The 72,089-nt window shown below is 39.7% G+C and overlaps 3 protein-coding genes and 2 long non-coding RNA genes across 7 annotated transcripts; 4 read left to right on the top strand and 1 right to left on the bottom strand.

The window, feature by feature from the left end:
• Nucleotides 1–23,649: 23,649 nt before the first annotated feature.
• On the top strand, nt 23,650–29,643 carry LOC109238317 (transcription factor Pur-alpha 1). Of its 2 annotated transcripts, none has more exons than XM_019404751.1 (5): nt 23,650–24,230; nt 24,363–24,410; nt 28,559–28,699; nt 28,804–29,040; nt 29,132–29,643. In XM_019404751.1, exons 1-5 carry the CDS (start codon nt 23,943–23,945, stop codon nt 29,282–29,284), a joined length of 867 nt encoding a protein of 288 aa, XP_019260296.1. In that variant the 5' UTR covers nt 23,650–23,942; the 3' UTR covers nt 29,285–29,643. The 2 variants fall into 2 exon arrangements, with proteins under 2 accessions (XP_019260296.1, XP_019260295.1); XM_019404750.1 differs by having other exon boundaries at nt 23,723–24,230; nt 28,801–29,040.
• A 6,613-nt stretch (nt 29,644–36,256) lies between these two features.
• LOC109238314 (pentatricopeptide repeat-containing protein At5g56310) lies at nt 36,257–40,778 on the top strand. The gene is made up of 3 exons (XM_019404749.1): nt 36,257–38,219; nt 38,646–38,872; nt 40,691–40,778. The coding sequence occupies exon 1, from the start codon at nt 36,379–36,381 to the stop codon at nt 38,092–38,094; it is 1,716 nt and encodes a 571-aa protein (XP_019260294.1). The 5' UTR covers nt 36,257–36,378; the 3' UTR covers nt 38,095–38,219; nt 38,646–38,872; nt 40,691–40,778.
• LOC109238313 (kinesin-like protein KIN-14T) lies at nt 39,446–51,343 on the bottom strand. Of its 2 annotated transcripts, none has more exons than XM_019404747.1 (11): nt 51,073–51,343; nt 50,647–50,730; nt 50,351–50,506; nt 47,685–47,791; nt 46,635–46,819; nt 46,030–46,191; nt 45,439–45,654; nt 45,237–45,274; nt 42,943–43,070; nt 40,275–41,649; nt 39,446–40,081 (listed from the first exon to the last, which is right to left on the bottom strand). In XM_019404747.1, the coding sequence occupies exons 1-11, from the start codon at nt 51,341–51,343 to the stop codon at nt 39,966–39,968; spliced, it is 2,838 nt and encodes a 945-aa protein (XP_019260292.1). In that variant the 3' UTR covers nt 39,446–39,965. The 2 variants fall into 2 exon arrangements, with proteins under 2 accessions (XP_019260292.1, XP_019260293.1); XM_019404748.1 differs by having other exon boundaries at nt 50,647–50,718.
• LOC109238315 lies at nt 43,077–46,628 on the top strand. The gene is made up of 3 exons (XR_002069728.1): nt 43,077–44,131; nt 45,036–45,099; nt 46,535–46,628. It is a non-coding gene; the product is annotated as an uncharacterized LOC109238315 (long non-coding RNA).
• LOC109238316 lies at nt 46,769–51,291 on the top strand. The gene is made up of 3 exons (XR_002069729.1): nt 46,769–46,826; nt 47,653–47,815; nt 51,218–51,291. It is a non-coding gene; the product is annotated as an uncharacterized LOC109238316 (long non-coding RNA).
• Nucleotides 51,344–72,089: the final 20,746 nt, after the last annotated feature.

Here is a 72,089-nt window from a genome sequence, read left to right as displayed (position 1 = left end):
AACTATATTTTTTTTTCAATTCAAGTGGCTCTTACTTGTTCAAAACAGTGCACCTTTCTCCTGATTTCATTAGTTCCACTCAAAAGCCAAACCACCCCACACTTTAACTTTTATATAAATCATCACAATTCAAGTGCTTATGAGAGGTTAAAAGGTTCAAATAGATAGTCCATTCAAACAAATGGGTAAGGCTTGTAATGTGGTTGCCAAAGAAACAGGATTACAGGCTCAAAGGGGTTAACTACGATACATAACAATTAGGCGGGTAAAATATACATATCTGGCTCAACAAAGAAAACGCCTATATCACTTCCAAGACTGAACAACACTACTATTTCGCTTTGCAAACACATGGGGCAAGTTCTAGGCATCAAATGCAATGCATAGAATAACACCAAACCTCGCACACACATGGCACATAACTCACTCAGGATTGGATTCATCAAGACACTCTAGTCAAAGTAGTTAAGCAAATTTAAAATCATACAATTTAAGGTACTTATGCAAGAGTCAAAAACTGAGCCTAAGCGTCACAGCCAAAGTACTCACTATTCTCAAGGCATAACAAAGTCAAGAGATATTGCTTCAATTCAAAACAAAACACAATGGCTCCTACTCCCAAAAAAAAAACTAACTACACCTGGTTCAAATAAAACCCTTGGAAAAGAACGGTGGCACAAAGAAAAATCAAGGGGGAATTATTACACTATCTACAAAAAAAATCTTGTTTTTTTTAGACTTAAATCCCTCAAGAAAATTGTCTAATAGATCCATTGTCGGGAAAAGTCCAATCTTTAAAAAAAACTATTTAATTAAACTAATACTGCTAAAGTAGTATGAAAAGTCACCCAGACAATCTCATCACCCCACACTTAAAATTGTGCATTGTCCCCAATGCACACCATAACTAATAAAAGGGTAAAAGAGACTCCCTGGTAGGCCAAAGGCCGAAGCACTAGCAGTTCATGGGGTACTCAGACTTCTCCCCAGCTTGGTCCTTCATGCGGGTACCTCACACTTAGTTCCAACCAATTGGTTTGCTGTTGCATTCTTCCAATACCTTTGCTTTCCATGCTCCTAGAAAATAAAAAATCGACACTACAAGAATCATACAATAAAAAAAATAAAAAAAAAAATAAAAGAAAGCAATAAAGCTGGGTTGCCTCCCAACAAGCGCTTGATTTAACGTCGCGACACGACGCGAATCACTTTTTGCCTCCACCTCGAGCTTATGAATTGAACCCCAAGTTTTGATTCAAGCTTATGATTATGGTCATGGGGCGGTGGAACGAATCTAACTGGCCCAAGGAAATAATGTAGTATTCTGCATTCCTTGGCCTTTGTATGAGGTATGTAATCCTGACTTTCTGGCAAGAAGAATTCTAGAATATATGCACCTTGTTCCTCATTCCTTGACTCTTTGATTGGTTCAGATGACTCTATTTCCATATCATCATCCAAACATAATGTGAAAAAATGCTTGGAGTGTGGACCAATGCACTCAAACACATGAACTTCAGGACTCTCAACATCAGTGATACTAGAGTCAACAAAATTTATATCCTCAAAGTCCTTGGCTGGCTCTAGTCTCACTTCTTCAACATTGACATCCTCAAATTATGGTTGGCTAGGTTGTTGATGTTCTACTCTAACCTCCCCAATTAACACCTCAAATTCATGCTCTTCTTGGCTACTATCCTCAATATTGGCTTGTTGAGCATTAAAAGCTCCAACCACTTGACTCAATTGAGCCTCCAACTTGCGAATAGTTGCCTCTTGCCTTTCTATGTGCAATTGTTTCTCACTGTTTTGTTCCAGAAGACACTTTAGCATATCCTTGATCTTCTTCAGGTCCGCATTCCCAGGTTCTTTGTTCCTTTTATCTTCACAAGAAAAGGTAGAACCATCATAGTAAGGGGTTGGGGGAAAATAAGAAATATAAGCACAACCATAAAGGTGACCATTTTTACCACCACACACATCACACACATTCCACAAATAACATTGAGTTGGTGCACATAACTCGCTCTTAGGAACGTTTTGAAAATTTTGCCACGGGTGGTTTCCTTCACAATATGTATGGAGATCAATAGTAGAATTATCTACACCTAAATTCCCATAATTCCAAGATGCCATGTTTCTCAAATCAACAGTTATAAAAAAATACAAAAAAAAATTAAACAAACTAAAAGTTCAAACTTGAACCCTAGCAATATATACAGCTACAACTACACCGTTAGTTCCCCGGCAACGGCGCCAAAATTTGATCACGCCAACTCTAGTCCTAAAAAGGATAAGCGGTCGCTGCAAATATAATCTGATCTAAAAGTCCGGAGTCGAATCCCACAGAGAACTAAGGCTTAGTTGTATCTGTTTAATATCACCAAGAAGACAAGATTGAAAATAAATAAACAGCTGAAAACTAACTATGCTTGAATTGTAAAACAATTAGAATAAATGTCCAAGGTAATGGTTTCCCCCGTTGTTGATTTCCTTGGTTGTATGTTGCTTATAGCGTTGACTTAGTTTCCTCTATCAATCATGAACTCTCTAGCTATCATAAATCTCTCTCAAGCAATTATGATAATTTACTAGACGCACTCTCTCAAGCTAAGCTAGATAGATTCGCATTACAGTTCACTTAGATCGCACCCGAGGTATCGTTAACTCTAATCCAACCTCTAAACCCTCGGTTATGACTCTCGCCTATACTCCGGGAGTGATGTTGTTCAAACAACTACCTAAATATGCACTCTCTCTCAAGAAGATACATAGTAAATAGGAAGGGCTAATTGAGAATCCTTTCAATTAACCACAATCAAAACATAGTTGAACAAATAGAGATTAAACTAATTCAAATCTATATTACTTATAACAACCAATTAATCCCCAACGGGTTTCACCAAAACCTTAGATTAGAAAAGTTAGCTACTCATAAAATAACAAAAATCACAAAAGAATTCATATTCAAAGGTAAAAGAACAAAGAAGAAGATTAAAGATTGATGCCCAATGATCCTCCTTGCCTCTTGCCCTTCCTTCTGATGTTTTTCACTTCCAAAAATCATTCTCCTTCGCTCTTGGCCGGCCTCCCCCGTTTAATATAGGGTTTTGGGTTTAAAATCCCATATTTTGCACTTTAGTCCCTGAAATTTACGTTTCCTGCCGCGGTCCCACCGCGGTTACGCCAGGACCGCGGCCAGAATGGCCTTCTGAATCTGCAGCTCTGCTCTGCCGCGGTCCTACCGTAACCGCGGTTTGTCACCCTGTTCCGTTTGGAATTTAGAAAAACGTAAAACATGAAAGTTGTAGCCCTTTGAGTTAGCTTTCCAACCATATATTGAGGAGCCCAAATGGAGTTCTGAGCAAAAGGTTATGTGCATTTTAATAGACAGTGCGCAATATGCCTCATCGAGTCTTCGTTTGTTCTCAACTATCAAATTTGACCCCGAACACGATCCCGGCTTAGTTCCTTGAGCTTTTACTCAGACTTCAAAGCTTCAAATCACTTAAATTCATTCCATAACATCTATATAGCTCGGAATCACACCTACAAGGCATAAAACACACAATTAGTACAAAATACTAGCGATTAAAGCGCATAACTCAACTAAAGTGCAGTAAATTAGAGTGTAATAAGCGATTAAAATACATAATTATAGCCTATCATCAAATTTCTCGACAACGCCCGAGGGACGGGGAAAACTTGACTAATCCTTAGGCCGTTGAGATGGTGGTTCCCGAGCTGGAGCTTGACGTCGTCGTGGTCCAACTTCGAGATGGAGAGGCCACTGAGGGAGTATCAGGTGATGTCCCCGAGCCAGCTGGCGGCCAAAGTACCCCTCAAGCTGGGACGCATTCGGTAGGCAGTTCGGAGGAGCCCAGCTCTAGAGCCTCTAATGGACAGGAGATAGTCCCGGTTCACCCTGCTGGTGCCGTTGCCATGAGTGATTCCCCTCAGGGAGCGACCTTAACCCCTAAGCGAAAGAAAGATGTCCCAAATGAAGAATCTTCCGATGCGGGGGTGCCTATCAGAGGCAGAGGTACGCTCGAAAGACCTTCAACCATTTTCAAGGGAATTCCCGAGATCGATGCTCCACTCGTCTTCGGCGAGATGAGCAGGCTTTGTGAGCAGGTAGTTTTTGTAAATCCTGCCTGTCATTCTGACCTCTGTCGTTCTAACTCGTCTTTCTAACTTGTTCTTTTCATGGCATTAGGCCAAGGTGCTTTATAGTCAGACTTTTGCCCAGTTTCAGGTTGAGGTGACCCGTCATGAGCGCGAGAAGGCTCATCTTGTTGAACAGGTTACCTAGTTCCCGTTTGCTACTATCTGAATGTTTGCCAGGTCCTAGTGTTGTAACATCTTGGATCTGATTCGTGCAGTTTGAGAAGGAAGGTGCCTTTCTGAGGGAGTAGCTCCGAACTAAGAGACTCCTAAGTCTCCGAACTCAAAAGGCGTGTAGGAGAGATAATTTTTGAGAGGGATGCCCTCCAGGAAAAGGTGGCCTTAGTTGGGCGTCAGCTTTGTGACGCGAGGTCGGACAGTAACAGGTATAGGGGTCTCCATTTCAAGTTAGTAGCTGCATTATCCGAGATCAAAACTGAAATCAAGGCGCTTATAACTTTGCATAGAGAGGATGCCATTGCGATAAACGCTCAAGCCGGGAGAGCGCCTGAGGAGGCGAGCTAAAATTGACTCGAGTTGTGGAGCGTGCTCGGTTGGATTCTCGAAGGCAGACTCTTGGGGATATACACACGGGAGGTATCAACTTGTCTGCCGATCTCGAGAGGGTGAGGACCCTAGAAAAGAAAGGTGTTGTCTTGTCTGCTTTCGGAGGCGCGTCGGGCAATGGCTCAGGAGCTGATGAGAATGAAGGTGGAGCCCCTAGAGGGGAAGAGGCCGATGAAGGACCCAAAATTTTAGCCGGAATCATTGAGGTGCAACACCCGGCGGAGCCATCGAAGATGTAGGACTGATGACAGATTAGGGTTTTGTTTGGTTTCTTCTTTATAAGGGTTTTTGTAGGCCTTGTAAACATGCCTTTGCGAGCAATATGTATAAAAGGCTTTTTGTTTCCTATTCCTTCTTACCCCCTTTGTTATTTGGAAATAATATATGATGTTTTTGACAGTCGATTCGAGATTTCACATCTTGGATTATACCCTTGGATTTTTGCTGCAGCCGAGCGGCTCTTAATGGTCGAAGGTCAGTCCCTAAGCGTTCTCAGGTTAGACCTAGCTCTCGTGCATCTGGTTGGTACGAACTTTGATTTTAGTGTTGGCGGTACTGGCTCTTACGCATCGGGTCGGTACGCCCTTTGATTTTAGCGCTGGCGGTAGTGGCTCTTACGCATCGGGTCGGTAAGCCCTTTGATTTTAGCGCTGGCGGTAGTGGCTCTTGCGCATTGGGTTGGTACGCCCTTTTAGTATAAGTTGGCGTTTAAGCTCTTATGCTTTGCTCTCAAGCATTTTTAGTTAACTGTTTTGGGTTCAGTCTCCGAGCCAGGTTTCGACTCGAGCTCATTCACCCCTCAAGTTTTTAAATTTCAAGCTGGCCCTTAGGCTCTTACGCGTCGGGTCGATGCGACCTTTTGTATGGCTGGCAACAATGGCTCTTACGCTTTGGGTCGATATGACCTTTTATGTGAGCTGGAGACAACGGCTCTTATGCTTTGGGTCGATGTGACCTCTAATATAGGCTTTATTTTTCCCTCGTTAAGGATATTTGAGATTGTGTTTGCCTGATTCTTCGACTCTTTGATAAAAACCTCGATTGCGAGTCGTTGTATCGATGATCGAGCACCTCGGGAGGTTTGGCTCGGAGGCTGAGTATCTTGAAGCCTGTAATTTGGAGCTGACATGGTCGAAGCTCTGTTACCTATGTCGAGGGTAGCCTGTTTAACCGGTTCTCTTCGAAGTAGATTCGAAGTAATTGAAGGCCTGTGATTTTATAGCGACGGTCGGGCGTCCCCGAGTCGCGTTAGTTTGGCTTGTAAAGCCTTGTGACCGTAGTCATTTGTGTTTGCCGGAGCCATTTTCAGTCCCTACTGAAGTAGTTTCGGCGTCTATATCGAGGGTATGCCTTTTAGGGGTCTTACAAGTTCGATATATAGCCTTAACTTTGAGATCGGGTCTATGCCTTTAGTAAGGTCTTACAAGTTTTACATGCCTTTGAGGTCTTACAGTATGGATACTTGTTACAAGTATGGTTCATGCCTTGCTTGAGGTCTTACAGATATTGTTACTTGGTACAAGTGTGGTTCATGCCTTGCTTGAGGTCTTACAGATATCGTAGTTGCCTTATGCGGGTCTTACGAGACCGAGACTACCAGCTTGGTGTCTTATGGCCTCGGGTTTTTTGGTAAATGGCAATTGGCGACAGTCCCCGAGTCATTGAGGGTACCTTGGTTCGGGAGCCATCACTTGTAAACTTGATATTGCCTCATTCAGGGCTTACGATTTTGGAGTTTCCGAACCGGAGGCCATGCGGTTTTTGAGATTTTGACGCCAGTCCCCGAGTGTTGGGGGCGCTTATAGCTTTGGAGCCATTTTGTGACTTTGATTTTGCCTCGTTGAGGGCTTATGATTTTGGATCTCCGACCCGAAGGTCATTCAGGCAGTCCCCGAGTCAACGAGGATCTCTCGGCTCGGGAGCCATCACTTGTCTTATTTGGTATCGCCTCATTGAGGGCTTTACGATTTCGGGGCTTTCGACCCGGAGGTCATGTGGCCTTGAGCTTTTGACGCCCGTCCCCGAGTATTCGAGACGTTTTTTACAGAGGAGCCACTTTTATAAATGTCTAGTTTCTTTTGAAGCGTGAAATGCTTTGATGGAAAGTATTCTTCGATTACTTGGAACAAGTATACATGTTTTCGCAGCCAGGGGCTTGGCTATTTTATACGGACACGGTTCGTTCGACCGTTTGGCCCGGTACATCATTTTCCTATCGAGACCCCATTTGGCGTATCTTGGGTTTCCCGAGTAGGTGACCCTTCGGGGGGATACCCCCCCAGTATTCGAGGCTGATTGGAAAGAAGTCTTGAATACTTTGTTGATCCCTTCTTAGGTTGCATGTAGGTGTTGCCTCGTTAAAAACCTTGCCGGTAAAACCCTTCTAGGGACAAAATTCGGTCGAAGGAAAAGAGTGCAACGCATGCTCGACGGTGTTTAAGAATTTTCCATCGGACACCCTAGCAGTAGTATCGTTTCAGCATTGATATATTCCAGTTGCTTGGAAGTTGTTCGCCTTCCATGGTACCAAGCTTGTAGGACCCTTTTTCGATTACTCCGAGGACATGGTACGGTCCTTCCCAATTTTGGCTTAGCTTTCCTTCACTAGGTTACGGGTGTTGAGGGTTACTTTTCTTAGGACCAAATCCCCAACTCCGAGATGTCGGAGGTTTGTCCTTCTGTTATAGTACCTTTTGATTCTTTGCTTTTGGGCGGCTATTCGGATCATTGAGGCTTCTTGCTTTTCATCCAATAGTTTGAGGGCCATAGTCATGGACTCGTTGTTCGAGCGCTCAGTGGCGTGTCGGAATCTGGCATTTGGTTCCCCGACCTCCACTGGTATCAAAGCCTCGGCACCATGCACTAGGGAGAAAGGTGTTTCCTCTATGCTCGATTTTGGAGTTGTTCGGTACGCCTATAGTACTTCGGGAAATATTTCTCTCCATCTTCCCTTAGCGCTTTCCAGGTTCTCTTTTAAGTTTTGGATGATGGTTTTGTTTGTGGACTCGGCTTGGCCGTTTGCACACGGGTGGTAGGGTGTCGACAGGATTCTTTTGATTTTGTGATCCTCGAGGAACTGTGTTACTTTGCTTCAGATGAACTGCCTCCCATTATCGCATGTTATCTCGGAAAGAATCCCGAATCAACACATGACGTGCTCCCAGATGAAATGAATGACTTCTTTTTCTCTTATTTTTTCGAAGGCCTGCGCTTCCACCCATTTTAAAAAATAGTCAGTCATAAACACAATAAATTTAGCTTTACCTGGTGCCGCTGGTAGGGGTCCGACGATGTCCATTCCCCATTTCATGAACAGCCATGGCTACAAGACCGAATGCAGTTATTCGCCGGGTTGGTGAATCATAGGGGCGAATCTCTGGCATTTGTCACACTTTCGGAAAAATTCCTTAGTGTCTTTTTCCATGTTGTCCCAATAGTAGCCTGCCCTGATTATTTTTCGAATTAAGGAATCGGCACCGGAATGATTTCTGTAGGTCCCCTCGTGGATCTCCCGGAGCACATAATCGGTATCTCCTGGCCCTAGGCATACGGCTAGAGAGCCATCAAAGGTTCTCCTGTAAAGAGTTCCGCTTTCATCGAGTGAGAATCGGGATGCTTTGGTACGCAGGGCCCTCGATTCTTTCGGATCCGTGGGTAGTTTCCCATCTTTCAGATAGTCAATATATTTATTTCTCCAGTCCCATGTCAGGATGGTGAAGTTAATCTCGGCATGACCTTCCTCGACCACTGATTTGGATAGCTGAACAACAGCCCCTGGGAGTTGGTCGTCCTCTTCGACGGATGATCCCAGGTTAGCGAGGGCATCAGCCTCGCTGTTCTGCTCTCGGGGTATATGGACCAGGGTCCATTCTTTGAAATCGCGCAATGTGATTTGGATTTTGTCCAAGTATCTTTGCATCCTGTCTTCTTGGACCTCAAAGCTCCCATTTACCTGATTTATTACCAGGAGTGAATCGCATTTTGCCTCGACGATCTGAGCTCCCAGGATTTTGGCCAATTCCAAACCTGCAATCATAGCCTCATACTTGGCTTCGTTGTTAGTCAACCTTGCAGTTTTTATAGATTGCCTGATCATGCCGCGTGTGGGTGGCTTCAGGACTATACCGAGTCCGGATCCTCTAACGTTCGAGGCACCGTCGGTGAACAGGGTCCACACCCCGGAAGATGTGCCCGCTTTTAGTAAGAGTTCCTTTTCTACCTCGGGCACGAGGGAGGGCGAGAAGTCGGCCACGAAGTCTGCCAGAATTTGGGACTTGATGGCCGTTCGGGGTTGATACTCGGTATCATATCCCCCGAGTTCGATGGCCTATTTGGCCAATGGGCCCAATAATTCAGGCTTGTGCAATATGCTACGGGGAGGGCACGTTGTTAAAATGCAAATATGGTGGCACTAAAAATAAGGCTTCAATTTTCATGATGCGCTTATTAGCGCGAGAGCTAATTTTTCCAGGTGCGGATACCTGGTCTCGGCATCCCGCAGGGTCCGACTTACATAATAGACAGGGAATTGCGTACCTTGCTCTTCTCGAACCAGCACACCGCTTACCACTATCTCAGATATGACCAGGTATAAATACAGCGTTTCATCCTCTTTTTGCGTGTGGAGCAAAGGCGGGCTGGTCAAATATCGCTTCAATTCTTCCAAGGCGTGTTGGCGTTCTGGAGTCCATTCAAAGTTGTTTTTCTTTTTGAGTAAAGAGAAGAAATGATGGCTTCCGTCCGATGACCTCGATATAAACCTACCTAGAGCCGTTATCCGTCCAGTCAGCCATTATAATGCTTTTACATTATTTACCATCGTGATTTCTTCGATGGCCTTGATTTTATCGGGGTTGATCTCGATCCCCCTGTTCGACACCAAGAATCCTAAGAATTTTCCCGAACCCACTCCGAAGGCACATTTCTCGAGATTAAGCTTCATGTTGTAACTTCTGAGGATGTCGAATGTTTCCTGCAAATGAGTCAAATGGTCCTTTGCGCGCAGGGACTTAACTAGCATGTCATCAATATAAACTTCCATGGATTTTCCTATTTGATGCTCGAACATTTTATTAACTAGACGTTGGTATGTGGCCCCTGCATTTTTCAGCCCGAATGGCATTACATTGTAACAATAGGTACTATACTTTGTGATGAACGAAGTCTTTTCCATGTCCTCAGGGTTCATCTGAATTTGATTATACCCCGAGTAGGCATCAAGAAAGGTGAGGGTCTCGTGGCCGGCCATGGCATCGATCAGGCGGTCGATGTTGGGGAATGGGAATGAATCCTTGGGCCATGCCTTATTCAAGTATTTATAATATACACACATTCTTAACTTATTTCCCTTTTTGGGCACTACTACTACGTTGGCTAGCTATTCGGGGTACTTTACCTCTCTAATAGACCCTATTTTGAGGAGTTTCGTTACCTCGTCCTTGAAGAATGCGTGTTTTATTTCGGGCTGGGTTCTTCTTTTTTGCTTCACTGGTTTAAACCTGGGGTCGACACTCAACCGGTGGGTGGTTATTTCCGGCGGGATACCTGTCATATCTAGGTGGGACCAAGCGAAACAATCGATGTTATTAATAAGGAATTGAATGAGTTTTTTCCTGAGTTTGGGGGTTAATCCCGTTCCCAGGTATACCTTTTGATCAGGGAGATGCTCGATCAAAACAGCCTGCTCCAGCTCTTCAATTCTCGATTTCGTTGCTTCCGGGGGCAACGAAAGCCCGAGGAGCGAGAAAATATTCATCATCATCTTCGGGTGTTTGTACGCTCCCAGACTCATCCGGGGTATAGCGTAGAGGATTCGATACCTCCTGGTAAACCGCGAACATTTCTTTTTCCGCATGATTTTCTCCATATATGGTTGTTATACCATCCTTTGTTGGGAACTTCATCATCTGGTGTAGAGTTGATGTCACTGCCCTCATGCTATGTATCCACGACCAGTGCGTCGTTGTGTGGCTGTGTTAAGGTCCCGAAATCTTCCTCGCTGAATGCAAAGGTGTCTTCGGTCATGCGGTCTCGGATCGGCCCTTCTATTGCAGCGGATATTTTTATCCGTTTGATCACAGGTCCTCGGGGAATGTCGGTCCCCCCGATGATCATATGAACGACATGCTGAGGAATCTCTCTCTCAGCCCGTGTTGGATTTTTTTGGATTTCTTGCTGAATCACTCAGCGTGCTCCCTTGCTAATGTGAGGATCGTCATTTCCGTGTTGGGTGTTGTATGAGGTCGTAAACTCGGGAATTGGTTCCGACGTACTCTCAGGGTTTTGCGGTGATACACCAACACCTGGGACTTCAACACCATTTTCTTCATGGTCTTCAAGGTTGATGTTTTCACGTGCGTTTACTGAGTTAGACATTTTGAACTGAAATCAAAGATCTTGGACAAGAAAAAGTGTGAAAGATAACTTGTGTTACGTGGTTAAACCAGCAAGAAAATAATCACTATTATTTTTAGCCCCACGATGGGCGCCAAACTGTTTACGATGAAAATGGTAATAACAATTAAATTTGATTGTGGGATTATAAAAATACGTGATCTAGTTTTATGATAGTTGTTAAGCAGTTGATGCTATGTGAAAGACTTAGAAATAAGATAGGAGGTGGAGAACAAGGTGATAACGAAACTGAATGATTAATAGTCGGGTCCTCGAGCTTGCTTATTTGAGGGCCTCGGGGTCGATTCTAGAGCTCGGCTGAGAGCTATCGGGGGTAATCGATGGGCGACTAACAGTTAGAATAAAATCAATGACGGATCTTTATGGCCAATAATAAGCAATAAATGATGAACAATAAATAGAACACAATGCATGTAAGCAATAAATGGAGTAATGAACTCAAGAGAATGTGTTAGGGAGCAGAGAGAATATTCTTGTGTATTTAGTATTGAGCAACAGTTCCTTATAAAATGACAAGGATCCCCTTTATATAGTAGAGGGAATCCCCACATAGTACAAACGCATTTATTACAAAGATATGGAGATGGGACAGCTAGTTGAAGTCATGATGAGGGTCTGATTTTAGCTCACTAGACTATGTCAGCCCTAGTTATGCGCGTCGGGAACTCCCCATTTTTCCATTATAGTCGTTGTTCTGCATCGCCCCGAGGTCGAGCGCCGATATCCCTCAAGGGTGAACCTCGACCCTAGTCTCTAACCTTGTGAAATATGTTTACGAGGCACCATAATGACGGAAAATTGGACTCTCCGATTTCACCGTATACACATGGGGAATGTGAATGCTTGACTATCATTTCAAGGTGCAATATAGTCTCGAGGTTTGGACTGTTGTTGGCCTTTCAATTGATGTTGATGTAACAAATAAATTTTTACCGCTGGTGGATGAGTGTGGACTCAGGAGGATTTATTGATCCATGTCAAAATCGTTGGAAGATGTCAATATGAGGTTATACATGTGGGTTATCTCCTGTGAGAAGATGAGGGGTTGCATGGTTTCTTATGAAGAGTTTTACCTTCTACCCAACAAGAAGCATGTACTACATGATGGGTCTGGATCGCTTGAGGAAGATGGCGTGTATGTCATGAGGTTGAGTGTGTATTTGGGGCTGATAATTTGGGATGTGTTATGGCTGGTGTAGCACGAGTTTATGAGAAATTTATCAGAGTAACAACATAAGATCGGGTAGCTAAGGAGGAGCAGTCATTGTGAGTTGTCTGGTTTTGTAATCGTGGCTAAAGCCAAGTGAGGGAGCCTACACAGTTGGGCCACATGATCATGTGTTTTTGTAGTTTTCAGTTTTTAGTACGTTTGTGGTTTAGTTATGACTTGAGGAAGAGGGCATTAAGGGTAACTCAAGAAAGGAATTTGATGGATATGCGTTACATTTCACCATATTGATGTATGAAGGTTGTGGAATGGCTCAGATTTGACATTCCTTTGTGGATGCGATCAAGATGATGGATATTCCAAGGAAGATCGAAGAAGATGAATGAAGGTTTATACCTACCCCTAACTGGCACTATGAATCCAATCCCATCTACATAGATGTTCATAGCCACGAGATGAGGGGGTTCTCTCTTATTGTTAAGTCGTCTTCAACTCTTCTTTCTTTACTCCTTTCCGCATCGGGGCTGATGTACAAGGGAAAGGATTCATTCGGTTGCTTCTTTTGGAGTATTCATGTACTAATGGAGCACTAGTCATTTGGTTTTTTTGGTTATGTGTTCGGGATTAGGTCAGAGTGGGCGACTCTCAAGGATAGTTCTGGTGGGATTCAAGATTTGAGGTGCGATACCTAAGGATTTTTGGGTGCAATTTGTGGCTAAGGATTGAGATTTGCAATGGATTGTGGGAGAGACTTGAAGTATTTTCGCATAAATATTGATTCTGCGATGTAGTGTTAGAGGGAAGGAAGAAAACACCTTCGAATTTATAGAAGGTCTCTTTAGAACAGGCGTATTATTGAGGTACTATTGAGTGCATAAGATGGAATAAAATGGCTTATGGGTAACAATACAACGTGGTCATGTGTTAGGGTCACTCGGGGTGAGTATTCATTGAGATCCATGGTGTGCTGGGAAACAGAAGTGTTATTAAGTCAAGAGGCGCTTGAAGGGGTTGGGCCTGTTTAGCAATGGCTTGGATCAGCATGGGTAAAATGATCGGTTCCTTCGGCATTATACGGCTATACAGGTGTTTTGTGGCAATACTTACAGGTTTGACATTCTGCTTGACTTGGTTGATTTAGAGGGATTCAGTTCTGATGGCTTAGTTATATGCAAACAAGTCCCAAAGAGGTTACGATGACTTTGACCATGACTTAAGGTTGGCGTATTCTACGGGTATGGAAAGTTATTGCATGTTTGTGATCTTCTCCTGAATTGAGTAAGTGGAGAGTTAATGGTTGTCAGAGTGTTCAACCTACATGTGATTCAGAATTAATAACAGGATTCGCATATTTCCATAGGATATCATGATAAGTGCGGTGAGTCACATGAGGTTGGGATCGAACATGCAAGGTTGCAGTTCAGTTTTGGAAGGTAGGTCATGAGTTCTAGATGGCGTGAGAGATTTCAAATATATAAGAGAAGGCTAGCACTATTTTGTATCGCCTGAGAAGGGCGTGTTGTCTGGGAGGTGCATTGTGTATGGGTTGCAGATGTCAAGCTACTACAAGAATCGCGTGGTTGGTGGCCATTGAAGTTCAGGTTTTGCTACTTGGTGAGGAAGATTGTTTGCGAGTGTTCCTCCTGAGGTGGTTTTTTATACGTAATGTATCAATCATTTAAGTGAGAGAGTTAGAGATCAGGTATATGGATTCTGGTACTCTCGTTGTTTGGCGATTTTATTTTTGAGAGACGGAGTATTCCTCTAGTTGTGAACTGTGAAAGTGTGTTCAGAATTTGAAAGCTGATTTTATATGTCATGGATAGGGTCACTGTGGATTTTCGAAGGCTATTGACTAGGGGTGTTCAAAACCGAACCGAAACCGAAGCTTAATGGCTTATTGATATCGGGTTAACGATTTAACAAACGGGGAACGGATTGAATTTTTTTTATTAACGGCTTATCGGTTTGGGGGCGGATTATCAATTTTCTTAACGAATAATCCGTTAACCCGTTAAGAATATATATATATATATATATATATATATATATAAAATTTATTTTTATCCATACATATATTAAATAATCAAAAACCCTTCTTCCTCCAATACTCTATCAAAGTGAATTAGAATAAAAGAAAGCCAAATAAAAGGAGTCATCTAACTGTGACAAAAGACAGAATATGTTGTCTGAAACAAGATCAACACCAGTTACACCACTGCTTCATCAACTTTGCCTGGGTTTTAAGGCATCCTAGTATTCTAAGCATGACGAACATTTGTCTTAACAACGGGCAATTGGAAATCTTTCACATGGACTAAGGCCAATGCGCATAAACATAAATAAGATTCTAGACAGATGATTTACCCATCACGGTGTCTCTTCTGCTTCATCCCTCTTAGTACGTCGACCACCTATTTAAACATACAGAGATAAAATTTTATTTTATTTTGATTGAATTAGGCCGATAAACCTCCTGATAACCGCCCGATAAGAGCTAAATTGATACCAATTCGCCCGACATCTTATCGGGTGGCTAGCGGATTAATACATTTAAAAGCCGATAACCGATAAGCCAAACTGTTAAGAGTAAATAATCTCACAATCCGCCCGATAAGCAGCCCTACTATTGACCCTTGGGAATGATCCGAATCGATTTGGAGGCCCATTGGTAGGCCCAATGAGAATGTGTATTCTATACTGGATTGGATTTGTATATTCAGTGTGTTAGTTGTCTATAGATGTGTCATCGGGTAAGATGGATGTTATTCAGGCCATGATCTATTTCATGCACTACTCTCTTATCCATGATGGGTTGTAAGGCTACTTGATTATTCACACACATGTTGTGGTCTTGTGCAGGCTTTGTGAAAATACATGAGCGAGATGGCTCCCGGGATATTGATTTACTTATTGCACACTAGTCGTGCTTGGCCTTTTCTGTAGCATATAATGTTATCCGTCTCCCTAGGGTTATGTTTGTGCATTTGGCATACTTTTTGTTGATATACGTGTGTCTCGTGAGTATGAGCATTTTGGCTCAATGGATATTCCTATGTGGATTGGGTGGCACGCCGCCAAGGGTATTATGTTTGGATCGGGTTTGCACGCTGAAATACTATCATATGTGAATCAGGTTGCACATTGCAACATTGAGATATTGGATACAATTTCTTGTACTAATTTTGTGTGTTTTGCTTCTCCTCTGTGTGGTAGATTCATAGCATTTTATTTGGTTGTTATATCTGTTATGCATGTTGGATAGTTCTAGTACTTGGGTTTCCTTTCCTTATTGGTCATATTCGAGTTTGTGGCTTGTTCGGCACACGGATCGTGTCGTATAAGAATCTAGATGGTATTTAATGTGGCTTATCGATCGAGCAGCTTGTACTGGTGAGACGAGTTCATTGAGCCTAGAATTAATGCAGTCAGATCTGGATGAGTTATGGGACACATCCTGTGGTTACATCTTGGGTTATATTTATGACTTGAGGTAGCTTGTGGGAATTGATACAGTGTAGGCATGCAAGAATCAATCTTATAGGAAATTCTAATGTTTGAATTTGGTTCTAAGGCTTGTGGGCTAAGGTCGTAGGAAGGATCTTCAGTCGGAGGTTTGTTGACAGACTTATATGGACTAAGATGGCACGTGTATGTGTATGAGGAGCTTATATAGTTATTTGACGGCTTGGGAACGACTCGTGGTACGATTGAGGATGAATATATATTTAAGTGGGGGAAAATGTAATGACCCGACCGATCGTTTTGAACACTAGAATTTCCATTCGGCGGTTTAAGACTTTGAGTAGCTTCATATGATGCATTATGAATTGTGTGTATTGTTGGTTTCGATGTTCAAGAAGTTTGGGATTGATTTTGAAAAGTGATTCTCAATTTTGAAGCGTTAAGTTGGAAGAGTTGACAAATGTTTGAATTTTGAGTAAATGACCTCAGAACTGGGATTTAAAGGTTCCTATAGGCTTGTATGGTGATTTCGAACTTGGGAGTATATTCGGGTTGAGTATCGGATGGTTCGGGAGCGATTCAACGTTTATTATTGAAAGTTTGTATTGTGAAGGTTTTGAATTTGCTAAGTTTGACCTGGAGTGGACTTTGGAATTATTGGACACCAGGTAGTATTTCGGGACCTTGGATAGGTTCATTTAGTTGATTGGAACTTGTGTGTGAAGTTTGGTCATAATCCAGAATGGCTAAGTGTGATTCGGACTTGTTCGGCAAAGTTTGAAGGTTTGAAAGTTAAGAGAAGGATTTTGATTGTCGATTCACTCTTTTGATGTTATTCATAGCATTTTGAGACCTTAGATAAGTTTGGATAAGGTTTTGGAACTTGTTTGTATGATTAGACGGGGGTCCCAGGGACCTGGGGTGTATTTCAGGGTGGTTTCGGACCATGTCGGAGTGTTTTGATGTCGTTGGTTGTTGGTACTAGTTTTGTTCTTTGCGTATGCGGTGGGAAGCACACGTTTGCAATGAAAGATTTGGGTCGGAGGTTGTTTATGCTTCGCGTTCGCGCTGGGTGAGTCGCATTCACGAAGTTTGGGCACAAGTGCTACGCGTTCGCAACAAGGAAGTCGCATTCACAAAGAAGAAGCTGGAATTGAAGGTCTTTCACATTCGCAAAGGCATGGTCGTGTTCGCGTAAGGCTGGGCTGGTAAGGCATCGCGTTTATGAGCCTCATATCGTGATCGCAAAGGTAATTTTTTTGCAGAAGCAGATTTGATCCTTGCCAACGAGAGACACATGCCGCGTTCACGAAAGGTAATGCTTGGGCAGACCATATAAGTTGGAATTTCGGGAGATTTTTAAGGACCTCTGCACCTACCTATTGATAGTAACTGTTTCTAAGACACTTTTGATTATATTTCATGAATGTGTATGAATTTAGACTTGTAAATTTATGATTTGAGCAGGGAAAATGTGGGATTTTGGAAGATGACCTAGAATGATTTTTTTGAGTTTTGACCACGAAATTAGGAATGGAATTTAGATTAAATTATATATTTATGTTTGTGGTGCTATGGGTAACATTTATCTTCAAAAAACTTCGGGATCCGTACATGTGGGCATGGGGTTGACTTTTTAGGATCGGACGAGAGAACTGCATGTCTTGTTATTCTAATGGGTGGTTATGAGTTTTTACACGTTACTTTCATCATTTGAAGTGTTGCAAAGGTTTGGCACATGATTCTATGTAATAAAGGGTATGTTATCGTTACCATGTTCACTAAGGAGCAGCTATTACGAGCAGATAATATGGTTATGTGTATATGAGTTATGGGTCACATCGTGTGGTTACATATTGGGATATATTTTTGACTTGAGATAGCTTGTGGGAATTGATACAGTGTAGGCATACAAGAATCAGATCTTATAGGAAATTTTGAATGTTGGAATTTGGTTCTAAGGCTTGTGGGCTAAGGTCGTAGGAAGGATCTTCAGTTAGAGGGTTGTTAACAGACTTATATGGATTAAGATGGCAAGTGTGTGTGTGTGTGTGTATGAGGAGCTTATACAGTTATTTGACGGCTTGGGAACAACTCGTGGTACTTCGAGGACGAACATATATTTAAGTGGGCGAGAATGTAATGACCCGACCGATCATTTGAACTTTAGCATTTCCGTTCAGCGGTTTATGGTTTTGAGTAGCTTCGTATGATGCATTATGAATTATGTGAATAGTTGGTTTCGATGTTCGAGAAGTTTGGGATTAATTTTGAAGAGTGATTCTCAATTTTGAAACGTTAAGTCGGAAGAGTTGACAGAGGTTTGACTTTTGATTAAATGACCTAGGAATTGGGATTTGAAGGTTTCTATAGGATTGTAAGGTGATTTCAGACTTAGGCGTATGTTCGGGTTGAGTATCGGATGGTTCGGGAGTGATTCAGCGGTTACTATTGAAAGTCATTTTGAAGGTTTTGAATTTGCTAAGCTTGACCTGGAGTGGACTTTGGCATTATTGGACTCCAGGTGGTGTTCCGAGACCTTGGATAGGTTCACTTAGTTGATTGGAACTTATGTGTGAAGTTTGGCCATAATCCGGAATGGCAAGTGTGGTTCGGACGCGTTCGACGAACTTTGAAGGTTTGAAAGTTAAGAGAAGGATTTTGATCGTCGATTCTTGCTTTTGATGTTATTTGTGGAATTTTTATCCCTCAGATAAGTTTGGATAAGGTATTGGGATTGGTTTGTATGATTGGACGGGGGTCCCCGGGGCCTCGGGTGTATTTCAGGGTGGTTTCGGACCATGTCGGAGTGTTTTGATGTTGTTGGTTGTTGATGCTAGTTTTGTTCTTTGCGAACGTGATGGGAAACATGCATTCCCAATGAAGGATTTGGGTTGGAGGTCGTTTGTGTTTCGCGTTCGCGCTGGGTGAGCCACATTCGTGAAGGTTGGGCATGGGTGCTACGCGTTCAAGACAAGGAAGTCCCATTCACGAAGAAGAAGATGGGATTGGAGGTCCTTCGCATTCGCAAAGGCATGGTCGTGTTCGTGTAAGGCTGGGCTGGTCAGGTTCACGTTTGCGAGCCTCATATCATGATCGCGAAGAGGATTTTTTGGAAAAAGCAGAGTTGATCCTTGCCAACGCGAGACACGTGCCGCGTTCGGGAAGGGTAATTCCTGGGCAAACCTTATAAGTTGGAATTTCGGAATTTCTTTTCATTTTTCATTTGGGATCAATTGGAGCCAATGTCGGGGAGATTTTGAAGGACCTCTGCGCCTACCTATCGAGAGTAAGTGTTTCTAACCCATTTTTTATTATATTTCATGAATGTGTATGAATTTAGACTTGTAAATTTATGATTTGAGGAGGGAAAATGTGGGATTTTGGAAGATGACCTAGAATGATATTTTTGATTTTGACCATGAAATTAGGCATGGAATTTAGAATAAATTATATATTTGATTTCGTGGTGTTATGAATAATATTTATTTTTACCAATTTTCGGGATCTGGATACGTGGGCCAGGGGTTGACTTTATTGGCTTTTCATTTAGGGTTGAGAATTTGTTTCTTATTGTTGAATTACGGGGTTTTGAGTATGTTTTGATTGGTTTACATGTTCTCTGGAAAGTTTCAGATTGTTTGACATTGGTTTGCCGTGTTAGAGAGGTATGGAGCTGATTATCGGATTTTCGGAGCAAGGTAAGTCTCTTGTCTAATCTTCTAAGAGGAAACCTGTCCCCGTATGCATTCTAATTGCTACGTGCTACGTGATATGGGAGTTACGCACGTATGAGGTTACGAGCTTCCGTGTGTATGTTAGATTTTGACATGTTTGGGCTGACTTAGATTCACACCATACTTTAATTGTGCTACTTGAGTTAATCTTGCTTGTTTAAATGTATTAATTCATGCTTTAACCGGAAACTAGACTTGCATAGAGTACCGAACTTTGCTATTTTATAGACTTGGCAAGCTACTTGATTAGCCGCAAAAACTATACTTCCTCTTACGGATTCATTCCCGTGTTTTACTCATTTGTCTGGAAGATTCATAATTTCTTAACTCGTAAGAATACGCGCGAGTTGGGATAATGACCCGTCAAAAGTTTCGTCATTCTTATGGATCGGGATGATCGTCTCAGAATTACTTTTATGGGAGTGGGCTACTTGCCTCGACAGTATTATGAGACATACCTATGGAACGGGTTGTACGACCTCTCAAAGATTATAGTAACACCACTCTTATGGGATCAGGTCATTCGCCTCAGCAGGATATTGTAAGATCATTCTTATGGGATCGGGTTGTTCGTCTAGGCATAATCGTACGTGATATTTCAATAGAGAGTCAGTGCGTATTTGAGTATCCTAGCTCATATTTGACATTTACATTGGATATTGGTTACATACATTCTGTTTGAGGCGGTATTTAGTATTTGATGATGTCATATTTATTTATCTGTGGACAATCATGTTATACATATTTATTTATTTTGCTGCTACTTGTTATGCTTCATACCTGTCTATTTTTATTATACTTTAATTATTGAACCACTAGTAAGTGTCAATGTCGACACATCGTTATTACTTCTTCGAGCTTAGACTAGATACTTACAGGATACACGTTGATTTACGTACTTATACTATTCTTCTGTACTAATTGTGCAGGTACTGAGACAGATACATTTACTGGTCATACAGGCGCGTAGGCATAGGTGCTGGGGAGACTTTGTGGTGAGCTGCTTTCTATGTCACGATCTTCATCACACGGAGTCCCTTCCTATTCGTTTATTGTGTTCTGTCTATCACCTATTCCAGAAAGTTATTGTAGTAGTGTTGTATATGTTCGTAGATGTTAATTCAGACTATTTTTCTCGGTTGTATTTCCGTTATAACATTCAAATTTATATTTCGATCATGTTCAAACCTTGAAAATAATGTCAGTAGTTTACTCCAAACGAAATGATTCCGCTTATTGATTTCATTATATGTCTTAAAATGTGTTATGAACTATCGATCGATGTGCTGAGTCATTGTCGGCTTGACTAACGGCATCTTGCGAACCATCACGACCTATGGTGGCAATGGGGTCGTGACATTCAAAGTGGGGATTCGAAGAACTTTTAGATACGTAGTAGCTTTTAGATCAAAGAACTTTAAGATATATGGAGTTTCTTGGTAGGATATTTCCTTAGCAGTAGAACAAAGATTAGATAGAGATTCGTATAACCATTTTAGTTAATATTTTAGTAAGAAAAGAAAAGGAAGTGGGAGAGATGAATGGAGTCAGGATATTTCCATAACAGCAGAACAAATCTCCATAACATTAGAACAAAGATTGGCCAGAAATTTTGTATAATCATTTTACAGAATACTTAAAAAAAAGGAAAGGAGAGGGAGAGATAAATGGAGTCGTTGTACCTTCGCTACTTTGGAAAGATTGGAAAGTGAGAACTAGAGATGAGAGATTTTCAAAAAGGATGAGAGAGTTTCAAAAAGGTTGGTTACAACATAAACTCAAAGATAAAGTGGATAAGAAAAGAGAATGAATTAGATTAAAGATTTATATATGGAGTACCGGATGACCAACCATATTGCCATTTTCTCATTTTAAAGCCATGTTTCGATACGATTCGTTATTATGATGATATATATAAAAGTAACCAGAGCTAAAAAAAATTAAAATATTAACTTTTAAAGTAAATATAGACATATTATTTTCATAATTTCACGCTTAAATTTTTTTTTTTTTGGAAAAGACTGACAAAATACAAAACTTTTTTTAATCTTATAGGTGGAAGAGGCACATATTAGACGGAGATGACAAACATACTTTCATAAACTCTTGAATGAGGAGGGGCATAGGAACATTGTGCTGGGCGAACTAGAGCACCCTAAGAGTCGCCGTGATTTTGGGTATTACAGACGTATAAAGGTTGAGGGGCTATGCGTAAGATGAGTAAAGTAGAGCAACTAGGCTGGACAAGATCCCGATGAATTTTGGAAGAGCGCGGGCAGGGTTGGCTTAGAATGGCTAACTAAGTTGTTTAATGTCATCTTTAGAACTTCTAACATGACAGAGGAATGGAGATGGAGTACGACGATTTCGAGGTACAACAATAAGATTGATATCCAAAATTACAATAACTATAGAGGTATCAAGTTGTTAAGCTACATTATGAAAATTTGGGAAAGGATGGTGGAGATGAGGGTGAGAAGGAGTATGTCTATCTCCGAGAACCAGTTCGAGTTAATGCCAGGATAATCGACCACTGAATCTATTCATCTTATAAGGAGATTGGTGGAGAAGTATAGGGAGAGGAAGATGGACTTGCATATGGTGTTCATTGATATGAAAAAACATGCGACAAAATCCCAAGGGAAGTTACATGGAGGTGCTTGGATGCTAGATATGTTCCTGTGGCGTACACAAGGGTGATTAAGGATATGTATAATGGTTCAAAAACCGGGGTTAGGATAGTAAGAGGGGACTCAAGGCACTTTCCAGTCGTGATGGGGTAGTACTTGGGATCAACTCTTAGTCCATTCTTATTCGCCTAGGCGATGGATATATTGACACGTCACATTCAAGGAGAAGTGCAATGATACATATTATTTGCAGATGACATAATGCTAATTGACGAGATGCGAGGAGGATTCAACGCGGGGGTGGAGGTTTGAAGATAGACCCTAGAGTCCAAAGGCTTCAAGTTGAGCAGGACTAACACCGAATAAAAGGAGTGCAAATTCATTAACATAACTCAGGAAGCTGACGTGGAAGTGAGGCTTGATTCACAAGTCATCTCTAAGAGTGAAAGTTTCAAGTACCTGGGGTCAGTAATCCAAAGTAACTGAGAGATTGAGAAGGATGCCACACACCGTATTGGAGCGGTGGATAAAATAGAGACTGACTTTCAGTGTCTTGTGTGATAAGAATGTTCCACTTGCAATTAGAGGTAAGTTTTACAGAGTGGTGGTTAGACCGACTATATTGTATGTGGCAGAGTATTGGCCAGTCAAGAAATCTCTTGTCCAGAAAATAAAAGTAGCGGAAATGAGGATACTGAGGTGGATGCATGGGCATATTAGGAGAGATAAAGGCATGAACATAGATGTTCGGGAAAAAGTAGGGGGTGGCTCCTATCGAGGATAAGATGCGAGAAGTGAAGCTTAGGTGGTTCAAGCATGTGATGAGGAGATATACTGATCGCCCAGTGAGGAGGTGTGAGAGATTAAATATGGTGGGTCTGAGGAAAGGTAGAGGAAGGCCAAAGAACTATTGGTGAGAGGTGGTTAGGTAAGATATGGCGCTTCTTCAGCTTACCGAAGACGAGAATTTTGATAGGAAGATGTGGAGGTCAAGAATTAGGGTAGAAGATTAGTAGGTAGCAGAGCTTCCTTCCTGTTCTTATCAATAGTTTTAGTGTTACTCCTATTTTGTCATATTCTTGGATGTCTATCTGTCAAAAGTTGCTTTTGCTTTGGTTTTGTTACTATTTTTCCGTTGTAGTTGCTTTTCCATGACTCCTATCATTACTATATATCTATTGCTTTAATGCTGCTATTTTGTTGGATTGAGACGACAGTGTATCAGAAACAATCTCTCTACCTGCACAAGATAAGGGTAAGGAAGCGTACACACTACCTTTTCCATGACACTGGGTTTGTTGGTTTTTCTTTTGTAATATTATAAGACTTATTAATTATTTGGCCAAATAAAAATGGTTACAAATTTCAAAAATTTTGGAAATTTAGCCCAACTAAAAAATTACATTGTGGAAAAGGCCAACCGAATCGATCCCTACACAACAAAGCAGTCAGAACTCAGAACCTCAGTTAAAAAACAGAAAACACGTTTACCGGATATATTTTCGGTTACGGTTCAGCTCACCCCCATCCAACGGTCTTTATGATTTAAAGAAACCCATACGATGATAAGATGTACAGTAAACTTAAAATAAAAGCAAAGAGAAGTGACGAAGGCCATTTTCATTTCCAGATTAGCAAGTGGAACTGGTCAACGACTACTTCCCCACTGAAATATCCCAAACCCTAATTCACCCAACTATCACTCACTCCTCCAATTTTTTCTCCATAATGTCAATTTTGCCATTCATTTCTCACTGATTTCTTAATTTTTAGTTGAAGAAGAGTGTCTGAGTGTTGATGGAGGGAAATTCCGGCGCCGGTGGTGGTGGCGGAGGCGGAGGAGGAAACGACGTGGAGTTGCTTTGCAAGACGTTACAAGTGGAACACAAGCTTTTCTACTTCGACCTGAAAGAGAATCCTCGCGGACGTTACTTGAAAATATCGGAGAAAACGTCGGCAACAAGGTCTACTATAATAGTACCATTCAACGGCATCTCATGGTTCCTCGATCTCTTCAATTACTATGTCAATTCAGATGATGATCAACAGGACGTCTTTAGCAAAGAACTCCAACTTGATACCAAGGCACATTATTATTACTATTACATACATATGTGGCTTGATTTTCCTTTTTATTTTCTATAACTGTTTTTTTAAGATTTTTATTGTCCTTAACTCTCGATAAATGTAGTTTTTTGGTTTTTTTAAACCTTGCAGGTGTTTTACTTTGATGTAGGAGAGAATAGACGAGGACGCTTTCTCAAGGTTACTTTACTTTCCTGACCTTGTTAGTCTTTATTTTTTTTCTTCCTGTTTTAATATTAATAAAAAAATGTATTTGCATCCGAGTTTCATGGCACGTTTCATTTGATATGGCTGTTTCTTCAAGTCTACTCTTAATTCGTAATCATTATTGAGATTTTGATTTTTAGTAAATATGTTAAATGAGTAGCTATATGAGAGCAGTTGTGGAGCTACAACCAAGGAAGGGGTTCAATTGAATCCCCTTCGTCGAAAAATCATACTGCACAAATAGATTAAAAGTATTTTTTTTCACCTATATATATGAACTTCTGAATCCTCTTTACATAAGGGAGATAGTTCAAAAATTGCTTCATCGCAAAGTTTGAATTTTTTGAATCCCCTTCTTAAAATTTCTTGTTCCGCCACTGTGATGGTGACCAATATATAAATTTGGGTTCATCTGTAGATTTCTCATGTAAGGAAATCCAAAGGACCTACACAACCATGGCTTGGCTAGCTTGGTAACTTTGATAATTGGTTTCTTTGTTAGCTATCAGGATTACAACTATCGCACTCAAAATTTGTTACTCCTCTGTTCCTTTTATCTGTTCCTTTTACACCAACCTTGAAGGAATTGCTATTATTTGGATTGCATTTACACCAACCTTAAAGGAAATTTCTATTAATTGGATTTCAGTTAATGACTCGGACACTATGTTGATGATCTAATATGAAGAAGCCTACCCCTTTCTCGGAGCTGGGTAGTAAACTGCATTTCTTTTCCTGTTACATGAACCAAAATGATCAATATCTCTCTCTCGACCTGCATATATATGAACAAAAGATTCCTTTTTTTCTTTTTAGTTACGAGGGGCTTTGGCCCATTGGTTTAGTTGTATTTTATCTTAGAGGAGGTCAGAGATTCAATTATGTATAACCTCAATTTCTCCTTTCAAAAAGAAGGTAGTAAAATTATTTATTTGATGGTATACAAATAACATGTGTATTGCAAATCTCACTTACATAGAAATAAGATCAAAGCTCTTTTTACCATGCTTATGAATCTTTTTGATTATTAAAAGGCCACGTATAGTAATAGAGGAACACTAAGAAGGTTCCAGAGTTATTGATACAAAATCAGAGAAAAATGTGGATTCTGAGGATCTACAGAAATGTAAAAACTATAAGATGTTGAAGGAGTCTTAAATATTGAAGTTCTTTAACTCAACTGAATGCTCCTGTCAAATCCGATAATCAATTTATTTATTGGAAGAAACTTTATTTGTGTATTCGACTCCTTCCTGTCCTCGTCGTAGTGTGTCCAATAATTTGTTGGAAAATCACTGTCATGTATCTGTGTACGTATGTGTGACACCTATACAGGTGGAGTTTGGGGGAGATGAGGAACCAAGTCAAAGAGTTCATAAAAGCGTTTTCTGTTTGGCCAGGAAAGTATTCACAAATTTTATCGTCTAGAGTAGTTCTTTCCCTTTGCCTAGTTACATCTACTTGTTTATGAGTCCCAACTTAATTTCAATTAAACCCTTGTCTCCAAAATTAGAATGGAATTGAGTAGCTATCTGTGTCATCCAAACCTGAATTATGTAACTTTTAGTAGCGGATCCATTTTTCTAACTAAACAATGCCTTTTATTTGGATACTCCTCTTGTGGTGGATGCTATATGTCTCTTTCTAAACTATTAGCACTCTATATGTTGGCAAACATTTTCAAGATGGTTATACTTTATGTATGATTGGAAGCTTTGAGTACTGTGTTGTGACGTCACTGTGGCTTGATTGAATGTGAAATTCTACTGAGTCAACTGCCTTTAATATTCGTACAAAATGTAAAAGATCTGGCTCGATACTTTGAAGTTGGTTAAATCCTAGTTGAGAGGCCTTTTACTTGGATACTCCTCTTTTGGTGGATGCTATATATGTCTTTCTCAACTATTTGCACTCTATATGTTGGCAAATATTTTCAAGATGGTTATACTTCTATGTATGATTGGAAGCTTTGAGTACTGCGTTGTGATGTCACTGTGGCTTGATTGAATGTGAAATTCTACTGAGTGAGCTGCCTTTAATATTGCGTACAAAATGTAAAAGATCTGGCGAGATACTTTGAAGTGGGTTATATCCTAGTTGAGAGGCGTTTTATTGTGATCTCTGCTTGCTAAGATTGTTGTCGGCTAAGTTGCTCGGACTCTTCAAAATCCGTGAGATCCACAATGGATTTGGTCAATTTACCTAGGGTGCTTTGATTACATCTTTGATTGAGAAGTATACATTAATTGAGTATTTGGTTCGATTATTGGGTTTATATATATATATATATATATATATATATATATATATATATATATATATGAGAAACGCTTTGCTATAAAGCGAGATATCTTATGAGTAAGATATTAGGGGTTTATATAGAATTAAATTTTGTTAGGTTCAGTTCAATAACATGAGTTAATCGAAATATATACTGTTATGTCATAATATATCTTTATTGGCCGTATCCCAGCACCTGTATCTGTACTCGGGCCCATATACCCCAAATCCTAAAATTTATGTGATGAAAAATCCGAACTCTAGATCCACGCCCGTATCGGGTACCCGAACCCGTGTCCGAGTAATATAGGTTAATGGTAATATTATCCCTTAGTGTCTACAATCTCGTAATTTACTATGATAATCACTGGTCAAAGTTTTCTTTTGAACCACTTGTTTGCCAATTGCTGCATTCTCTTTATTAACCTGCAACTTCAATGTGACTTGTTTTGCCTTCTCTGACCTTGAGGTAACCATCATCTTGTCCTTAGCCTTCGGCTTTCCCCCTAATTTATCTAAACCTGAATGTGGACCCCTGTCCACTACCCTATTTTCTGCCTCTTCTCTTCTCTGTTTATTTCAATCAACAAGAATAATGTACTCCTCTCTTAGCCCTCTCGAGCAGGAGCCCTCTCGTTTTCTCCCCATTCCACCACACAAGTGACTTAATCTATATCCTGAATTCTCTCCGATATTTAATCACCAAATATTTCTTTCTTTGGCAAGAGAACATTCCTTACAAATGCATGACCCTTCTCTACCTTCTTCTATTTGTGTGAATGATTCTATCTGCAGCCATACCCTAGCTCCATTGTCTAAGCAATCCGGTGATATCTAAATTTGTACCCTTGCTAGATTCTTTTCCTTCTATTTTTCTACTGAATTTTGTAACAGGTTTACTTTGGTAATGAAAACAGCACAGTGATATTTTGAGAAGTTTTTCATTTTGGCGTTATAGACAGTGGCTAATTTCTGAAATTAAGGAAACATGAAGAAGTTCTAGGACTGCTATACTGTCAAAATGTCAGGAAAGTGATTCAAGGAAAAGAAAATGTCTAGAAGAATCTCAAACCAATTGTGACATAAGTAATGATGAAACTCTTCTGGAACAAACTCCCATTTCCAGTACTTCTCTTATCGCCTGTTTGGCCAAGCTTCTTTTTGGCCAAAAGTGCTTTTTTTTTGGCCAAAAGCACTTTTGGCCAAAAATTGAGGTGTTGGCCAAGCTTTTGGAAGGAAAAAATGTGCTTTTGAGGAGAAGCAGAAAAAAGTAGCTTCTCTCCAAAAGCACTTTTTTGAAAAGCACTTTTGAGAAAAATATACTTAGAAGCAGTTTTTTAAAGCTTGGCCAAACACTAATTGCTACTCAGAAGTGCTTTTCAAACTAATTAGCCAAACACAAACTGCTTCTCACCAAAAGTACTTTTGAGAAAAGCACTTTTGAAAAAAATCACTTCTCAAAATAAGCTTATTTTTGTAGCTTGGCCAAACGGGCTATTAGACTCAATTGGAAATTAATCTGCAGTATTCTGGGGTTTTAGGAGTAGTGTAGGGGTTCAAAAGCTACTGAAATACCTAGAATTATGAATTTAAAAAGAAGTTTAAATGGACACAGTTAAGAAAAACATAAGAGAAACTGAATCAAGACACAAGTAGAAATATAAGTACTATCAATTGATTCTCGGGCTAGCCATGACATTATCAACTGCCGTCTTTGTTTATCTATGTCTAGAAGAACAATCGTACTTTGATTGATAACAAGGTTTTAAGAGTCACTCGTGGGAACTATTTTGCCGCCCTAGATTTTCTACTTCTAATCTGTTAACAGAGTATGCATGCAGGTCTCTGAAGCATCTGTTAGCAGGAACCGTAGTACGATTATTGTTCCAGCAGGAAGTGCCCAAGATGAGGGATGGGCAGCATTTAGGAATATTTTGGCAGAGATCAATGAAGCCGCAAGGCTATTTATTTCAACCAATCAGGTTACTTTACATTCATTTCCATTTTGTATCCCTTTTTAAGGGTCTCTCGCAAAATAATAGCTGCATTTTCTCTTGTTTGAATGTTAAATGCACGAACACAGCAGACTTCGGAACCCTCAGAGCGTCTTGGGCTTTCAGATGATGTAGGTGCTGGTTTTATATCCAGTCACTCTTCTCAATCTGGCCCAACAGCTGATTTGAGTGTAGAACGGTCCATTGATCTGCCAGCAGCTGATGAAGTTAGTAACTTGGGGGTCTCCAAAGTAATCAGGGTTGACCAAAAGAGATTCTTCTTTGATCTTGGGAGTAACAACCGGGGCCATTTCCTAAGAATATCTGAGGTTTGGCTTTCTCGCAGCCTTCATATAAATTAAAAGCACTCTAATTTGGTCTTATCTGTTTCTTATGTCATGTTCTCACTGTAACTTGCAGGTGGCAGGTTCTGATCGATCTTCCATAATTCTTCCTCTTTCTGGCCTGAAACAATTTCATGAAATGGTGGGTCACTTTGTGGAGATAAGTAAAGATCGGCTGGAAGGAATTACAGGTGCAAATGTTCGGACAATTGACTCTCCACAGAGATGAATGCTGATGAATGGTTGCCTAAGGCCTGGAACCATGCACTGGAGCTGATGGGCGTACAATTGTGATCCTTTTGTTTATTTTCTGTCTAGTCATTGGGTGTTTCAAGTTGAATAAAATGGTATCTCTGTTCTAAGCTGGGAATATGAAGTCAAATGTCAATCATCAATAGGAGGGGCAATAAGACAAATAAACCATTATGTAAGGTGAAGGCTTGTAGCATAAAATGACACTCGTATTTAAGTTCATCTTTGCTGTTTTGGGCGTGAATTGAGCTTCTCACCATGTGAGGAACTTTCTGCTGTGGCTTGGACTAAACATATTATTCTGAATCGTAAGTTGCCAAGTTTGGTTAATTGGAACATTGGCTCTCCTCGTGTTTATTTTCAGGCAAGAACGTACTGCTCAGTATCATGAACTTTTGAATGATCGCACTCAGAAATGCCCCCCCAACCACACACAAACACACACAAGCAGTGTATTTCATTTCCATACTTTACTTCTTTTGCCTTGCATCAATTAGGGGAGGGGCGAAGGGGATTGACAGGGTTGGGAAGGGGGGCTAGATGAAAGGGAGAAGCAAATGACTGACTTCAAGTGAGTTAGTTCAATCCCCTAAAATTGCAAATTGCAGAGAATGACTAGTTCTTCAGAATTAGGGTGTAAGTTTGTCGAAATGATTTTCTTCCTGAAGGTTTCGAATCATTACGTTCTTGCGTTAGAACATCAAACTCATAGTTGGTCCGTTGGTATAGTTTGCTTTTATCATCCAGAACGATTCAACCCCTGCATCCGCCCCTTATTCTATCTTACAGAGCGTGTCTGAGGATTTACTCCCTTGAGTGTGTCTAATCTCACACATAAACGACATTGCAAATTGAATGGGTGATTTCGTGTTGGCCTCAGGAGCCTCCGATCCTGAGGTTGAAGGTCTTGGTTAATACATCCAAATTTAGGAAAGATAAAATTACTGTGATTGTAAAGTAGATTTTGTAATAATCTTTAGGAGAAGGATATTTGGGAAATCCATCATTTGTAGAACATGTGTGAGAATAATATACGATTCTTCCTTTGAGTCTTTGAATATAGGAAAAGATACTCAAATTTTAATTAATAGGTAGAAGTGATTTTACTGGGTTGTTGTTGTTGTAGGTAGAAGTGATTCTTTTTGTATTACAGTTAATAAAATATATTATAAAGCTCCGAAGTTTTTTATTTACACTAAGTCCCCTCATCCTCCCCCTTCTCCCTCTTTTTCCTCCTCCTCCTCCTCCTCCTCCTCCCGTTGCTCCTCCTGGAAACAATTTGGACAGATGTCAAACATTTTCTAGATGTGTGAAACACTTGAAGAGATGTTTCGTCACGCCCCAAATCCAGGGAGGCGAGACCGGCACCCGGTGCAACATATATGACTGCTTAGGCCGAGAAGGACAACTGAATAATGTTTTGTAATATCTTAGGCTGGCAAGACCATAACTTATGAAAATATGAGGAATAAACAACTAATCTCAACTGAATGGGAAGCAACCCAAAATATGTATGTGCATATACTATTGGATCGAATAATAGTTCCAATAGTGAATTTTTTTACCAGGAGCTCACAATTTGGAACAAGCTTAGCTTAATAAGTGGAAAAAGTTAGCACAATCATTTCTAACTTTTTTGCAGAATCAGTCGAAACAAGTCCACAAGATGACAACAAAAACAGAAAGAATGTTTTTCTTCCTATAAATATCTGACTTTGAATTGATAGAGAATATCAGTTTCTCAAGAATATTGCTCTTTGTTTTCAAATTCCCAGCTACTCTTGCCTTCCTTTACACCTAATAATGAAGTAAAATTCTAACGGTATGCCGATAGTTGTGAAGAGTAAGCATATTTGTTCCAGCAATGGAGACATTCAGCATGAAGTTAGCTCAATTCTTTGAATAAGTTAACATTGGCTGTTATTTTTAATTTTTCAAAATTCAGTTGTAACAAGTCCAAAAGTTAGCAATAAAAGAAGAAGGAAGCTGTAGTTTTCTTATTATGAATATCCGACCTTGAATGACAAAATAAGATGGCCGAGATGATATGATGGGATGCCCTCAGAGGCCTGATGATGTTATGAAACATGTACCTATGCACGACATGACATTCATACGCATATGCATGACACTATAATTATTTCATGAATTACAGAGTTATCTAGGCTTACAGGTTGAGTCATTTACTCTATATTTCTTCCATGTCTGTTATGTACTTATTTATGTGCCTTACATACTCGGTACATTATTCGTACTGATGTCTCTTTTGCTTGAAGAAGCTGTGTTTCATGCCCGCAGGTCCCGATAGACAGGTCGAGAGCCCTCAGAGTAGGCTACCAGCTCTGCGAAAGATGTTGGTGCGCTCCATTTGCTTCGGAGTTGCTTGTTTGGTTAGTATGATTTAGACGTGTATTGTTTGGTATGATGGGACTCTGTCCCGAACTTTATGAAAATTATGGGTTCTTAGAGACTTATAGACAGATGTCATGTACGTAAAAGATTGTATGGCCCTATCGGCCTATGTTCAATATACGAGTGGTTATTTTGGTCTTATAGGCTCGTATATCTTATGTATAAGTTGGTATCACATGTTGTATTCTACTTATCTCACGGAAGCCTTCCGGCTCAGTTATCTATGATAGTATGACATGAAAAGATGTGTTATGTTGGTACTCGGTTGAGTAAGATACCGGATGCCCGTCGCGGCCCATCGGTTTGGGTCGTGACATTAGGTATGCTCAAATACATATAGAAGAAGGAAATTATTATCTTACACAACAAGAAAAGCCCCTAAATTGAGCTTACTTCAGCTTGAAGGAATCCAAAAATCAACTACAACAAGAAAAGAATAAGCTTATATGAGCACTACGATCTTCCTGAATGAAGAATTACCTCAAAACTTTGGTGGGATTTGCTCGAATGATAGGGAGATGCTTTGGGAGAATTTAAGGAGCTTAAGGTTTTGTTTTGGATGAAAAATGAGGTGGGGGAAAGGGCTTCCCCGCCTTATAGCATCAAAAATAATCTCCACCGCTAATGTGTGTCCCAATGGGACTACTTGTGCAATCCGGCTAAGACACAGATATTTCCCTATTCCGAAGTCGTATCGGCGAACAATTTAATGCGTTAGAAACTAGACTCGTAGACCTTCAACTTGGTTGATATAATGCCATAACTCCAAGTATTTTGGAGGAGTATCTTAGTGACACCAGACCAAATTTCAGTAAACTTATGAACATAACTTGCGATAACTTTTGTCGACTTTTGTTTTATAACTTGCTTGATTTTAACACTTAAACATACGACTATTAAACGATTCAAATACTTCATATGAGGACCTTCTTATCATGTTAAGCACTCCTAGTATTACCTAAAAGTACGGATTATAACACCAGCCTGTACCTCCAATGCACAGTCCGTAAGTCACTCCATAAGATGGAAATTTGCGAAAATTTACTCGGTTTGATTAATTTAACCTTTAACCCTTTCGAAACTTACTAAAGATAGTCATAATCACTTATAAACTTAGGAATAGCCTAGCTCTCCGAGCTTACGATGACTAACTCACGACATAGCTTAACGTATGAAAAATGCAGGGTGTAACATATTTCTAATATTTTCAAAATGTTTGGATCATCTAGGAGATATTTGAGACATTCTTTGAGATGTTTCAAACATCTCGAAAGATGTTTCAAATGTAAACATCCTGAAGATGTTTCAATGTCCCGAAACATCTCTAGGGTTGTTTGCAGAATTCTCACTTCATCAAATATCACCAATTTTTTACCTTTTCGCTCACATTTCAAATAACTAGAGAAAATAAAGAACAAAAATATCCATGAAGATGTTGCAAGCATCCCTAAAGATGTTTCAAACACCTCTCCGGATTTATGTATAATTCTCACTTCTTCAAATTCCAATCATTTTTTCACTTTTTCTCTCATTGTCAAACTACTAGAAAGAAGAGAAAAAAGAAGAAAGGAAGAGGAAGAAAAAGAAAATAAAATAGGGAAGGAGAAGAAGGCGAAGAATCAGCATCAACAATAGCCGAACGAGAAGAGGAGAAGGAAGAAGAAAAATAGGAGGAGGAGGGGGAGGAGGAAGAAGAAAATGAAAATTTTGAATAAAGTTGTTGTTTAACCTAAATTTGGATTGTAAAGTTTAAACAATAAAATTTGTATAAAAGGCCTTAGACAATTTATTGAGTTCACCTGAGTTGATCTTTATTAATATGAGATGAACAATATAGACAAAAGCAATTAAACAAAAGGGAAAAAGTTTCTTATTGATGATTCTTAACGTAGATCAGTGGCTTGTTATAGCTGAATGAGAATAATAATTTTTGGTATAGTAAGATACAATATTCAATCAGGTCCTATACAGATGAGGGATGAGGGTTAGTTATACTCTTACATTACGTAACCATTTCCCTGATTTTCCGCCTAGCCGTTACTGACATTATCTGCATTTAACGCGAATCTTACCTGTTACATTTATATAAGGCATAACTGGCGGGTGCAATCATAAACGAATCTCGCATATATCGGAGTCTAGTATTGTCAGGTGAATATTTATCCGAATTCTTGAAGTTTTTTACTATGTCAACTCCGTAATTTTCCTTATTCGGAGCATGTCGTGTCATTCCGGATATGATGTCCACATCTTAGGTCTTCAGCTCTATGGACCAGTGACAAATCCAGGAATTTAGTATCGCGGATGCTCACTCGAAAAAAACTCTAAAAGAAGAGAAAGGAGGAGTTTAATTGTGTTGTAGGAGACAAGGGTGATTGTCTGTTTTGGAAAAGTAAAAAAAATTCGAAAAAGACAAAGGAAAAAAAATTCTGTTTTGGGAAGAGGTGCCCTGGAAGTGTGAAAAAGAGTTAAAAGAAATAGGGAAAAAAAAGTTAAATGAAAAGCTCGTAAAGAAAAATGAAAAGGAAAACAAAAGGCTGGAAAACAATAACTTTTGAGAGGTCTCGATCCCCAACGCTAGGGTCGAGCATTCTACTACTTCCCAGACCAACTGCGCCATTTGACTTTTCCATTGATGGTTCACTTTTCATCTTATATCATTTTTCTAAGTAACCTAGGGGTATGTATAACATCCAAATCAAGAGTAACGGGTGCTCGAGCACCCTTAAGACACAACGTAGATCCGCCCCTACTAGGGACTAAAGATAACCGGAGACCCGAATGGGAAATACTTGCCATCTATCATGTATCTAGCCAGCCACGTTTATAGTTTTATTTTACCAATATGCAGTAATAGGTATTTGAAAATTTTAGAAATTTTAATATCTATCACAAGTTTTTAATATAATAATTTAACCCCAATTCAGCTAATTAAGTGCAATTATCATTGACTTAGATCAATGTCCCCTCACTCGAACTGTCTTTTTGCACCTAATAGCGACGAGAGAGTGATTTTATGGCGTGCCTCACATAACTGACCTTAATTGTGTGAGGCCTCTTTTTATCTCACACATTTGTGGACCCATATCTTACATATTTGGGTCCATAAAATTCTAGGACCACAAAATTATGAGACAGAAAAGAGACCTTAGACAATCAGTCTCAGTTGTGTATAAAATTAATACCTCCTCGCGTCTCGTCAATCATTACAATGTTGTCTTCAAATAACATGCATCATGGTACCTCTCCTTGGATGTGGCACGTCAGTACGTCCATCTCCAGGGCAAACAAAAAAGGACTGATTGCCGATAGTCAACATCTTAACCCCCAACTCTTACGCTTTGTCTTTAGTCAAGGCTCCCTACTTGATTTTAGGTTGGCCATACGCCACCCTCTTTCTCCTCTTCCTCGTGATCTTAAGGTCCATGACCAGGAGCCTATGAAGGGTCGTGAGGTTCTCACTCGAGACGATCTTGCAATCCGTGACCTTTATCGGATTTTCAATAGAGTAGATAATCAATCTAGGTCCTGGCCATTGAGCTCCGGAAGGTAACCAAGTGTTCTACCTTCTTCGAAAAATTCAAGTTCTCTATCACCAATTCAAATGCTCTAGCAAAATCCATCAATGAAGTTCTTCATCTGTTTCTACCTCCAAAACCGAAGCCACTATGCACATTATCATAACCCATAGACGTTGCTCCAATGTGGCCGTTGAAATCTCCTCCAATGAAAAGCTTCTCAGTGTGTTGTATCCCGCGCACCATCTCATCCAAATCCTCCTAGATGCGTACGCACTGATTATATTCAAAATAAATCCACCAACAACTAGCTTAATAGTCATCAGCCTATCATTCACTCTCCTAACCTCCACCACTAATACCCAGAGGTCCTTATTAACCACAATACCTAACCCGTTCCTCTCCCCTCCCCCACTCCCAAAATACCATAGTTTAAGCTCGTCCACATCCCGTACCTTAGCTCCTACCCATCTAGTCTCCTAGACACAAACTATGTTAATCTTCCTCTTCCGGAGAATCTTCGCTAACTCTATAGATTTCCCAGTCAAAGTTCCTATGTTCCAAGACACAAACTATATTAATCTTCCTCTTCCGGAGAATATTCGCTAACTCTATAGACTTCCCAATCATGTTCCTATGTTCTAAGACCCAACTCTCAGCCTGATGGCTTCCTTATCCCTCTTACCCCCTTGCCCCCTCCACTCCCTCCCTCGCAATGAACCCCCCCTCCCTCGAGGACAAGACCTTACCCTATCATCATCCACCAAAAGCCACTATCATCTAGGGGACACCACGCAAGTCCTATCCCAAAACAAGCGACAGATTTACCAATAAAAAAAATCATCGAAACATAATCTACAACTAACGGTCACAAAAAACAGGCAGAACTTTTACACAGTCTATTCTAAGTTTTTGATATTATAATCTAACCCCAAGTCAACTAATTAAGTGCAATTATCATTGACTTAGATCAATCCCCTCACTCGAAGTGTCCTTTTCCGCACCTACTAGTCTCGGGATACGTCCATTCATGCACCTAAACAAGTCACAATTTCCCCCGTATGTGCTTGTGGCTTTAATTATTTGAACTTTGGCACAAAATTGCAAGAAATGGAGTGAAGGCGCTAAACCAAACAAGCAAATGCTGTGCTCATTTTACCGAGCATCCTCTAAAATTCTTCACCCTCTACTGAAGCCCAACTCCAATAACTTCCATTGCAACTACCACAACTCCCCTCTCCAAACATCCCCATTCGACATAGAAGACTCACTTTTAGCTTTGCTCAAAAAATGTTCACACAAAAATCACATTTATCAAACCCATGGCTTCATGCTACATCGTGCTTTAGATCAAGACAACTTCCTTTTAAGCCAATTCTTACATACATGTTCCTCCCTGGGCTTTGTCAATTATGCTTGTTCAGTTTTCACTTCGAACCCCAACCCAAACATTTATCTTTACAACACTATGATCAGTGTTTTCTCTAAACAACAATATTTATTAAAAGATGCAATTCTCCTTTATAAACAAGCTCGAGCCATTGGCTTATATCATGATACTTACTCTATCCCTTTTGTGTTGAATGCTGTAACTTGTCTTAGCACCGGCAGTCAAATACACTGTGAGGCTATTATAACCGGATTGAATAATGACATACACGTGGCAAGCGCGGTTGTACGGATGTATTCTGCTTTTGGGTGCGTCTCGGATGCACGTAAGGTGTTTGATGAAATATGCGACAGAGATGTGGGGTTGTGGAACGCCATTATAACGGGTTATGTTAAGGCTCGTGATATGGATACTGCGAAGTACTTGTTTGATAATATGCGAGAGAAGAATGTTGTTTCTTGGACTACCATAATTGCGGGGTATGCTCGGGGGAATCAGTTTTCTCAAGCTATTGGTGTTTTCCGTGAAATGACAAGTGCAGAAGTTGGTGTCAAGCCTGATGAGGTAACAATGCTAGCTGTGCTTTCTGCTTGTGCCCACTTGGGTGAGCTTGAGTTGGGCGAACAGATGCATAGTTATATTATAAAACACAGGTTACGCAGAACTGTGCCGCTTAACAATTCCCTTATTGATATGTATGCAAAGTCGGGGAATGTGAAGAAGGCAGTAGAATTGTTTGAGAGCATGGAAACAAGGAGTATTGTTTCTTGGTCAACAATGATTTCTGCATTGGCTGTCAATGGGTATGGAAAAGAAGCGCTTAATATGTTTTCTCGAATGGAAATGGTTGGAATTAGGCCGAACAGTATCACCTTAATAGCAGTACTATCTGCATGTAGCCATGCAGGTCTTGTGGAGGAGGGCAGATTGTATTTTAAGATAATGGAAGAAAAATATGGTATTATTCCTGACATCAGACACTATGGTTGCATGGTCGATCTTTTAGGGCGTGCTGGTTACCTCGATGAGGCTGCAAACGTAATTAAAACGATGCCCTTTGAAGCAAATGCAGCGATCTGGGGATCACTTCTTGCTGCAGCCAGGAAGCAACGTCATGTTGAACTTGGGGAGAAAGCTCTGCAGCATCTAGCTGAAGTGGAACCACATAACAGTGGGAATTATTCCCTTGTGTCCAATACATATGCTGCTCTTGGTAGGTGGAGTGAAGCTAGGGTAGCAAGAAAGATCATGAGGGACACAGGTATCAAAAAGTTGCCAGGCGGTAGCTTCATCAAGGTGAAAAACAGAGTTTATTACTTCTATTCAGGAGACAGATCACATTTTCAGTGCGAGAGGATATACAGAATTCTATCACAGTTGAACAAGGTATCCAAGATGGTACTGCATGAAGATTGCGGCTATGAAGAGCTGCTTGATGCTGATAACCTATACGAGGATCACTTATAAGACAAGGGGTAGAATTTTGTATTAACTAGACAGACTGTTTCAAGGACCATTAGCTTCAGAATATCAACTGATGTGCAGCAGCTTTAAGTGTACCTAAATGTGAAGTAGAACTTCAGAAGAACACAGTAAGATCTTCATAGCACTTGACATTAAATAGAACAAAATGTATTATGTAAATGTAATTAGTACCACTATTCTTTCTTGTTCCGTTCCAACCCCCACTTCGAATCTAGTGTTGGTGACTGGTACCCGATTCACCAAGTTAGCGGAGTCACTAAGCTAGTGATATATCATGCTTAAAGGATAACAAATTAGCTTTCTTTTTGAATTATGTTTCAGCTGGTTGTTGAATTTTTGAGAGTGAATAATGACTTTTCTCCCATCTCTGCTTTCGCTTCCAATCCTCCACTGAAGATTCTCCCACGAATGGAGCTTTCTTTTATTAAATTCTCTAATACAGCTCAAAGAACCCAAAGAATATTCATACTTTTAGCATTTTAATCATTCTGGTTCTTATCCCTCTTTACCACCTTTTAATTGGTACTCTGCAGATTTGGTAACCCATCCATCTGAATTATGACCTACATACTATGCTAAGGAGCAGAAGACAAAAATTAAAGAGCCTGAGACATGTGATATCTTCATTGGATAATGGGTTCAAAATCTTGATGCTCCATGCACCAACACGACCTGTTTGCGGTCCACGAGCACCAAAATTGTTTGAAGCACAAAAGACCTGATATTGACTGCTTGAATTGGAGTTGGAAGCCTAATGCTTGTGAGCTTCCCATTTTCAACCTTTTCAGTTTTTAGATATGGTCAGGAACAAGTCATTGGCACTTCTCGTTGAATCAGTTGGAAGAAACTAGATGCAGTCCTTGATATGTCTCTTAATCTCTGCAATTCTTGTCAATTTTGCTTAAAGTTTTTCGTTTTCTTTTGGATGCACACATCCTGCTGATATATGTTAATTACTGCTTTAGAGTTTACCTTAATTTCGTACTTATAAACAAAATAGTTTACCTTAGTTTCGTGAAGCTCTAGTATGGATTAGCTAGTTGGGTGCACTTAGCTTGTTTCTGATTGCATATTAAAGGGTTAATAGAAGATTTTGTCTACCTCAGGCTAGACATGTCTCAGGATTTAGGTGAAATTTCATGTGAGACAGCATTGATGGGTCAACGTGTATTGTTTTCCACACCTCCTCGCATGTGGCAATAATACAGCTCCAGCATAGATCAAATTGGACAGTTAGAGCTATGTTACAGAATAAGGGCGTATTGGGTAACGACAAGGGGTTTTTGTTGCCAACTTCTAATAGATTATATAATTGAACAAAAGTCAATAGTTCAGGGGCAAACTTGGACCTTTCCTTTTCTTTAGTGTATTTGATACTTAAGAATACTAATACAAACTAGTAAGGTGCATCTTGGACAATATCTAGGTGTTCCAAAGAGTTGAATATACTATTAAACATCTTGGGATCAAATTTTTGGCACATGTACATATTGACCTTTCACCCTGATTTGAAGAATCATGAGAATTGAGATGGCACTTAAAAGAACCACCACACATAAAGACATGTTAATGCCTTGTTCCCTTCCATATGTAATTCCTGCATTATCAACAGTTTGAGTTGGGGAATGAGATTCTAACCTCACAGTTGCCTCGCAGCCAATGGGCATCTCTTTTTTATTTTCTTACTTTTTTACAACTGAGAAATCTATGAGTGCCAGTGTTGCACGAATGTAGCCTCAAAGTTGCCTAGCGGCCGTTGGGCATCTCTCTGTCTCTTCATTAACTACATCGCCGAGTTTTCGTAAGGCGAACTCAAACGTGCATCAGGTCTTGGCATGTGATAAGCAGGTTGATTAGAGAGCCAGAGCATAGAAGAAGTCATGCCCAAGACCTAGGCTTGCAAATCCCAATGCAACAAGAATGCTGCTAAATAAGATTTGTACTTTTGGTTTCAAAAGATTAAGGAATCCTGTTGCAGATGCAATTTAAGAAAATCATAAGACAAAAAGAAAAACAAAGAAGAAAATCATAAGAATGAACATAAACTTAGTTTACGCTGAAGATAAAAACACAAGAAGGCAATGGTCTCCGTCCTCTTGTTTATTGCAAAAAAACTTATACTAACTGGATGAACAAGTAAAGATGGGATCTCAAAGTCTTACCTCTGGTTCTGGTATTGTTAAGTAATTTGGGATCAAGGTAATAATCTATTTGATTTGCTTTGCAAATGGACAAAGCACTAGGAGATCTGAGCCCATAGTGGCAGGGCTTTATTCCTCCTGTAAAGCATCCTGAGACATGCATATTCTCGAAGTTACTTTCTTCTTCCATTTTGAGCATTTGTTCATAATTTGGTTTCTTCTTTGAACTAGAGGGACTCTCTATCAGGCCTATGCTATGGCTGTTGACCGTAGATGCTGACATATTATATCTTTCTTGATATGCAATGTCTGGCATAATCAGTTTAAGATCATTAAAATCGTCAGGTGCACTAAAATTGCTGCATTCACTGACCTCAGTTGTTGAATCAAATACTCGACCTTGTGTTCCATTCATGGTTATTTCATCAATATTGCAGGCTGGAGGTGCAGGATATGACTTCTCATAATCGATAAAGCGCTTCGAAATTGCATGAGACACATTAGCTTCTGCTTCTAACTCGGAGCTCAAATCCATATGATTCTCCATATTAGCTGATTTTGCATCTTGATGGTTCGCGATTCTTTTTCTCAAACCCTTGCCTGGGACCTGTTCATCATGTAAATCATGTGCCATCCTGCCTCTGGCCCTTGCTTTCATCTCTGGAATTGGTATCGCAAGAATTCTTTTGTTCTTATGAGTGCACCTATTTGTATTTGATTCATACTTGTGAAGTTGAAGCCAATTATCAACCTTTGAGTGGTTTTGGGTTGATACTTTTTCCATTGTATTTGCATGGTTCTCCCTGCTGGGTCTCAGATTAAACATTTTATGCTTTGAATCTCTTTCTGATAAATTGTGTTTCGTAAAAACTGCCACCTTTATGTCACTATCAGATGTGTCATGGCTGAATTCTGTCTCATTATCTGCACTGAATTTCGTATTTGGACCAACAAGGCAGCTAGTTCTGGAAATACTGCTCTCTGAATAACATTCTGATGTTTCTTCTACGGGAAAAGCCACAGGCTTGGCACAGTGGAAGGATCTTTTTCCTTTTCTAGGAGGAAGCAATGCTCTACTCTTTAAGACTTGGTTTTCTACTCCAGCATTTCCTGATTTACTTCGGCTACAAACAGTAGGCCTCATAAATCTGGGGAAGTCTGCTAAATGGTTAACTGTGACACTATCTTTTAGAAATCTCATGTTAGAGCCTAGCCCCTCAATGCATACATCTGAGAGATCCGCTAGTTCAGTTGAATTGGTTGATATCACTGTAAGCTTTCCTAGTTTCTCATTCAGCTTTTTGATTTCTTGTGTTACATCTTTGCGGTTGTTCTCAATTTGCTTCATCTTCTGCAGCAGATTATTTATTGCAAGTTCCTTTTCTTCCTTCACTTCCTGTAATTCCAAATGTCACATTTGCTTATAAATATGGAGAAGCACTGATGGGAGAGCAGGAGGTAAGAAAGCCAAATTTTTATCTTTTGGACAAACAGGCCTAACTTATGCCTTCATCATGGCATGTCATGTATAAAGATTATACTTGGTAAATCAGGAAATTCCTCTTGCGCTCATGTCATGAGCGTGCTTCTTGAAGCATCAAACATTATTGTAGTAATACATCAAAAAAACATCAAAATTTCTTTAACTGAGATTATATAATCACTAACTTTATTGAGAAGTTGTTAAATGATCACTAGTTTTGTTCTGAACTCTACTTAGCTTCTTTTTTCATTCACCATTGTCTCCCTGTTTCTCTGCAAAACGCTTTGGCTTAATAACTTAACTTGCAAGGAATATTTACAGGCCTAGTGCCTTTTCCACTAATGTTTATGCAACACTTTTGAAAAATGCAGGTCCATCCGATCTAAAAGCTCAAGCTATTAGTGACTCTGCAACTTTACTTTCTTATAATGCCAAGTGAAAGTGCTTATAGTTCAACTATAACTTGGTATTGCTCATCTCAACCAATATTACCCCCTAACATCTGTACCTAGCAATCTGTTCCATTCCTGTCAAATTTGTCATTACACTTTACCTAAAAGTTCCATTGATCTTAGGATAGAAGAGAACTTAGCCCAGATAAATGGGGGTATATTGAACACATATTATAAGCAAATAAGCATCTCTCCTCTCCTGCAGTTTAAGTATTAATTAGGTGATTTCTTCCTATCTGTCCAAGCCTTGATGGATAGAGTTACTTGGTACCTGTGCTAGTGGGAGATAGCAGGTACCTGGTTGAATTAGTTGAGGTGCGCGCAAGCTGTCTAGGACACCACGTTTATAAAAAGAAAGTATTAGACCAGGTGGAGCCAAATGTACTGACAGTAAGCATATCGATTATGAAGATGTTGGTCTATGCTCTTTCGTGTTTGAAATTTAAATCAGTAAACAATCTTATTTATATTGATGCCATTAATGATGGGTCATCATTGGCCTAGATTTCGCATTCCTAATAAGGTTGTTTGTGGTTGTGATTTCAGCAAGTATATTTTGTGTCGAAGCAGATGTTCACCGTTTCAACATTTCCATTGTTTTTTGTCAGTCGGGACGATATTTTGAACTAGTCATTAACAATTAATTACATGACAGGAAATGAAAAGAGATATGTTGTATCATGTATGTAGTAATAATGTGAAGAAGTTGCACAGATTCCAATATTAGGCTCAGTTGATTGTTTCAGTGACTTACTGATGATTCTTCATTTCTTAGTTGAATCCTTTTAACTCGTGTTGCAAAATTTAATGTACACAATGTCTCGCACAAATCTTCTTCTCGGGGACTGACATGAACAAGCATTAGCGTTTTCGAATCATCACCTGGATATTAAAACAACACATTACGTTCTGGCATAATTGGTGTGATATATATCATAAAAAGGAGTGAAAAAAATGTGAAATCTGCAGTTGTCTAGATTTTGCATGTTTGGCAATTAAATGAAACCTTCCACGAGAATGTGGTGAACAAGATTAACTTCTAAATGCTGGTATGGAAAGTATTTGTTGACAGTTCCAATAAGTATGAAAAATATTCAACAGGAAAAATCTTCTAAAAACTTATTCAGTTCAAGTTACTATAACAACCAGGAACTTCAAAGAAATTGGGATGTTTTGTTTCCCCATGTTATACATCTTCCAATGGTGCTTTAACACTGATTGGTGCTGGTCCAGAGGTCTCCCTTATTAGGTTCATGCTATTGGTTGCTGCTTCTGATATGAAATAGAAGACTAACAAGAACATATGTAATATGTATGTACAAGCATCTCAATCCCTTCATCCTCAAATATTGGAAGTTGAGTATCCTGATAAAAGGCTTTCCCTTAAGTTTCCTTACTCCCTTTCCATCCTACAAGCTGTACTTACAGCTTGATTTGACTGTAGCAAAAGGTGTGGTTTACAGATTTATTGATTTATTTGTTTATGTAGGTGAGGAGTGGTGTCACATTCCAAGCCTTTGCTTAACCCTATTGTTTTAATCCACATTGTGAAATTCTTTAAGCTAACTAAATGTCTAAAACAGCTGGCAAAATCGCATATCACTGAAAATATCAGTTATCACTTCTTCTTTGTTTCATTTCTAATTCATTCTCAGCCATCTAGTTCTCTCTCTCTCTCTCTCTCTCTCTCTCTCTCTCTCTCTCTCTCTCTCTCTCTCTCTCTGTTTCTGGAATCTGCTTTTCCTTGTAGTGTTTACCTCACCTATTCAGAATGAAAGCCTCCACTTACCCTTTTTCCTTTTGCAGTTTAAGACAATAAAATTTATAACTGGACACTCAAATGGTTTAGCTATGCAGATTTTGAATAGATGTGTCTGACTCACCATTTATGAGAATGATGTCCACAAGAAAGGCCGGTAGATTGATTAAACAACTCCCATAAAGTAAGTCTTCCTCATGCTTCCTATGTGACTGTATACTTGTAAGAAGTCAATTGTGAACATTTGCATACTCTTCAATGTGCTTTACTTCAGAGGAGACTACATGATGTCGTTCTTGTTTTAGTCCATGAATGCAGGAAATTTTTGGGGTTGAATTAAAGTAGGTCTCCTGTTTCAGTTTGACATTCATTAAAGAGCTTAATAATGCAAATCTAGTTACATCCCGCTCCTTGAATAACATAATCTAACACACCTCATTTGAATTCTTAGCGTTCCTTCACTTTAGTGTACCACCTACTCTATCAAAGTTCACAGAATGTAGGTAAGCTGTGGACAATATACGAATGCTTTACCAAAGCATAATGGTTATTTTTATTTATATATCTATTTATTTTGGTCAGGAACAGTTATCTATCCATGTTCCATTTCTTATTCATCTAATTATTGTTAACAAAGGAGAAAGTGCTTTGGCAGAGGGCCCCCTGACTTATATGCATTGTCTGGGAGCAGTTCATGGCTAAACATATGAGTTTGGACCTATTAATGTGATGAGCCCTCAATCGATCAATAGTTGATTCCTCCTCCATCACCCAAATCTCCTATTGATGCATGAACATTAGTAGGTATATCACTAGAATTTTAGCATTTAACATTACCATAACAGAAAAGTTTTACCCTCACTTGTTTTAACAGCCTAACTGACAAACCATGCAGCCTTTATAGTAGCAACCACTGAAAATTTGCATCAGGACTTGCTGGAGAGGCCATTGGCACCTGCTTATTACTTATTAACCTCTCCCTCTGTTTACCATTAGAGTGTTTTTTGGGTTATTTCATCCTAAGTTGCTACTATAAGCATAACCAGATATGCAGCACAGTAATTCTTGTTCTGTTTTTGCTGATGAAGAGCTCAAACGAGAATTTTATATTCAACCTTCAAGATCCGCTACTTGAAGAAACCAGTGTGTAAGGTAGTGTACATCCATTTCAGTTTCATCTATAATGCCAATTTGCAGATCACATGATATTCAACATGCAAAATACTTAGGGCTCTTAGCATAAGTCAAGCAGTCTGTCAAATGAACATTCAGTTAAGACGCATACTTACCTAGGGAATCTTTAAGAACTTGTGTCAGCTTGCTATTCCTGTAAACAGTAAACACTTGGATCAGGATTAGTTTTGAGTTAATGATCAAACTTCTATGATTAAGCGCCACCTTCAGCTATTACCGAATCTATCAGCTTGGATTCTCATTCAATTGATTCCTTGAGTCAGGAATTGGTATCTAATACCATGTTTGTTGACTTACCTGTAAGGAATGTGGCGCCTTTTACTTTGAAGGGCGTGGATGACATCTCCGAGGGAAGAAAGGGAAAGATTAATTGCTTTTCCTTCTTCAAATCTTCTCCCCAGTGCTTTTGTTTTTAGGACACGTTCACTTCCTCCAAGGTCGATCATCCACAGTTTGTTTGTTAACCTTCTTCGTTCGCTGGCACTTAAACTGGAAACTGATATGCGAATCATGCTGTATGGAGCGGACAGAAAATCTATTTAGATTTTTTTTAATTGATGTAATTTGTTCATTGATGGCATCAAGAAGATGCAGTAGTACAAAAGATAATACAACAAAAAAATTGAGTCAGCTCTAATACAACAAAAGGCTAATCTAAGACCAAGGTGCTGACAAAGTTCAAGAAGTTAAGAATCTATTAAGAGTTTAGAAACCTTTGAGATTTGCAATCTAGATTATTTAGAGTTATCCTTCAACACCTGGAGCAAATTCAAGATAGCCACATAGACATATCTTTATCAGGTTCATTTTATCAGTCATTTAGCTGGCCTTAAAACGAATTAAATACCTTTCTACTTAACATTTTTGTATCAAAATGAATTGATTTACCAGTGAGATCTGCTTGATGTTCGGTTGGAATTTGTGGAAGCAGTGGATCTGAAACCACATCCTAACTTGTACAGTCTCATGGCTTGGTTGAAGTCATTTACTTGGATGGTCACAAGGTTTTCAATCTCGATCTCTCCATTGGGATGTGTTTGAATTGAGAGACTGCATGTAGAAAACTTGCTTTAAATGAGAAAGCTCTAACCTCTCCCAGAAAGTAGGAAGTGGATGAAAATCTAAGTATTGATCATCAATTAACCTGATCGTTCATAGTAAATGTGTATCTGATCATCTGAGGTTTCGATATATGAACATGGTCTGGAACATTTTTAGTGAGCATTTATGAAAACCTGCCATTCTGTATGGCTTAACTTCATGTTTTAATATTAGCAGATTAGGTAACTGAAACATTTCCTAAGATGTCTATGCATGTGGATTCATTCAAGTTATCAACAAATAAGCATAAGATCATTCTGGAGTTCTTATTGTATCATTACTTGCTGAACAGGACCAGGTCTAGCAGATCCATCAAAATAGATAGTTCAATCAGAAAAGCATGCAAGCTGTGCAACCTTACAGCAGACTACCAGGTTAGTTCTGTGACTTACCATGGTGGTAAAGGGAACATTGACTTTGTTGTCTGACTATGAGGAATGAGGAGATCTTTTAGATATCCCATGTATATTTCCAGCATACTGAAGCTGAAGAGGAATGCATGGTTACTGTCTGCCGCATGCTTAAAGAGCGCCTCAATCGCACGGGGCACAACCCCTGGAAACTCCTCCGTGCCTTCCTGGCAGGTATAGTTACCAAAATCATCATACTTAGCAAATGCAACAATATGCTTTCCGAAATTTTATACTGGACTCTCTCTAGATATCACTTGTTAATTTTCCTCTCCGGTTCTCATTTAACTTTGTGCTAGAAGTTGAGTAAAATCCTAAGGGGTTGTTCCGTATAAGAGTAAAAGCCTAAGGGGTTGTTCCGTGTACAGTTTAGTTATGCAGAGTTATAATGCATGGATTGTTTATGTTTGGAAAATAATTTAGACATTTATCTGATGATTAACAGTGCAGGGATTGCTATACGTTGAATAATTGTACATAGCTTGTGACATAGGGATTGCTGATTGCCTAGTTTATAAGGGTATTTTTGTTTTCGGATACTTTTATATATGTATTCTAATCCCACCTTCTATCTCTATATAAATTAATATATAGATTCCCGTATAAGTTATATCATAGTTTCTAATACGACATTTGGTTTCCGAGATTAAGCTCCACATAGCTTTGCAAAGTTCACTATTGAAACCAAACACTGTATTAGTCATACAGAGATTGTATTAGTTATGTAGGAGTTTATACAGAGAAACAAACACAGTAGAAGTTATACATAATTTTATGTGGAGATTACTTTTTCTTATACTTCATACTTATATAATTTTATGTGGAGATTAACTTTTCTTATACTTCAAACCAAATGGCCCCGGTGTTTAATACAATTCTAGCAGATAAACTGCACTCCGAATGATGAGCATGCAATAATTCTTGTATATCATGAGTGCCATTTTATGGCAGAATGCTTTTTCATACTGGCTGAAATGATCTGCTTTGCTTGCTAAATCAGAAGTCAATCGAAGCATAGGTAGTTGAACATACCATTGTGAATGTTTTCCCTGTGCCCGTCTGCCCATAAGCAAATATGCATGCGTTATAGCCATCCAGAGCAGACTTGATTATTGGTTCAATTTCTGAAAAGACCTCACCTGCCGTAGCAAAGAAGCAATCAGGTTTGTATTTCTCCAGTTAGTCATTGAACCAGAGAAGTTATCAATCAATTCCCTTTTTTTTGTTTCATATTGTTATTAAATCTGATTTTGTGTTAAATTCAATCTCTTCAAAGTTTCTTTGTTCTTAAAATTTGCGCTTTGAAGAAAATCAAGAAATGTAGTCTATGTTCCTGGGTTAGAGCATGAAAATGAAAATGATATTTCTTCGTTCTTTTAAAAATAGAAGTGAGGAATAGCTTACTAACTAAGTTAATTTTTTGAATCCAATAGGACTAAAGTTCAATTCTCCTATTTGTTGTGGGAGACAATTCTTGAATCTACATCTTGACTCTAAACAGGACTTATTATCCGAATACATCATTATCTTATGGATAAGGTCAAATATCTGCCTAATACTGGATTCTAACCAATGAGGGTTAAAGTAACATAAGGGTATGGCTTCTTCTTGAGAATACACGTGAAATATGATTTAGGCCATAACATTTCCTACGAAATATGCATTTGAGTAGGAAATGGATTTTTGGTGTCTGAAACTATCTCCATTTCATCTCCCTATCAGAAAAATTGTACATGATTGAGGGTTGATGTACACAATGGATTTTACTCAATCCCTCTTAATTAAAATTTAATGGACGGACTAACAATCCACTATGAAGAACAATATGTTTGTGGATTTGGATCCTAAATAATGTTGTCCACGGGACCCCCTTTATTGGTGAAGCTTTCATATTGCAAATGGTAAAGATGTGATCAAAGTTGTTCCCTTAGTTTCTTAAGAGTGTTCATAGAGGTGAAAGTTAGGATTACTTCTTTGCCAGGATTACATGGCTAAGTGGATTCTCGTTGAAATGTGCTTTAGCATCTGAGGGTTTCAGGTGTCCGATCATTTTTAAAGATGACTTCTCAAAATTGATGGATTTTGGTCCTTTATGCCCTCGACCAGGTGTACCTATTCTACTTCAATGGTACATGCATCTCCTAAAAGCTTCTCTACATCATCAAATTTAACCATAATTCATGAGGAGTATCTTCCTCAAGTTATTTGATTGTAGAGGAAAAACTTCTGCTAGTGGTTTCATAGAGCAGAGCTTTCTTATACTAAGTGACTAGTTAGGAACTATTGATGTTCACTTTAATATTTTCAACCTCAAGCTTCTGAAATACCAGTGTGAGCCTCTGTTCCACTCTTTACTAATGTTTCCCCCGTTTGTGTTTGTGAGACAGCCAGTCTGGAACAGGTGAATCTGTTTTTCTTGTTTATTGGGGATTTCACTGCGAATCATGACAACTATGTTTAGGAGCAACCAATCATAAGGGTTGTCAGATCATTTCTTTGAAAAAGGTCCTAATTATGACTCCCTCTTTTACTGAAACATCGTAAGAAAATGAAAATCTTATTTCTAGGATCATTTTACATTTCAATTTGAATTAGGAATTTTGAGATCTAATCATTTCTTACCAAAATATGCATTTGATCATATATGTATAATTTATTTCAATAAATAATGTAGAAGAAGGTGATATCATATCAAAGGCGCTGCCTTCTCTATTGATGGGCTTTATTTGCATCTTCTAAGTGAAACTCCAGCACACAGTATCGCAGTTTCACCTGTAGGGAATTTTCGAATTCCAACATAATGTGCCAAAGTTTCAGTTGAAAAATCTTTGAAAGAGTATTCATTCTTGGAGTTCTTCCGTATCTTAGGTAGGAGTCCAAACTCGTGTGAAAGAAGTGAATAAACACTACTCCCTTCGTTTCAATTTAGATGATGTAGTTTGACTCGACACGGAGTTTAGAAAAAAGAAGACTTTTAAAACTTGTGGTCAATAAAGCTTAAGACGGTAAAAGCTTTGTGGGATCATGACATTTGACTGGTTACAAAAGCTTTTCATTAAAGGTAAAATGAAGAATTCAAAGTTGAATTATTTTCAATTTTAGAAATGTATCATTTATTTTGGAACAGATTAAAAAGGAAAGTATCTCATCTAATTTGAAATAAAGGGAGTAACAAATTTTTGAAGTATCGGTTAAACTCAATAGCAGGGGCTAAAAGTGGTTATTTTCCTATTTCTCCCTTGTTGGGGTTAGGTTACTTTTTTAAATTTAAGATCATTTGGGATTAGATTATATAGGTTGGATGGAATTTAAAATGGCATATCAAAGAACAATGTACTGTTTATTTGCAACACAATGTTGACTACTTTAAGGTGGAGGTATTATAGTCTAACTTTATTTTATTAAAGATATAAACAGGTCAGTTCTGCACAAATGGTTAAACCATGGACAAATGTTAATTACAACGTGAAAGTATCACTTTCGTGCAAATCTCCCCAAGCCCTTTGGTCAACTACCCAACCTAAAAAATGGAAGAGGTCACAGTTTAGTTCCTAGTATCAAAATTTGATCCTATTTATTGGTTTGCTTATCACTACAGATTAGACAGACTTCCTTACTTTCTATTTAAGTATGTAATTGGACTAAATAATTACATAAATAAATAAATACATATAAATAAGAAGAAAGACACAGAGTACCTTGTGAGGAAGAAGGATGGAAAACCTTGTCAAAGCTATATATTTTGGACTTATGGTCTGGCAAATTTATGAGCACTTCATTTGATCCCAAAGCTGCAACTGGCTGTTTAGTGGCAATGCTAATGGGTCTTATCCGACAAAATACACGAATATTCCCTGTCAGGTGTAATGTTTCATAATAAAGATTTAATTAATATATTTGACAATATAATTTTTAATTTATCTAATAAAACTGCTGTACGAAGCATTAATGGAGGGAAGTACGTGATCATTGACATGTAAAAATTGATGTATACCTTTCAAGTCCAGGAGCTCATTGAGAACTTGTCTCCTCTGAATGTTCAGTTTCTTAATGCAAGCATCTAAGACTGCAAGTTCATCTGAGATGTGATATATGCAGAAAATTAAAATAATACATCAGAGAAGGATTTAAATTTTACAGAAAACATCTGTTGTTATAGAACTATAATTGTAACCATACATGAATTTGTTGAGACATACTTATAATTAAGTAATTAGAAGTGTATTCTCCCTACAGTTTAAATTTTTAAATGATATGATCACATATTTTAACAGAGTGTCACATAAATCAAGAGGTCTATGGATTCAAGGTATGTGTTTGAACTATTAAGAAAACAAATCACACCGACACATGAGTATTGAAAGTGTGCTCTCTCTGACCACTAAAAGATAAGATAATCACACTCCTCAGCAGAACTTACCTTTAATCTTTGAAATGGCAGCGTTTGGTTCGTCATTATTGCTACAATTTTCGCATGTCTTGTTACCATCTAGTACTTCCTGTTTCTCTGCTTTTCTTTCTTCTTCTTTATCATCTCTCACACAACCAGATGGCTGTGGCTGCAGGGTCTTGATTATGCCACGGACTGAATCCACCCAATTACAAGTTAGGTCTGTCTTCATTCCCATGAGAGAATGAATTGATTCACTAAGAGAATCAAAGGATCTCTCAGAATACTCCATGCTTTTCATATTTCCAGGAGGCAACTAATAGAAGTGCGCAGTATGGAAGAAATTAGGCACTAAACTGAGATATAGTAGGCTTATCGCTTAGGACGGTCAGACTTATCACTGGAAGACTTACTGAAGAGCTTAGTGCAAGGAAGACGGAGCAATGATTGAGTTTGCTTATCAGCCTCCTCATCACTCTATACATTCAACAAAATGATGTATTTGATGTTTAACCGGCGATGATTGAAGAGCTTTTTCATAATAATTCTGAAGACTGCTCCTAAAGCCATCTCCATGTGCGAGTATGAAGAGAATTTACATTTATTTCAGGTGTCAATAATAACAGGCATTATATTCATGCTTGGATTTTGGCTTCTTGACGAAAAAACATCTTTAAATGTATGAGTAGACTAAGAGACAGAACTTGACAAGACACATTACTGCTTTCACAATGTGACAGAGAAAGAGAGAAGCTAGTTTTGTTGGTTGAGAGTATAAGGACGGGATTTGGGACCTCTTTTTTTTTTTTTTTTTTGGGTTAACAAAAATTCATTTATTGAGAGTAGGGGTGTTCATAAAAACCCGAAAACCGAACCAAACCGAAAACCAAACTAAACCGACCAAAAAAACCGATACTTTTTGGTTTGGTTTGGTTTTGGTTTTGAATTTTAAAAACCGATCGAATTTGGTTTGGTTTTGGTTTTAATCAGAAAAAAATCGAACCAAACCGACTATAGGAATAAATATTTCAAATTTATTATTACACCTATATATATGTATATTTTTATACAAAGTTTCAAAAATTTAATGATAAATGTTAATAGTTTGCACTTTTAGTATAGTTCTTTACCTTTACATTCTAATTTGATTGGTAGTTTTCTTTTGTTAAGTGTAAGAATCCATTTCGTGTTAAAAATAATATGTTTTTAATTGAATCCTTAAATTATTCATCACTATTTGATTCAATTATCATCAATATATCTTGGTAAATAATAGATTTCCCAAAGGGCAATTGATTTGTTAGTGTACGTTGAAAATGTGATCGCCGGAATATGTGTTTGATAGTGTGTGTCTTATATTTAAGAAAAAACCGACAAATAACCGAAAAAACCGAAAAGCTGACAAAACCCGACATAAACCGAATCGAGAAAAAACCGACTTAATTGGTTTGGTTTGGTTCTAGTATTTGAAAACCGACTTACTTTGTTTGGTTTCTTTTTAAGGAAAAACCAATCCAAACCGAACCATGAACACCCCTAATTGAGAGAAAGCTAGTGTGGACCCATTCATTAGGCCATAGGTTCCCCTCATTTCCTAAATACGTAAAGACAACATCTTTAATTGGTACCTGTCATTCTATTATTATTAGAACTTTTTGCCTAAAGGTTACTCCTTTCGTTCATTTTACTTGATTACTAAAAATAATTATTTTCAGTTCTTATCCACCTTTATCAAATCAAGAGAGAATTAATTAGTATTACAATTTTACCCTTATCATTCCAGCATGTTGGAGTGTTAGTAGTCTATTTTATGATTTTCAAAGCATAGTCGATAAGATTACTCAACCTTGTGGACAACAGATTTAAAATGCTTGTTAGAGTGTAATTCTATTAAAGAGCTTCTAGGATGACCGGATATGTCATTTTGAGTTTTAGCCTTTATTTTTGTGTTCCGAGACTTTGATTAGCTTCGTTTGGCGTTTCCCGATTTGTGCGTGCAGTCCGTGTCTTATTCCGAAAAATTTTTGTGTGAAAATTTGAAGAAAATATGAATTTTAGCCTTAAAATGACTTGAGTTGATTACTGTCAATATTTTGTGTAAACGGACACCGATCGATATTTTGACAGTTCTGGTCGGTCCGTATCATGATTTTGGGCTTAGAAGTATGCCCGTAATTGAGTGCAGAAATCCCTAACTTGTTTTGACGTGATTTGTTGAAAACTAGTAATTTGAAGGTTTAATATTGCTACCGGGTTCGGATTTTGGTATTGGCACTTGGAATAGGTTAGTTTTACTATTTAAGACTTGTCTGCAAAATTTGGTAGACAACGAAGTTGATTTGATAGGATTCAAACGCTCGGTTGTGAATTTGAAAGTACTTGAGTTTCTTTGAAAATTTCATGCATTTTGATGTCCGATTCATAGTTCTAGGTATTATTTTGGTATTTTGATCGCGCGAGCGAGTTTGTATGATGTTATGTTACACTTGTGTGCATGTTTGGTTTGGAGCCTGAGCGGCTCGAGTGAGTTTCGGATAGGCTACGGGTCATTTTGGACTTAGAATTTCCAAGTTTCAGTCATTCTGATGGTGTCTGGTGCAGTGCACTTCGCGATCGCGAAGCCATTCTCGCGACCGCGAAAGGGGAACTTGGGCCTGGGGTGATTTTCTTCTACGCGAATGCAAAAAAACGGTCGCGAACGTGAAGCATCGGAGGGATTACCCTTTGCGGACGCGACCCTTCACTAGCGAACGTGATGGGTTAAGTGAGACTCTGGGGGAGGTAGGGGTTGCTCGCGAATGCGAGGGCTAGGGAGGACATGCTATCACGAACACATGCAACCTCTTGCGGATGCGAAGGCCAGTAGGCCGTAATGCTTCGCAATCGCGTCAAATGTCTCGCGAACGTAGCGAACACCCGACACCCAGTCTTTAAAACTTCTAAAAATCGGGAATCATCCTATTTTTTATTGTTTTCAAGTTGAGCTCGGCCTAGAGGCTATTTTGAAGAGTTTTTTCATCTCATCTTCAAGGTTAGTAGATTTTAACTTGTTTCTTTACATTTTCATGAACACCCTTTGATTTTAACCTTTAATCTATGCTTTATTATGGTAGAAATTTGGGATTTATGTAGAAATTGGTGATTTTGAGAAGTTGAGATTTAGACCTTATTTTGAAATTAATCACATAAGCAGCCTCAGGGATGAATGGGTAATCAGGTTTTGGTCCGAATCTCGGGGTTTGACCAAGCGGGCCCGGGTTGACTTTTGTTGATTTTTTTTCAAAATATTTAAGATTGAATCTTTTCCGGTCGTTGGAGTTTCTAAAGGTTATTTTGGAATTATTTGAACTATATTTGGTTAGATTTGATTGGTTTGGAGGCTAGTTCTAGAGGAAAAGTCGCGGTTGGGAATTAATTTGGTTCCGGAGTGAGGTAAGTGTCGTGATTAACCTTGGCTAGAGGGATTAGGACTTGTTGATCTATTTGCTATGTGTTTTATGTGTGGTGACAACGTATATGTGAGGTAACGAGTACCTATGCGTTGTCATTGGGTTAAAGCATGCGGGTGAAAATTGTTTCATTGTATTATATTGTTCCGTTAATTATGATATCCATAGTTAGGTTAGATTATTACTTCTTTGATTATTCATTTTGTATTTATTGCTTACTTCCAAGTTGTTGAATATTTTTGGAGGTTGAAGTTTGATATCATGGCACCATATTTGTAGTTAAATTTATTCTCCTACATTGTTTATTATTCGGATTCATATTATCATTATTACATGGTGAGAAAGAGAGTAAAAGCACGAAGGGTGATCCCGTGCCATTTTATTAACATTATCATTATTACATGGTGAGGAAGAGAGTAAAAGCACGAATGGTGATGCCGTGCCATTTCATTTTTATTTATCATTATTACATGGTAGGAAGAGAGTAAAAGCACGAAGGGTGATGCCGTGCCATTTTATTCATATTATTATTACATGGTGAGGACGGAAGTAAAAGTACGGAGGCTGATGCCATGCCATTATATTCATATTATTACATGGTGAGGACGAGAGTAAAAACATGAAGGGTGATGCCGTGCCATTTTCATATCATTGGTTTGACTGGTTTTTTCTCGATTTTGGTGATTTACTTGGTTACTTCGTGATTTCATATATGTTGTATTTGTTATATCTTCCTCTTTAGCATGTCCCTTCCCAGTTAGTAAGCTATCATTCTCTGTTATTATTGTTGCTTTATATATATAATTGTACAAGTTTATTTACGTAAGTGTCTTGTCATAGCCTCGTCACTACCTCATCGAAGTTAGGCTCGACACTTACGGAATACATTGAATCGGTTGTACTCATACGCCACTTTTGCATTTCTCGTGCAGATATTGGTATTGGTCCTAGCGATGCTCAATAGCTTCCTTCTCGAATTCAGAAACTTGAGGTATAGCTAGCTGCACGACGTCCGCGGCCCTGGATCTTCTGTCGGAGTGCATGTCATACTATGCTAAAAGATGCTGCAATAGTATCGTAGTCAATCTTCTATCGGAGTGCAAAAAGAGAAATTTTCGAATTTTAATAAATATGTTAGAATCCCAAGTCCAAAAATATAAGGGTACAATGTTAAAAGATATTGTATCATAGGTTAATTAGGTAGGTACCACAGCACTCACCAACCAACAAATCTAAGGCCTTGTCAATCTTGAAAGTGTGAGCCCTACAATTGCCCATCTAAGATAAGAATTGAAGTAAAAACTGTGCATTTGGTTTCCTGTCTTGGTTAGATAAATTTCATGTTTGCAATGCACGTCAGCACAGCCAATGAATGGGCCACAAGAAAATCTCATCCCATCCTACGAAAACAACCCTAATAACAAGAGCATATTTTATTGAATTGCTTTGCTGAAATATACAAGAATTCATGGTCCATACTATTCACAGTTTTCCTAGGTTTGTGACCTTGTGACATGGTCCATAGTAGGTTGTGAGTTGTGACCTTGTGCCACGGGATCCACAGAGAAACAAATCTAGTATATAACTATGAATAATCGCTAATTAATTAAGTGATCTGTATATCCCACCAATTACTGCTTATTTGTGCTTACATTTACAGTAATCCATAAACGGTCCCTAATCTCCTATGTGGATTTCGACTTTGCATCGGATGCAAACTCATCCGTTATATATCCTCTAATGAGTTGCTACGGGTATTGGAGGCGGGGAAGGGAGGGAGGGGGGGAAGGGAGGGGGGGGGGGGGTAGGAATTTGGCCCCATTAACCCAAGATTGAAAAGGGTAAATGTTAATTGCAACCTTTAGTTATATCTTCGATCTTTTTATCTTATGTATCTTTATACAATAAGGATTAGTTAAATTTTCTAAATAAGGTTTCTTGGAAATAGGTCTGCGCAACGAATCGAGTCAGGCTCAGAACGACTCGGCTCGGCTAAATCAGTTCAGTTACAGCCAAAGCTTGGCTTGACACGACTCAATTTTGGCCAAAGTTTGGCTTGATTAGGCTTCACTCAGTTAAAGCTCAGTCTAAGCTTCGGCCCGAATGAGCCAGCTAGGTTAGCTCGCTTTAGTCTTGTCATGATGAGTTCAGGGGCGGCTCAACGGATCTTGTCCCTTAAATTTATTTATAAAATTTTTACACTAACAACAAAATTTGCTTTCGAAACAACAAATTAATCATTTAAGATAAGAAATAGCGAATTTAAAAAAAAAAAAATAGAAGAAGAGCACAAAGAATAAAGTGATTATCGGTTGTTAAGGTCTAAAACTCAAAGTGAAAATTTTGATTTGGCTATCATCACAATCAAGAAAAAAAAATAAACGTACATAACGTAATAGCTTAAGTTTTGAGCATTGACGTTGTCAAAAATATTTACTCCTTCTGATCAATTTACAAGATAATTGTAGTCATTCTATTAATTAATAGTCTTTATTGGTGAATATCTAAAGTAAATTATAAATAACCTAATATAAAATGTTGAATTACACTAAAAGAAAACCGATGCATGAATGCTTTTGTGTTCATGCAGTCAGAGAAGATTGTAAAAGAAATTCATTATGTTGTCGATATATATAACTTAATTCCTATATAAAAAAGATAAAATTAAAATAAATAGTGAAACAAATATACTAATTAATGAGTGAGAAAATTATCTTAGTTCATGAACTTATTGGTACAAAATAATCTCAATCAATTAACAAAAAAAATATATTATAACACTTTGCTTTATAATAATTATTTATATAAATTATATAGTATATAGCAATAATAATAATAATAATAATATTAATAATAATAATTTAAAATAAATTTTAGGCCTTCGAATTGTGGGGGCCTAAGGCAATGGCCTTAGTAATCTAGCCTTTAGACCCACCCCTGATGATGAATTTGAAACTAAAATTCATCCATTAAACTTATTTTGTAGGTAAATTAGTAATATGTCAATTTAGTAACTAAGAATTACTACTAAATAAAATTTGTAAGTTCATGAATTATTACTTTTTAATTAATTTGATATAATAAAAATTTTAATACACATTGTTACTTAAGACAACTTTACGGATGATACAAAATGTAATAACCATTTCAAAATTGAGAATTCAAAAATTAAAGAATTTAATATTGTACAAAATTCTTGATTTTATTGCTGCTTTATTTTAACTTTAGTTTTTATTCATGTAGAGGTTAAAATATGCTCAATTATGTAGAGATTAAAATATGCTTTAGGACCAGCTGGTGATGAGAGGCTTGGTTGTGTGAGCCTGACATTCACCGGCACGATCCCTGTACCTCAGTGCCTAGGGCCATAAGCTTTGAGTTGGTGTCACGAAAAACTATAGTTCGTGATGGCGCTCAATGCTACCATTAAGCAAGCCAACAATAAATTATCACAACAATCGATCGCTCGTAACACTTCATAAATCAAGTAATAAAAATGAATAAGCGGAAGTAGATTCAAAAATCATGATAAAATACGTATACCTTCGCCAAGATACGAAGTATGAATAAAAGATGAAGCTGAATGACATAACATCAATACAACAACAAGCATCTGTCTCAAATTCTTAAAACCCGATGTCACAAGTGCACGAACATCTATTAGAATATACAAAATCACTACAACTACTGTGTCTGGAATAAAAGTAGACAAAATACAATAAATATTGGGCAAGGAGACTCCGTGTGCTGCTGGTCGAAGCATAGAAGGAAGCTCACCACTAAACCTCTCAACTAGTACGCCCATGCGCCTGTGTGACCACCAGATGTACCTGCATAATTAGTGCTAAAGTATATTATGAGTACGTAAATCAACGCGTACCTAGTAGGCATCTAGCCTAATCTCAAAGAAGCAATAGCGAGGGATCGATATCGACACTTACTAGTGGTCCAATAATCAATGTACATAAAAGGTAAACAGGTAAGAGGTATGGCAAGTAATATTAAACAAATAAATATGTACAACATATTTTTCAATAAAAGAAGCATGTGCAAATCTGTCACATACTTAGGTACGCACGGACTCCCTATCAAGATATTCCACATAATCCTACCGAGGCGAAATGCCCGATTCTATAAGAATGGTGTTACATAATTCCCCCGAGGCGAACGAACCGATCCCGTAAGAATATTATTACATGATACTGCCGAGGCGAACGGACCAACCCCATAAGAGTATTGCTGAGGTGTACAACCAGATCCTATAGAATAGTATTTTATAGTATTGCCGAGGTAAATGACCCAATTTCAAAAGATTGGTGAAACTTTCATCGGGTCACTAGCCCAACTCGTGAAGATACATGTGAGTTAAGTAATCAAGGAACTACCAAACAAGTGAGTACAACATAAAAATACGTACGTGAGAGAAAGCATAACTGTACAGATAATCAAGCCTCCTGTCAAGTTCTTAAAGTAGCAAGGCTCAGTAAAACTATGCAAGTCCAGTCTCAAACTAAGTCATAAACTGAAGCATTTAAACAAATAAGAATGACTCAAGTAGTACAGTTAAAGCATGCGTGAGTCTAAGTCTACCTAGAATATTAATATATCTAGCATACAAACAGACGTTCATTACTTCATACGTGCATAGCCCCCATAACACGAAACATGTAGCAAATAAAATATCTATAGGGATAAGTTTCCTCTTACAAGATTAGACGGGATACTTACCTTGCTCCAAAATCCTATAATCGACTCCAACCCTCTCTAACACCTCAAACCAATGCCAACTGATCTGTATCTATCCAAAGAACATTCAAACCAATCAAACATACTCAAAAACCTGTAAACTAACAATTAGGAGCAATTCAACCCTACACAAAGAGTCAATAAAAGTCAACCCCGGGTTCACGTGCCGGGAGTACGAAAATTCTCAAAATTAAATATTACCCATAGCATCACGAACTCAAATATGCAATTTTTTTTTTAATTTCATATCAAATTTCGTGGTCAAACCTGTTATTACCAATTCCAGATTTTTCAACAAAATCCCACAATTTTTACTATTTTTCATGTATAAATTCATATATAATCCATGTAAATATCTCATAACAAGTAGGAATCACTTACCTTGTGTTAGTAGACGAATATGGCTCTTCCAAATTGCCCAAAATCGATTTGGCAAGAGAGAAATGAGATAAACTTAGCCTAACCCTGAATTACAAACTTATATTCTGCCCAAGCGTCTCTCTTCGCGATCACGGAAGTACCCTCCCCATCGCGAAGGCCAACACTGCCTCAGCCAAATTTGCCTAACTCGCGAACGCGAGGGATGTCTCGCGATCGCGACCTGCAGCCGTCCAAGCCTACGCGAATGCGAGCCAAGATCCGAGAACACGAAGGCCAATCCTTTCAGAACAAAAATATCTTCTTCTGCGATCGTGAAAGATGTCACGTGATTGCGATGAGCAAACTTCCAACCCAGGCCAGCCCTGCTAATCCATTGCATTCACAATCCTCACCACACAAACGCAAAGCACAACCAGATCACCTTCCATGAACATAATGACCATCCGGCAATCGCGAAACAAGCCTCCCTTGCCCCAAGAAACACTCCCCTATTGCGAGACCTTCTTCGCGATCGCGATTCACACTAGGTAGCAATAAAATCTGCCGACTTCAATATGGCTCCGGCTAGTCCGAAACTCACCCGAGCCACCTGAGACCCCATCCAATCATACCAATAAGTCCATAAATATAATTTGGACCTACTCGAGGTCTCAAAACGCATAAATAACATCAATACCATGAATCGCGCCCCAAACCAAACTAATCAACTTTTCAAACTTTCAACTTCTTTCAACTAATTCCAAATGCGAAGAATCATACTTAGACAACCCAGAATGGAACCAAATTTCACACACAAGTCAAAAATGATAATATGAACCTATCTCCAATCTCGAAATACCAAACGAGATCTAATATCACCAAACCCACCCCATGTCAAACTTAGCAAACTCTAAAACCTTAAAAATACCAACTTCCAACAATACCGCCTAAGTGTTCCGAATTCAACCCAAACTTTTCCAAAACCAACCAACCATTCTCGCAAATCATAAAATTGAAAGAGCACATATGTGAAATCTTAAAAAGGGAAATGAGGTTCTATAAAGCAAAACAATCGGGTTTGAATCCTCCGGGATTCTTGACACGTAACATCCCTAATCGTGTGTTTTCAAAAGAACACACATGATTAGGGAAATTACGGTCCAAAATCCCCCAAGATTTTCTGAGCTAGGGTTCTGCCAGTCTAAGATCTAAAATTCGGGAAGCTCTGGCAAAATTCGAAATATTTTGGTCAGGGATTAATGATGAGGGAGGGATGAGGGACATTTGGTACGAATTTGGGCCAGTTTGGGTGAGTTTGCGACTTGGCCGGAAACTCCGATGGAATATTCGACGAGATTGGCTATGATTCGAGGGGAGCTGAGGGCATGGTTGGACAGGGGAAGACGAGGGGAGTCAGTGGTGTATTTTTGGTGGTCATCGGAGCATCGCCGCCGGCGGCGGCGATTTCCGGCCGGCGGCGGACGGCGGGGGGACGGTGGGGCTAGGGCGGAGGAGGGTGGCCGGCACCGGCGTTACAGGGGACGGGTTGGTACGAGGAAGAGGAGTTGTGTTTTGATTTTTTCTGTATAATTCGGACAGTTTTATTTCATTTTTGAGAATCAATTGTGGCCACTGGATCTGGGGAGATGGATGGTCGTGATTAAACGACGTCAAAACGACGTCGTTTTGATCATGAGGCACTTGGACCGGCAGAGCATTTGGGCCTGGACGTGGGAATTTTGTTTGGGCTAACTGATTTTGGCCCAAATTTGGTCTCCAATTAAGACCATTTTAATTTTTCCTTTTCCCCTTTTTTTGGTATTTTTGTATTTATTTTTCTGATTTTATAAAATGCTAAAACAAAGCGAAGACCTAATTACACTATTTAACTCCTAAAATTACTTGTAACTCTATTTAAAAACAAATGCAATAATTAGTAATGCAATGAACTATTTTCTTGCAATTTTCTTTATATTCTATTCTAAAACTAATTAATACTAAAATTGTGAAATTAAATCCCTAAATGCCAATGCATATTTTTGGTATTTTCATATGGATTAAAATGCACAAATAAAAATGCAACAATTATCAAAGAATGCCACAAAATTCACAAAAAATTATAAAATACTAGAAAAAATTGTTTTGTTTGAAATTTTGGGAATTACTGCTTAGGGCAAAAATCACGTGCTCACAGCTGCCCCTCTTTGCCCGTAAACACGAAGAGTTTTTGTGCAAAGACAAGTGAGCAGAAATGAACGATTTTTTCCCGTTTGCATATTCCGTGTGAAGCAGTTTTGAAAAAGCTTGACCGCACCCTGCTTCAGAGGTTGCCTACATATCCTGGGCTAAACAGAAATCAGGTCAGTGTAGTTCGGGAAGGTCTGGTAGCTGGGACTACCAAGAGCTGTGATTTCACTACTGTTGTTGCTGCTACTGCTCGCTGACCTCCTTATTACACCGTATAAAAATAAAAGAAGCTGGACTAAGCTATGATCTATGAATTACAAAGAGTTCTATCTATGTTTTCTAACTTGCTCTTTGTGTTTCCTTGAACTTGTATCTTTCCACTGGAATTCTTGCGTTGTTGCCTTGCATTGATTGTAGATGTTTCACCATTCCTCCGGGTGATGTTTGACTGCTGCAATTTGCAATATGTGCCTCTATTCTCCAGGAGGGCTCCTGATTGCTGAACTTGAAACGTATTCCCTTGTTCTCCAGGTGGGCGCCTGACTGCTGAAACTTGAAAAGTATTCCCTTGTTCTCCAGGTGGGCGCCTGATTGCTAAAACTTGAAAAGTATTCCCTTGTTCTCCAGGTGGGCGCCTGATTACTAGAACTTGAAAAGTATTCCCTTGTTCTCCAGGTGGGCGCCTGATTGCTAAAACTTGAAAAGTATTCCCTTGTTCTCCAGGTGGGCGCCTGATTGCTAAAACTTGAAAAGTATTCCCTTGTTCTCCAGGTGGGCGCCTGATTGCGACAAATTAACCCGTATTCCCTTGTTCTGCCCCTGTTTCAATCAAAGAAAAATTTGTTAATGTAAAATGGTGATTAGCTGCTGGCATTCTTGTTGGCCATGCTCCCGCTTCCGACATCACCCTGACTTGCTTCCTGGACTTGTTTTGACTTGCCACGATTTCCCAATTGACTTTCAACCCTCAAATTTCGATGACCCACATGTTTGCTTCATATTACTGTTTGGTGTTCCTGTTCCTTTCCTGTGAACCTTGCCTCTTCCTTGCAAACGTCTGATTATTCCACTGATTTTATTGCTCCTTCATGTTTTACTCTCTTTTGACATGTCCCCAACTTGTTGTGCCACCCAACTGGGAAGCTGGTAGTTAGCTTTGACATCCTTCCATTGTTTTTGAATAGAACTGACACTAAAACGTCTTATAGACAGATTTCAAGAAAATGGAATGCAATGACCTCGAAGGTGTTGAGGATAGAAAAACTCTGAAAATGAATGAGTGGTGATGAAGAAAAAGAACAAGACTTATCTGAGCGGAAAGGCTGATTCCATTGATCGTGTCATGCATTTTAGATCCCAACCTAGTCTGTTCAACCAATCAATTGTTAATTACCACCTTTGTTGTCTCGTACTTCCCCGCCCGACTTTCACCAAAACCCACGCTTTGCTTCTTTTGTCATGTTTCCAAACACCTTTCAACCACCGACTTCCTTCATTCGCACCTCTGAAGACTCACTTTCGCTTTATGGTGCCCGTGAGGGTTTTCACCAATAAGACTCTCTCATTTTTAATATTTCTCAAACTCACTTCGCCTTACGGTGCCCGCGAGGGTTTTCACCAATAAGACTCTCTCATTTCATTATTTTTCTTCTGGCACCAGAGTGTTGTCCCCAACAAGAATAACTCTACCTGCTTGTATTGACATTATTAAGATTGATCAGAAGGTCTTTCTTTGGACTGTAATGTGGCTTTCGGATGGGTTTTATAAAGAAAGGTATAAAAGCTCAAAATAAATCAGACGTGGGTTCAATATTACAACTTTCGGAATCATATCTTTTGTAACCACCATAACTTCTGCCCCAGTTTCCTTCCCGGGGACTATTGGATTTTTCTTTGTTATGACTGAACCTCAGTGAGGCTGCCTACGTACCCTTTCGGGATCAAGCCAAACGTAGTTCAGACGACTACGTTCATTGTTGCGATCTTTCCTTTTCTTCCACTGTTGTTTTCTTTCCTTTCACTTTCTTTGCCTTTTCTTTTCTTTCTTATTTTTCTGTTTTATTCACTGTTCTTTTTCTTTGCTTGTTTTTCTTTTATTGTTTTTTTCTTTCTTTCTCTTTTTTTTCTCTTTTTTTTTTCTTCTTTTTTTTCTTTTTTCCTTTTTTTTTTCTTTTTTTTTCTTTCACTGTTTTTCTCTTGTTTCTCCATTCTCTTTCCTTGCTCGGGCTTACGAGCTTGATTATTGATTCCGAAAGAGGGGTATGCAAGAAAGTAATTAAGGCTCAAAAGGGGTAACAAAGGATAAAGTGTTTAGATAGCAGAACAAAATGCCTTCGTCATTTCAATCTCAAAATATGCCAAATACAATCAAGTACACAAAGACAAAGAAATCATACATAATATCTCTTGACTGCATCGGAATTGATAGCCATTTCTACACATTTCCCTTCTACGTCCGTTAGATATAAAGCGCCATTGGACAACACTCTGGTTACAACAAATGGCCCTTGCCAGTTTGGGGCGAACTTTCCTTTTGCCTCAGCCCAATGAGGTAGGATACGTCTCAGCACCAACTGCCCTACTTCGAACCTCCGCGGACGCACCTTCTTGTTATATGCTCTTGCCATTCTCTGTTGGTATAACTGACCGTGACACACTGCTGCCAATCTCTTCTCATCAATCAAACTTAACTGTTCCAGGCGGGCTTTAACCCATTCATCATCATCAATCTCTGCCTCAGCGATGATCCGGAGGGACGGGATTTCGACTTCTGCGGGTATTACTGCTTCGGTTCCATACACCAAGGAATAGGGAGTCGCTCCTACTGAAGTACGGACAGTAGTGCGATAGCCTAACAAGGCAAAAGGTAGTTTTTCATGCCATTGCCTTGACCCTTCGACCATTTTCCGAAGTATTTTCTTGATATTCTTGTTAGCTGCTTCGACTGCCCCATTTGCTTTAGGGCGATATGGGGTAGAATTGCGGTGCATGATCTTAAACTGCTGACATGTCTCGGCCATCAAATGACTATTGAGATTTGCACCATTATCTGTGATGATTACCTTCGGGATCCCAAACCGGCATATGATATTTGAATGTACGAAATCGACAACTGCCTTCTTAGTCACAGATTTGAAGGTTTTTGCCTCCACCCATTTAGTGAAATAATCAATAGCTACCAAAATGAATCTATGCCCATTTGATGCTGCTGGCTCAATCGGTCCAATAACATCCATTCCCCAGGCAACGAAGGGCCATGGTGCCGACATTGTATGCAATTCCGAGGGCGGAGAATGAATCAAATCTCCATGTATCTGACATTGATGACATTTGCGCACGAAACTGATGCAATCCCGTTCCATAGTAAGCCAATAATACCCTGCTCGGAGGATCTTCTTTGCCAATATATATCCACTCATATGAGGTCCACAAACTCCCGCATGTACCTCAGCCATGATAACTGTAGCCTGTCTGGCATCTATGCATCTCAATAACCCAAGATCTGGAGTTCTCTTGTACAACACTCCTCCACTGAAGAAAAATCCGCTTGCCAAGCGTCGAATTGCTCTCTTTTGATCCCCTGTAGCTTGTGTCGGGTATACTCCCATCCGGAGATATTCTTTTATATCATGGAACCATGGCTCACCATCAAACTCTTCCTCCACCACATTACAATAGGCATGCTGATCTCGAACCTGAATCTGTAACGGATCCACGTAAGCCTTGTCCGGATGATGCAACATTGACGCCAAAGTGGCCAAAGCGTCGGCAACCTCATTGTGCATCCTTGGAATGTGTTTGAAATCTATTGATTGAAACCGTTGACGAAGTTCATGCAAACACTGCCGGTATGGTATGAGCTTCAAATCTCGTGTCTCCCACTCTCCCTGAATCTGGTGTACAAGAAGATCCGAGTCACCCATGACCAAGATTTCCTGGACACCCATGTCTATAGCCAATCTCAATCCCAGGATACATGCTTCGTACTCAGCCATGTTATTGGTGCAATAGAAACGAAGTTGAGCAGTGACAGGGTAGTGTTGCCCTGTCTCAGAAATCAGTACTGCTCCTATTCCGACACCCTTGGCATTGGCAGCTCCATCAAAGAACAGTTTCCATCCAGGCTTCTCGACCTGTTCTAATTCTTCAACATGCATTACCTCCTCGTCCGGGAAGTATGTTTTCAAAGGCTCATATTCGTCATCAACGGGATTCTCAGCTAGATGATCAGCCAGTGCTTGTGCTTTCATGGCGGTCCGAGTCACGTAGACAATATCAAACTCCGTAAGCAGGATTTGCCATTTCGCCAGTCTCCCTGTGGGCATGGGCTTTTGAAAAATATACTTCAATGGGTCCAACCGAGAGATGAGATAGGTAGTATATGCTGACAAGTAATGTTTCAACTTTTGCGCTACCCAGGTTAAAGCACAACACGTCCTCTCGAGTTGAGTGTATTTTACCTCATATGATGTGAACTTCTTGCTGAGGTAGTAAATCGCCTGCTCTTTCCTTCCTGTGATGTCATGCTGCCCCAGTACACAACCAAAAGAATTGTCCAACACAGTCAGGTAAAGGATCAAGGGCCTTCCTGGCTCTGGCGGGACCAACACAGGTGGACTAGCCAAATACTTCTTAATCTTGTCAAATGCTGCTTGACATTCGTCTGTCCATCTGACCGCAGCATCTTTCTTTAGCAGCTTGAAAATGGGCTCACAAGTAGTTGTAAGCTGGGCAATGAACCTGCTGATGTAATTCAACCTGCCAAGCAAACTCATCACATCTTTCTTGTTCCTTGGCGGCGGTAGCTCCTGGATGGCTTTAATCTTAGACGGGTCTAATTCAATACCACGCCGACTCACCACAAATCCCAACAACTTCCCCGATGGGACTCCAAACGCACACTTTGCTGGATTAAGCTTGAGGTTGTACCTGCGGAGTCTCTGGAAGAATTTCCTCAAATCCCTAACATGGTCACATTGTTTCCTCGACTTTATGATCACGTCGTCCACATAGACCTCGATTTCCTGATGTATCATGTCATGGAACATGGTAGTCATTGCCCTCATATACGTTGCCCCTGCGTTCTTCAACCCAAATGGCATGACCCTGTAACAATACGTTCCCCAAGGCGTGATGAATGCCGTCTTTTCCGCATCCTCCTCATCCATCAAAATCTGGTGATAGCCCGCATAACAATCCACGAAGGAACCAATCTCATGTTTGGCACAATTGTCAATCAATATATGGATGTTTGGGAGTGGGAAGTTGTCCTTCGGGCTCGCCTTATTGAGATCACGGTAATCAACACATACTCTGGTCTTCCCATCTTTCTTTGGTACTGGCACCACATTAGCTAACCAGGTAGGATATCGAGTAACCCGTATGACCTTCGCCTCAAACTGCTTAGTAACCTCTTCCTTAATTTTCACACTGATATCTGTTTTGAATTTCCTCAACTTCTGCTTGACAGGGGGGCATTCCGGATAAATGGGCAATTTGTGGACCACCAGATCGGTGCTTAGACCCGGCATATCATCATATGACCATGCGAACACATCTTTGTACTCAAACAACAATTTAATTATCTCCTCCCTGAGCGGGGCTTCCAAATGGACACTTATTTTTGTTTCTCGAACATTTTCCTGATCCCCTAGATTGATTGCCTCTGTGTCATTCAAGTTAGGTTTGGGTTTTTGCTCAAATTGATATAACTCTTTACTGATTTCTTCCAAAGCTTCCTCGTCATCGTATTCACCCTCGCCATCACACTCAATTTCTTGTATTACTATTTCATATGGAATCTCAAGACTAGGCCGGAAACTCCTCATGCATGACACATCATTGAAACCAGCATAAAAGGGACTGTACAAGAGAGAAAAGAAAACAAAATAAAGGCTATCAGGAGTGAAGAGAGAAGGAAATTGCATTTCATTAAAATTGTAAAAGAACAAAGTTTAAACTCATCCAAATGGACGGAACATAGAAATCTGAATTACAATCCTGGCAATAATCCAGATCTAATACTCAAAGGAAAATCCAAAGCTAACTACCACGACTCCTTCCGAGTTGGAAGAGGAGTAGCTTCCCAGTTATTGAGCTTGGCCTGAGACCCCACGAACTGCACATCAACTTTACTCGGACCTTCGCCTGGTTCCACCATATTCACTTCATTGAACACCCTTTCAAACTTTTCGATCAGCTCTTTGTCAGGTTCTGTCACCATGGAATTTGGTAGTGCTGTTGCTGGGCGTTGTTTAGTACCAGGCCGGACGAAGGAACGGGAAAGGCGAGGAATGGGTTTTGGTAGGGTCCACACTCTCTTTTTCATCTTTTTGGCTCTCCTTATGTCAGCAGCAGTGGGTTTGAAACCTAGCCCGAAAGTGTCCAGATTTCCGGGAAGAGACACTGGCTGTATGATTCCCTGCAGTGAAGCACCCAACCCCTTTCCGGGCAAGAATCCATTCCTTATCATCTCTGAAGCTACCATAACAGATGCGGCAGCTATCTTGGGCATAGGAACACACTCCCCTTCCGAGATTTTATCAACTGACACTGCGTCCATGACTTGGTACACCCACGGGCCTTTGTCATTTTCAACTTCCTCGAAGGATGTAATAGCATTACAAGAATTGTCCTCTCCATGGACCACGATCTCCTGCCGATCCCATTCAAATTTAACCATTTGATGCAAAGTAGACGGTACCGCCTTTGCGGCATGAATCCAGGGCCGTCCCAATAAAAGATTGTAGGAAACGCTGACATCAAGCACTTGAAACTCCATAGTGAACTCCACAGGTCCTATTGTTAGCTCCAATACAATATCTCCCACTGTGTCTTTCCCTCCGCCGTCAAATCCCCTTACACAGATACTATTTTTATGAATTCTTTCCCTGTCAACTTTCAACTTTTCTAGGGTGGAAAGAGGGCAAATGTTTGCACTAGACCCATTATCAATTAGCACCCGAGTTACCACAGAATCTTCACACTTCACTGTGAGGTAAAGGGCTCTATTATGTTCAGTTCCTTCCAATGGCAACTCATCATCAGAAAATGTTACCCTGTTCACCTCAAAAATTTTGTTTGCAATCTTCTCAAGATGATTCACAGTGATTTTATCTGGCACATGAGCTTCGTTTAGAATCTTCATCAACGCCCGGCGGTGTTCATCCGAATGGATCAGTAAGGACAATAGTGAGATCTGTGCCGGGGTTTTTCTCAATTGTTCCACAATCGAATAGTCCTGAGCCTTCATCTTTTTCAGGAACTCTTCAGCTTCTTCTTCAGTAACAGCCCTCTTTGTCGGTGCCAGATTGTCTTTAGCTGCTTTAACCTTTCTCAATTCTTCAGGGGCAAAGCACCTCCCTGATCTAGTCAACCCATGAGTTTCGCACACTTCTTCTTTAACTTCCTTTCCTTGGTACATCACAGTCACTCTGTCATAGTTCCATGGGACAGCTTTCTCACTAACCACAGGCAACTGGGTCACTGGTTTAATGATAACTGGCTCTGTTCGAGCGCCTTTTACAACCAACACAGGCTTAACAACTGCTCCTGGTATTGTCACCTTAACAGGCTCTGGTTCTATTATCATCACTGGTTCTCTGACTGTCCGGTCCACTGCGACCAGGGCTTTCCCATCAACCAATTTCTCATTTGCTTTAGTTTCACTTGCCTTAATCATCATCACAGTTTGTGACGGCTTCTTGTATTCTCCCTTCTGCACTAACTCGATCATGTGAGCCTCATGATGAATTGGTAGCGGATTCTGCGTGATATTGGGAGTCTCCGGAGCCTGCACCTCAATTCTCCGTGTATCAATGAGTTCCTGAATGGCAGTTTTCAGATGCCAACATTTCTCCGTGTCATGTCCAGGCGCTCCAGAGCAATACTCACAGCTTACTGAATGGTCCAGGTTCCTTGGGGGAGGGTTTGGTAATTTGGGTTCGATCGGGTTCAACATGCCTAACTGCCTTAATCTGTGGTACAGGCTGGTATAAGATTCACCCAAGGGAGTAAAAGTCTTCTTCTTTTGCAACCTATCATTCTTAAATGCGGGATTGGGTCGGTAACTGGTTCCAGCGGCATTTCTGTTGGTTCTTGGGGGTGGGTAAGCGTTTTGAGATGGGTAAGTATTTTGGGGAGTGGGTGCGCGCCATTGTGCATGGGTAGGAGGTTGGGGGTATGTCTGGGCATGATGGACGGAGAAATGGGGAGTAGAAGGTGGATAGTAATGTTGTGGTGGGCCATATGGAGTATGTGGGTAAGCTTGGGGGTGAGGGCGAGGTTGGTGATAATATGGTGACGGACTCCTGGACCAGACCCTTGATTCCACTACTGCCACTTCTTCTTTCTTTTTCTTTCCCAATACTCCTCCGGTGCCGCTTTGAATAGCCTGCGTAGTTGCTTTGAGTGCCGAATAGCTCATAATCTTGTTAGACTTGAGACCCTCTTCCACCATACTTCCCATCTTTACGACCTCATTGAAAGTTTTCCCCACCGCGGACACCAGATGACCATAGTAGGTTGGCTCCAAAGCCTGAAGGAAATAATCAACCATCTCATTCTCTTTCATCGGAGGATCAACTCTTGCTGCCTGTTCTCTCCAACGGAAACCGTACTCTCTAAAGCTTTCTCCGGGCTTCTTCTCGATTTTGGTCAATGACAGACGGTCCGGGACAATTTCGAGGTTGTATTGAAAATGACATGCAAATGCTTGAGCCAGGTCGTCCCAGGTGTACCACCGAGCATGATCTTGTCGTGTATACCATTCTAACGCTGCTCCACTTAAGCTTTGACTAAAGTAAGCCATTAACAGCTCATCTTTTCCTCCAGCTCCCCTCATCTTGCTGCAGAATCCCCTCAGGTGGGCCACCGGATCACCATGGCCATCATACAAATCAAACTTTGGCAATTTGAACCCCGCTGGCAGCTGGACATCGGGAAACAAGCACAAATCTTTGTAGGCCACACTGACTTGGCCACCCAATCCTTGCATGTTCCTGAAGGATTGCTCCAGGCTTTTTACTTTTCGAAACATCTCTTCCTGTTCCGGGTCCTTAAGCGGCTTATCAGTTTCCACCGGGAGCTCAAAGCGAGGAGTGTAGGAATACGGCTCAGGTGCTTTGAAGGTAGGCTCGGGAGGGTAGTACTGGCTGTCGTGAGTTGGAAACAATGGCTCACTGGAAGATCTTTGCAATGTGGCAGGTGGAGGCGCCACAAATACTGGAGCAGTTGGCGGTGGAGGACATGGAATTTGCTTGGGTGGTGGTGGCGGCGGTGTCTGAGAGGTGGTTCCGTAGTACTGCTGGTACGTCGGGAAAGCGGGAGATGAGTTCACTGTGGGAGGATCTTGGGGTTGAGCTGGTGGTGGGAGGTAATTGGGGTTGGCAGGATAGACTGGTGGTGGATGTCCCTTCGACCAGGCCTGGTACATTTCGGCCATTTGTTGCTTTAGTTTGTACATCTCTTCTCTCATTGTGTTAACGTCCACTGCCTCCTCCTCTCTGGATGGGTCAACAATGCTTGCTTCCAAATCCTGATTGGTCATGTTTGACTTGTCCTTGGAGCGGGTGTTGTAAGGATGGGTTGCCAGAATGCCAGTCAGCTTAAACACCTATCTGGACTCATCAACAACAACTTGGTTAGCGGTTAGGGCATTAACAAATAGATAACCGCACATTGATGGGTGGATGCACCTAAGCAGTCAAACGTTTCTATTATGCCTCTATTCATTCACATGCGTCATTCCGGCTTTCATTTCTTTTCTTGCCTAATTAGTTCCCACTCTTATCCTTTCACTTTGTTTTGCTCTCCCTCTTTTGGTTCTCTTTCATTTGGTTTTTTCCCCTGTTTGTATCATTCCTTTCTGGTTTTCCCTTTTATTATTTAGAAATGGTCGAATCCTATGGAGATTGCCTACGTATCACGACCCCGCGTGAATCAGACCAAGCGTAGTTCGCAAAGAATAAATGTAAAGTAAAAGCAGAATATTTTTGGGAATTTTCAAGTTTATTGATAGCAACTACGTCTATTACAAAGACTCAAGACAGACTCTGATGCAAAAAGGACTACAGACTCCACATCCCTATCCTGAACAAAATACAGACTCGATCAACTGACTGTCTTTTAACAAAAGGGAAATACAGACTCCGACAAAAAGAAATACAAGCCCAAGTGACCTAACACCATGAAATACAGACTCAAAAGGTAAACTCTAGCAGACTCACAGACAACTATGAATACATTAAAGCTCCTGGTGCCCGCGGGACATCGTTCGGTCTCGCCGCGGGCCTATATGCAAGTTCC

The sequence above is a fragment of the Nicotiana attenuata genome, unplaced genomic scaffold (genome assembly GCF_001879085.1).
Source record: "Nicotiana attenuata strain UT unplaced genomic scaffold, NIATTr2, whole genome shotgun sequence".
Classification (NCBI taxonomy): Eukaryota; Viridiplantae; Streptophyta; class Magnoliopsida; order Solanales; family Solanaceae; genus Nicotiana; species Nicotiana attenuata.
This window is presented reverse-complemented; position numbering and strand designations above follow the sequence as displayed.

What these genes read in the sequence shown, in the direction of transcription:
- LOC109238314 (XM_019404749.1), top strand. Translation starts at nt 36,379, where the DNA reads ATGCTGTGCTCATTTTACCGAGCATCCTCTAAAATTCTTCACCCTCTA.
- LOC109238317 (XM_019404750.1), top strand. Translation starts at nt 23,943, where the DNA reads ATGGAGGGAAATTCCGGCGCCGGTGGTGGTGGCGGAGGCGGAGGAGGA. An exon ending in TATTTATTTCAACCAATCAG is followed by an intron (nt 28,700 to 28,800) that starts GTTACTTTACAT and finishes GCACGAACACAG; the next exon opens with CAGACTTCGGAACCCTCAGA. An exon ending in ATTTCCTAAGAATATCTGAG is followed by an intron (nt 29,041 to 29,131) that starts GTTTGGCTTTCT and finishes TGTAACTTGCAG; the next exon opens with GTGGCAGGTTCTGATCGATC.
- LOC109238313 (XM_019404747.1), bottom strand. Translation starts at nt 51,343, where the DNA reads ATGAAAAGCATGGAGTATTCTGAGAGATCCTTTGATTCTCTTAGTGAA. An exon ending in TGCCATTTCAAAGATTAAAG is followed by an intron (nt 50,731 to 51,072) that starts GTAAGTTCTGCT and finishes ATCACATCTCAG; the next exon opens with ATGAACTTGCAGTCTTAGAT. An exon ending in ACATCAAGCAGATCTCACTG is followed by an intron (nt 45,655 to 46,029) that starts GTAAATCAATTC and finishes CGCTCCATACAG; the next exon opens with CATGATTCGCATATCAGTTT.